The 65,359-nt window shown below is 49.4% G+C and overlaps 1 protein-coding gene and 1 long non-coding RNA gene across 2 annotated transcripts; both read right to left on the bottom strand.

The window, feature by feature from the left end:
• Nucleotides 1-5,547: 5,547 nt before the first annotated feature.
• On the bottom strand, nt 5,548-20,932 carry LOC119112110 (esterase E4). The gene is made up of 9 exons (XM_037236129.1): nt 20,703-20,932; nt 13,614-13,745; nt 12,405-12,561; nt 9,884-10,069; nt 8,396-8,589; nt 7,967-8,135; nt 7,515-7,693; nt 6,860-7,031; nt 5,548-6,518 (listed from the first exon to the last, which is right to left on the bottom strand). The coding sequence occupies exons 1-9, from the start codon at nt 20,898-20,900 to the stop codon at nt 6,175-6,177; spliced, it is 1,731 nt and encodes a 576-aa protein (XP_037092024.1). The 5' UTR covers nt 20,901-20,932; the 3' UTR covers nt 5,548-6,174.
• A 10,638-nt stretch (nt 20,933-31,570) lies between these two features.
• LOC119111043 (uncharacterized) lies at nt 31,571-40,501 on the bottom strand. Its single transcript, XR_005095577.1, has 2 exons — nt 40,340-40,501; nt 31,571-32,611 (listed from the first exon to the last, which is right to left on the bottom strand). It is a non-coding gene; the product is annotated as an uncharacterized LOC119111043 (long non-coding RNA).
• Between the last annotated feature and the right edge of the window lie 24,858 nt (nt 40,502-65,359).

Raw genomic sequence — 65,359 nt, 5'->3', positions numbered from 1 at the left:
TCAGTTGGTGTATAGAGAAACTCTGCCTTATCTTCAGGTCACGACCCTGCGGGCCGCGATTATTTATGCATCGCCATTCAGCCAGTCATTCGGGCCTGTATCCTACAACCGGGTCCTTGGTCGTCTCGGTTCCGTTGGGCGCCCAGACCCCTCTTTGGTTTCATCAAACTTCCCTTGGTCGGCTCGGCGCTCCTTTCGAAAACAGGGCCCTCTGATAGGCAATGTGGGAACCTCCCAGATAAAGTGGGCCTGACTAGTGTAAATCGCTGGCCCCGCCTTGTAGCTGATTGGGAAGTGGACCCGGACTCTTAGGTCAATATCGACAGGCAGCCGACTATTCGACGCTGGTAGCGCCTGACCGACAGATAGGCACATATTGACTGAGGGAGTCCGCGATCGGCGCAAAGGGGTCCTCTGACTGTCATTGGGGCCCGTGACCGTAGGCCAGGGCCCCTGAATATGACGCCGACCACCCTGTGCTGTTCGATCTTCATCGGGCCGATGATCGTCAGACTCGATGGGCCCTCCATGCTCTTCAGACCTCCTCGAATACCGCCTACCGCCCTCCGGCCGACTCGGGGCCCACACTGCGGGGCCCTGACAGATGCTGGGCCCCAACCAATGTAAATTGCTGGCTCCGGCTTTGTCTCTCCTTGCAAATAGGTCCTCAGGCCGGTGCCTGACCTACGTATAGGGCCTTGTCGACTCAGGGGCCCCCGATCAGCGCGCGTAGTCCTCTGGCTGGCATTGGAGTGTCCGGCCCCACGGGCCGGGGCCGCTGAGTGCGACCTTTGGGCAGCCTCTCGGGCCCTTCGGTCCCTCAAATCTGTTCCTTAATCGCAGGTCCCGAGGGACTTTCCGGGCCCCTCCGAACCTAAGGGGGGAGGAGGCGGTACGTGCCCCTTGTGCCCTCCTCTCCACTTGCCTGCGCTACTGGCCCGCTGTGCCTATGACATTGATGCAATAATGCACACTCGGCAGCACTGGTGATTGCACTGTTTCACACATGGGTTTCTTTGCCGTCAGATGACGGTGATGCATAAGCACAACTAGAGCTCATTTTGCAGTGCACTTCTGCTCAATGGTGCGAAGTTATGATGCCCAAGACAGAGTTTGATATCAAAATAGCACCCTGATCGTTGCATCTCCTTCACTGCGGTGATGAGCCTATCATGAAAACCTACCCGGAAGATAGACTTCTGATGCGCTGGCATGTTCCAAACAGCTAGTTATTACCTGGGTGTTTGATGGGTTTAACTTCATCCCGTTGTATGCGTTTTCTCCCATTTGTCTATGGCCTGAGGACCTTTGGCTGGACCAAGGCGGCTCAGCCAAGGACCTCGAGATGCCTCGAAAACTATATGCCTTTTACATTTTATAGAATTTATCAAGTCTACCAGCACAATTTTTTGTATTTTTAGTTTTATGGTTATGTTGTGTAATTAGCCAATCATTACAATGCTTTGTTTATGGCTGTTAGACCGCGTATACGAAACGGCCGGACAATGAGATTAATTTAGTACTGAGCTGCTTTTTCTCTTTGAATACATATATGGCACAACTGTGACTAAATAAGCCGACCGTAACCAAGTTCAAAGAAATCCAGGGTGTGGGAGCGCGGATGATTCACTCGACCGCAATTTTGAGCATCTGTAGCTTTAAGGGCTCCCTCGCAAAGTGTTCTTGTCTCTTAAGACCGAGTTTTGCAGGATTTTGGTGTAACTGTAGGCTGTATCTGGTACGTCCTCCGATACGTTTTGAAGATATTTTCCCGATGAATTGCGTATGGAGCGCGGTGTGAGAAAAGCTGGAATTTCCTTGTGTTAATGACACCATTGAACTTCGTGCGCTGGGCTATCAGCTGGAATAAATGGGTGCTTTTTTATTCCATGATGCTTTATTTCCAGTCTAGTTTACAGAAAGTCAGCTGCTGCTCAAATTCAAATGGTGATATGTAAGTGTTTCATATGCACAGTTGTGTAATCTGGCACCAGCATCCCAGATCATTCCAAAGGAGCAGCATGTCACCCACCCACTCAGCTATCATTGTGTACCAGAAAATCAAAAGATATGGCTCAGTTGGGAAGCAATCATAAACTTCCGGTCAAATTCAAGCAGACACAATCGTAAAGTTTCAGTTGAAGATTAGTTGAAGTCAGCAGTTTTGTTTTTTGTGTAAAATGGTTAATTTCCACACAGCTGGTGCCAGGCCAAACAGATACAGGTGCTGGATGGGCTGGGTTACCAGGTCATGCAGTTAAACAACTTCAGGCTGGGAGTATTGCATTACCTATGCACTATCTTTTTGTCACCTATTTCGAGAAGTTCTGTCAATACGTCTGTGAAACCGCTGCCATTGTGTAGTGCTTCATCGATGTCTTCCTTCTGACCTCGTATATGCACACTGCATTTTCATGTCAATTGTTCCAAATGCTTTCACAGATTTGAACATCCCTGCAAACCTCACCATGAGTAGTGTCACTGACCATTCCAAGGACATGAATCATGCAGATGCTGGAAATGGTGAAGGGATATCTACAGAGATACTCCAATCGACTATACTAGGTAACTGATGTACCATATATACCACTGTCTTTCAGTCCTCCACATGATGTTGATTTCCTAATATGATATGTATTATCTTTGTAATATCAATATAACTCTTGTTATTTAGATATTATGCTCTGATGGTTAATAATTCCTTTGAATCATGATAACCAGTTGATAATATTGGTTTTAACTTTTTTATTTATACTGTCTCTTTGTATTTTCAATTTAGTTCTTTTATTTAATCCTGTGCAGTGTGTTCCATCAATGTACTGGTGAAAGATATAATGGCACAAAAAGCAGTTAAGTTGGCAATAAAATGATAAGTGTGTTTTAAGGTTCACTTGTGTATCTGTCTGGAGGGAACGTACATCTCCCCTGCCCAGGAAATGAGGAAGCAAAATGTGAATTGTACCGTCTTTTGTGTATGCTAGTCCCTGTAGTCAATGGATCAGCTCATCACTGGCATCATGTGACTACTGACGGGTTTACTGGAAGTGAAGCTCACAGGGAGCCAAATATGTATGGAATCAATTTTTAGGCTTGCAGTGCAATACCATGGTCTGATGCCAGGTATTAAGAGCCAGTGTTAGCTTCAGGTGGGGGGGGGGGGGGGGGGGGGGGGGCAGGGGTGGATTGCTAGCTCAGCAATTGTTGGGAGCCCAATTACCTTGTTCTCTCCCTTCCCCCTCACATCATATTTTCACACCATTTTAGTATGTGTTGTTCCATGGTAGTGCAATGTGCCACATTTAACTTGGAATTGAAATATCTGTATAAATGGTGGTGTCATCAGTAAAATTGTACCATCATCTTGGTACCCATTTTCCTAACAATGTGATTGAAAAACACGGTGTGATGTGTTCACAGGCTATGCAAATGAACTGGGAGAGGCGTTCCGTGTCTGGGTCTTCGCCTTTCTGGGTGAAGGCATCATATGGCGTGGCCAGTGCTTATGTCGTGGGCAGACACATATGATAAAGGCGGCAAAGCTGCACAGGTATGCACTGTTAGAAACACGTTGTGTCATGGGTCGTATGTGTTGAGTGATGGGGTGATGTGTGACCATGTGTCATCCTTACTTGGTGCAGCACGTTGATGAACCCTCAGGTAATGTGCTGCATCCAGTGATACTAATACGTCGCATTGTAAATGTGTTTATTTCCTGGGTAACGCGTAGAAACTATCGTAGCGTTGGTTGTCGCTGGTTTGAAATAGGTTTAAATCATATTCTCCCTCATGCAATGTCGTCTACATGCTGTTTAAACTGTGTCCGCATAATGGATGTCACGCAACCAGCTTCCAAATTACATGCCTCGATGTGGCGGCATTGTGGCAAATATCCAAAAACAAATTGAAGTACCGAGATGACTTTCCAGACTTTCGGACAAAGATACTGGCAAATTTGACTCGTACGTTTCGTGTTCACATTCTGAGTTGGCGCTTCCCCGTGGACCCAAACTGATGTGCGCCCACGACATGCAGTGCGGTAACTATCGGTGCCGGTGCGGGCGTGCCGCTGTTGCAGCTGCCGCTGGGCGATGCTGAGCGTCGCACGCGCGTTGCTGCACGTGTCGGTGGACACGCTTGCTCTGGCAGGCGCTCGCCTCGGTCATCAATCCCGGGCTTCACCATTAACCGCGTGTTGCGCGGCCACGTACTGGACGCTGGGCCGCACGGCGCTGCCGATGGCCATGCGGAAGCGGCTGACGACCGCCGCCGGCCTCGCCGTTATCCCGTTCATCGTGAAGCCGATTGACACCTCGTCGACTTCGGCTTGGACAAGACGTTCCGCAAGCTGGCGCACATCTCAACCCGAGGAGAAGTCAGCACAAGGGACGCAGTCACGGACGACGTGGTGCGCTAGGCCCGCTAGGTTTGTCTCGTTGAAGTTGCTGTGATGAGTAGCGTAGTGGCCGGTTTTTGTCGCTGGCACGCCCCACGAGGAATGCGGGTAGCAGGTCACGGATCTTTTTACTCTAAAGCGTACGGGCATGACCGCGTTACGTACCGTGACACGTTGTTTACTGCGTTTGTGTCTGAACTTGTTATTTGGGCACCTTCAACGATGCTGCCGTTTTTTCCTGATTTTGACCGAGCTCATGGTTATCGATGGCACGTTTGATAATGCTTTAACGCAGAGTTCCTGAGCTTTTCAACCAATGCGGCGGGGGCGGCTTCACTGCTATAAGCATAGTGAACATCTTCCTGGAGTACGTTTTGCTCCCGTAGTCTTCCAGAATGCATTGTGGGATTGTTTCCTTTCGTCGTCTTAGCTTTTTTGAAAGCTTGAGTTCGTATACTGATTACTGGAACTTGCTGGGACTTGTTTGAATACGCTAGTCACTAGATCAAGATGGATCGCTGATAATTGTTTGTAGTTTTTGAAATAGAGCCTTTTTGCCTCTTCCGATTGTTTGCCAATTTCCGAAATATTTTATCACTCGTCTTGCGTTTTAATGCATGTTCCTGTCCCATTAGCAATGTGATTGAAGCAATGCGAATAGAAATGTGACGTGATAGACTCCAGTCCACATGTCTTCGTGTGGCTTTGGCTCATAACTGTGAATGCTGTTGTTACTGATTTTGAAAGCCGTGTTTTTGGCGGCGCGTACAAGATGAACAATATCTGTTAACATCGCGCCACGGCACAGCTGTTTACGGGATTGTTATTTCAATACATAATCCAATGATATGAAATTTGCAGTCGCTGTGTTTTTCCATTCACTTCATTGTTGCCGTGTTAGGTGTTTTGCGTTGTTTCGATGTTTTAGTATGTTAGCAATGCGAGGGCACTGAAGCTGTAGCGACCCGTCAATGGTCTTTGCAAGGCACAGCAAGATAAGCTTTTCACAAAACATCATCATCGTGGTCACAAGCCGTCAAACGTCACCCTCTAACACTTTGTGGTGGGTCCCATCATGAAGCTGACGAGTCCCGGCGTCCCTCAGTCAGTCGTTTCCAGCTGTCTTAAAAGAACAGGCTCAGACAGAAACACGATTGTGACGAACCATTTTTATTCATCCAGAGTAGGCACTTCTTAAAGAATGACGCACTTTGAACAAAAGTTATGGGGAGACACCAATCTCTGCCTAGCGAATAAAACTGCACGAAATGCTACGCAAAATATATAAAACCCATCCGTTAATTGATAACAACCCCCAAGAATCATCCATACAATATATCCATGAGACGGCATGCTACTTGAGCAGCAGAATGGCAGCGATCCCAACTGCATTTTGAAACGGTGCGCGGTACCATTCATGTAGCATTATGCACAAGATCAGCATAACGGATGAAGGCAAACAACGGCATATAATAGCAGCAGAGACGTACCAGAGTCGGCGTCTGCTCTTCGACACTTGCGTGCGGAAAACGTTCTTCCTACGAGGTAAAATGAGGTATGCCTAGTGCACTGAGCTGTGATGCAGACAGTCCCGTCACCACTACTGAGCATTCGGAGCTATAAGGTATGTACACACCTAAACAGGGGACTGAGGCCTTCTGCATGTGCCATTTCCCAACTGTTCAGCTCGCTCCGGCCTGTTTCGAGTCGTCCCGCCGCTCTGGTCCTCCGGGACCTGGCGCTCCCCTCCAAAGCCGTATCGCCGCCGGAACTGGCGCCGCCTAGAGCTCGTCGCGCGCCGCTCCGGTGGCACCCCCTTCCCGGACGCGGAGTGTGCGCGGCGCCCTCCAGCCTTCCTCCAGCTCCAGGCCGTGCCAGAACTGAACGCGCTCCTGGAAGGCGGCAGCGCCGACGGCTGGCGTCAGCGAGAGGCGCATGTGGTTTTGGCGGGCCTCGCTGTACGGCTCCCACTCTGGCAGATCCACCAGGTTGGTAGTCGGCCGGCCCGTCTTGGCGAAGTTGGCCCAGATGTTGGTCAGCGCTCGCGCAAACTTCTTGTCGGTGGGATCATCCGGGAACAGTTCGCCCGTGAACAGGAACCGGATATCGTCGAAGTGGCACGTGCCTGGAACCCAACGACCCGCCGGCTATTCGTATTACATTGGAACTACGAACAGTGTACTGGTGCAGGAACATTCCGTTGAAGCTGCTTGCATTGCGTGAAATTGCTACGCTTGTTCACAAGACAACCATGCCTCCCGTTAACCGATACTTACAATAACAATGGTACTTGCTTATCATGGTTTCAGTTGACTTGTGACGTAAGTTAAATTTTGTCATCTCGCTATGCTGAGACATCCGGGGACCACAGTTTGAGTTCAGTTACGTCATCTGACCTCTTCCGGCGCAAACATATGCGTACCATATGCGTAACAACCGAGCACATAGAATGTATGCAGCACGTACCCCAGGGAAAGTGCTGCAGCTCCTTGTTGCCAAAAGATCCGGCCAGCATGCCTGGAAACGCGATACTGGGCGCCTGTTCGATGACGTACTTGTAGACGGGCGCCAGGTTGGCCCGGGCGTGGGCCCGTACGGCTGCGTCCACGCCCGTCAGAAAGTATCGGTCACCCTCCACCTGGCGGCATCAGTGTATGCCAGTGGGGCGCCCAGCGACCGGAAAAGTATCCGAAAACAAAGTCCAGAACCTGTGTAATCAACGGCAAACATCAGAACGTTGTGCAGTTGGCATTTGACAACTGTTTTTGCCCTGCGGTCCTCCTTCATAGGTGTAACACGATGTCCTCCGAGGTGATGGAGCCCCGGAGTGATCTGGTGACATTAGGTCTCCGCCACTCGACGTGAGTGTCGCAAGGGGGACGCACGGGAAACGGTTCGATGCAGAGCCGTTCATCATCGGTGGCTGACTGCCGCGAGGGTCACGGCATTTGTACTTCCCACGCTTGAAGCGCTCGGTGTGACCAGTTGGACGTCGGATGTACCTCATCACTGCAGCGCTCCGTCAAGGCACCTGAAAGGCTAAAAGTAAGCGTTTTTTTGTGACATGTGTGATGCTCTTAATCTTCCCCGCAGACGTACTCGGCGCCTAACGACCGCTCACTTTGTTGAATTGATGCGCAGTGGTGAGGCCTGGCTCCTGATCGCCAAAGTAGAAGTTCTTGATTCGCCGGTAGATGTCGGCCGGATCCTTGGCTGTGTTCTGCATCCCCAGCCAGAGCGGCCCCATCTCATCAGGCTTGTTCCGCAGCTCTTCCAGCGCCGAGGCATTCAGGAGATGAACTGTGGGAAGTGGTCCCCGTAATTAGCTGTCCTCAGCGGAAGGGGCGCCCCCACACGCGCCGCCACTGCGAGCGCTTTAATAAACACCCAGCTGCGGCGCGGCCATTGCGTCCGCTTCGGACGTCTATTCCGGCTACCACCCGCCAGTCGCGGTAACGAGCGTCATCATTTCCGCGGGCGACGCCGCCGCGTCCGTGCCGGAAGATCGCCGCGACACAATCGTCTCCCCGTCACCCGCGGCTAGCGGCGCGGCCGTGTGCCGGCGGGACTCACAGTTGGCGAACGTGCCGCCCTCGTCGTGATTGACGCCGGCGATCCAGGGCACGGCGCTGAAGTCGGCGGCGTCGAGCAGCGTGCGCGGGTCGTCCGGCAGGAAGGCGCCCTCCACGCCCGGCTCGACGTTCGGCCGGAATGTGAACGTGGCCGGATAGATGGACCAGAGCTTTGGACACGACGCAGAGCGTCAGCCAGTGGGTTGTAGCCAGAAATACACCGCTGTGACATGGTGGGTACATGGACACTGGACGACGCCGCTTAAGTAGTTTAAGGCGCACGCCACCATGGGTAATGTATTTATAACGGAGGATGCATCCCATTTCACGGAATGGATAAATATGTGGGGCAAGGCACCGCCGAGTCACTGAGTGGTCTGCTCTCGTCGTCCCCCCCCCCCCTGCCCCTGCACGTGGCAGCCGTCGTCACCTTGAACGCCTTGTCACCCGACATGATGATCTCCTTGGCCGGGATGGCGCGCAGACAGTCGACCAGCTGGCGACTTGTGTCGGTAGGGCAGTCGAGCACCGCCGCCTGCCGCTCGGCCACGTGGCGCTGGTCCACCCCGTTCGCCCAGTACACCAGTGCCGTGGCCGACTGCGAGATGGCGCGGCCGAACAGGCCTGCCGGCACGTGTCGCGACCTGGCTCGGGTCACGGGCACGCGTCACGCGCGCCGACGAATCAAGGTCACGGTGGACACACACCACGAGCGGGTCCCTGTCGCGGCCAGTCATGTGAAAACAGCGGTCGGAAATGTATCACTGACTCTAAAGGGAGATGGTGGAAGCTAAGTGAACTTCAAGTGCCAAGTATGCTAGAGTGCTGAGTAAACTTTAAGTTAAGCTGGACTGCGAGCTGAGCGTCAGCGCTTCCAAATGGTATGAATAGGTGGGCCTTTGGCATGGGTGGAGTGTATTTGGTGGTAGGCGTGGTTGAAAGGTATTTTAGAAGTGTGCAGCAGTCAAAACAACGAAAAACGGACAGCGGCTTGTAGTTATGTCTTTTGTCCTGCAGCACCTCAGGAATTCAGACGCCTAACAGCTGTTTGATGAATAGGGAGCCAACTGCCGAACTTGCGGAATGCGTGGTAATGTATGCCAAGTTCCACTCCAGACCACACGGCGATCCTGTGTCAGCCTGGCAGCATTCCGCCTTTTCTGTTTACGAGGTCGAATTTCTCGCATTTGAACTGCGCTGACCAACAACGGACCTCGAGTCTTCAGCGCTCCCCTCCTGCTCCTTCCAGGTAAAAAATAGCCCACAGTTTTGAAAGACACCCCACGGACGCTTAGCGAGCTTCAGCAAACGCGTGAGAGGATAGACGCTATCGCAGTCCTCCATGCCAAGCGCTCTTCTGGCTCTTTGATCTTCCGACTGAACGACTTCGAGTTGGAGATAAAAGCGACCTCAGCACTTCTGATGACTCAGCTGGACACACCCGAGCGCAGCTTCTCAAAATAAAGTCGGGATTCATATCAAAAATGTTTGATCGGTGTGCATTGTGTAGTGCCATCACTATGCCGGCTTTTCGTCGGCATATGGTCGCCTGGTTTCATATTCCCTATCCAGCAACGCAGTAATAATGCTGACTGCAACGGCGCACCAGATTATAGCAATTCCTCAGCGACAAATCTCAGCGGAAATCAGATATGGCTTGATAAATCTTCATGATTTCAATTCCAAGTTATATCACGCGGAACGTGAACTGCCGATGTCGGGCTTCCTGTGCGGGTGTGTGGAGCGAGGCATGCCCCCTACATGCCAATAGATACGTAGAAGTGAGCGGATGCTAATAAGTTACAGACCGGATGCCCGCCACGGGCTGACAGCATGCTCAGTTATTACGCTGCGCCCCGGACAAGCGGTAATCAGCTGCCCCGCTGCGTGGGGTGTTCGGATCTCGGCCGGCACTGACCGCGGGAGAGCGGCGATATGATCTGGTAGTGGACGGAGGTACCGCCGGCACTCTCGCCGAAGATGGTGACGCGGCCGGGATCACCGCCGAACGCGGCGATGTTCTGCTGCACCCACAGCAGCGCCATGTTCTGGTCGTACAGGCCGTAGTTGCCCCAGGCCTCGTCGTCGTCGGTGCTGAGGAAGCCTACGGACACAAGAAGAGTGCGGTTTGCGGGCCGGGCCTGGGGGGGGGGGGGATGCTGCGTGTGAGGGTGGGCACACGCTTAGGCGGCCCGGTACTGCGGCGTGACGAAAGGGGGGTGCCGAACTCAGCCGCCCGAGAGGACGAGCTGAGAGAGAGAGTAGGGCATGAAGAGAGAGAGATATAGAGAGAGAGAGAGGTAGAGAGAGCTAGAGAGATAGAGATGAGAGGGAGAGAGATAGAAGAAGAGAGAAGAGAGTCGAAGAGAGAGAGGGAGAGAGAGAGAGAGAGAAGACTAACAGATAGGCCAGACGAATAGAGAGGCAGAGGAGAAGGAGAGAGAGAAGAGATCGAGCTCTCTCTCTCTATATCACTCTCTCTATTGCCGCACATTGGTTCAAAAGAATCAAACGTCAATTAAAGCCAAAATTCAAAGTATCCCCGCGGGCGATTTTTAATCAGTTCCACGCATTAGGACAGAAAGGCTATTTCTCGCATCACTGTTGTAATGCGATGATTGTCTACGTCGAGATTCCTTTCAGATGCAACAATATCAAGGCGAATAAAAAGGTAGTGCAAAAAGCCCCGAGATGCTGGCAAGGACTTCGAAGTATTTAATCTCTTTGTAATTGTCCTTGCTTCTAACATGTTGTCGGGAAAATGAATATTTAAGACTAGCATTGAAAGAAGCATGTTTGCCTAATTAATCCCCCGGTAGCTGAACATAAATTTTCAAGCACCAGCATCCTCTTTTAAACTTATTATACACCAATGAATGGAACCATGTTTTATCGACCTGATACATGACGATTACATGACACAAAGCCAGACGACAGAAGTCGAATGGCGAGAAGGTAAGCGGCAACAAGTTAACGGGATAAAAGTCGAATCCAGGATGTCAAAGCGGCAAAAGTGAAGAGGGTAGAAAGCCGAATTGTAAGAGGTCAAAATCAAAACAGTCAAATAAGAAATTGGGAATTCGAAAAGTGAAAAAGGATAAAAGTCAAATACAACCAATCAAATAAACAAAACCTTAAAAGAACTATAAGCCAAATCGATCGAAGCAGAACAGGGCGTTGACCAAAACACACTTGTCCCCTAGACAGATTTAAGTCGTGAAAAGCAATAGCACCTATTTTACATGCGTTTCGATTTGTGAAATGCTGCTCCACAGCCGGACTTTTGATAACTGTGGGTAAAAATGTATATTAAGTCAGTATACAGCTTAAATCGCAGAGCACAGTCATCAGTACACTACAGTACAGTACAGTACAGTACAGTCATCAGAACCAATGCTTGCTCTATAACGACCTTTAACCAGTGCCTCCTGGTATACTGAAGGTATATAAGGCAGCTCAGCAAAAGATCTCTAAACTCATAAATGATAGCTTCTCAGGAAAAACGGCTTATGTCAGTCTGGTAGCCTGATGTCGGTCTGACTGCCATTATTCTGGGACCAAGGCCTCAGTGTTCTCGTTTGAAGTATACATAGTGTGGTCATGCATTACAGACACAGTGGCCACAATTTGATGTGGTTATTGTGCCTAGGTGGGAAATTTCGGGAGTGGACAAAAACGGGTCCATCGGAATGCAGATCAAAATGATGTGTCACAGCTAACTGTCTTACCAAAGGTGGAATGATCACGAGATCCGGTGTAATATAGGACCACATCCCAATCCAGTAAAGGGATTCTTCGTTCTATCCAGTGCCTCCTGATCCCGAGCCAGGATCTTTGGGAACGGGTCACGCGAAAAAGAGGCGTCCTGACCTAGAAATAGAACCCCTCACCCCTAACACAAAACAAGGACTTTGGATTCAATCCAGGTAGGGCCTGAATAAAATATGAACGAGGATCCAAAGCATTGCCTGACTCATTCAGAAAAAGGCATTCCTGGTCCAGAAAAGAAAAGATGCATAGAAAATGCATATGCTCTTGATGCATAGAAAAGCCTTCAGAACCCGGTTGGGGATCTTCTAGCCTAGCCATAGGGCCTCCTCGATTTGAGTTTGATAGCAGATGCGATTACGAAACTTTTAGCCCAATTAAAAAGGGCCTCCTGAACTGGGGGACGGCAAATGCATAGCATTGCCTGCCCGCGGCCGCAGCAATATTGCATAGCATTGCCTGCCCGCGGCCGCAGCAATATCGCACAGTATTGCCTGCCCGCGGCCACAACAATGTTGAAATACACCTACAAACTTCGCTGTGATCTTAACATAAACGTTGACTGCTCGCACGACATTGAGAATGCGCACTTTTCTGGAGCTGATCGACCAATCCCACGCCAGCAACCCGCCACCCAGCCAGGAATGCAGCCAGCAAGCCGATATACGTACCAAGCGCCCCGAGCCGGTAGTTGAGCGTGACAAGAACGACGTTCTCGTCCATGAAGTAGCCGGGCCCGTACTGGTCAGGGTTGCCGGAGCCGAAGAGGAAGGCGCCGCCGTGGATCCACACCATGACGTCCAGCGGCCGCTCCGCCTCACTCGGGAGCTGCCGACCGAGCAGAGGTGTGGCAGGAAGGGGGGGGGGGGAGAGGACCCGGGCGCACGCCGAGAGCGCCGTTGTGGGCGGAACACTGCAGGGCGGCTCGTGAGGGGAGGCTCCGCAGAGCCGGGCAGGCTGCGCGAGCCCCGGCCCCCCTGGCCTCACACGCCCCATCTGTGCCGCAGGGTCCTTCCGTTCTCGTTCTATTCTCGGTTTCTCCGTCACCGAGGGCCGCATTTGTCTGAACATTTCAGGCGTTGGGAGCGGGTTCGCGTGCAGTGTGGGCGCTGAAGGGTCTGTTGCACACGCGAATCCGCTGAGGTCACGGCATGACCAGCACTTTCAAACCAGTTGCTGATGCCGTGGGCGCAGCTTGCACAAGCCGCTCCAATGGTCCATGACTGCATGGCCATCTTCCTCACCATTCGTCGCAGGTTAACGTTTCATCAGTGCCTTATTGTTAGGTGGTGGAATGCATTACCAGAGAGCGAAACATTATATATATATATATATATATATATATATATATATATATATATATATATATGTATAAACCGTATGCGACGTTGCGTGAAACAATCGCCCAACACCAAGCTACAGTTCGCAGGCTCTGGAGGCATTTAATTTGATAACCAAGGTCACTTATGGCTGCCAGCAATGGGATGGGCGTTTGAATAATTGAATAATAGCATCATCTTTCCCTGCCCTGCCGCTCCATGCGGCAACAGAGAGAAACGGCGCGACGGCTCTAACCGCGCACACGATGGAGAGCCAGCGGCGTAGCCAGGACTTTGCCTGGGAGAAGGCCAACTTGTGGCCCCTTTGGCCTAGGAAGACCCATGTCTTCCTATGGCGATGTAGGAACCTGTTAGGGGTTTTAAAGGGATCTTACTTTTGGATTCTCAAAACCATTTTAAACTCAGGATCTAATTTGATCTTTCCGGGGCTTCGTAATTCAAGCTCACCGGTATTACATTACATTAGTAACCCTGTTGAAAAATACACATATGCCGTGCTCTTGACGAGCGGCCGCCAGAAGAACGCCGGGAGGTGCGTACCTTAGGAGTGTAGACGTTGAGGAAGAGGCAGTCTTCGTCGCCCTGGTACTGGCCCAAGAAGAACTGGGGACACATGTTGCCGGGAGCCGTGGCGTCCCGGGTCCCCGTCCAGCCCTCGGCAGGAGCTGTGCGCTGGAAAACGCCGCGGAACAAGCGGAAGTGTGAGGGCGGGTAAAACAAATAGGCGGCGTCAGCAGACGGTCGCCACTTGTTTTTAATGGAGTGATAAAGACGGGGAGGCATGCAGAATTTCACGATGAGGTGAGGCACAGCTCAAAATCTTTTACTGAAAAAACATTTTAGCACGCGGTAGGTGTGCGAAATTTCGGGCATAGCGTATAACAACATAGCATGTTTCACAATATACTTATCTTAACGCGTGCACGTCTCTTTTTCATCGGCAGAAATTATTCCTACGCTTATGAATGCGTGTTAGTGTTTGATGGGGGATCATGTGCCGCAGTGTTTCTCCACCTGAATACGGCCCCGAAATGCAGAAATAATGGACGGTGATCACATATCTATATATCTCATACATGCATAATAGATGCGCCCGAAAACCCAAATCACTATCATGGATACAAAAATACACCATACTGTTCGGCAGGCTCGGTGCATTACTTTATATATTCTATGTAATAATAATATTCTTGGCTTGATCGGATGCATTCCTTCATGATGTAAGCGAACAATGGTAGTCAAATTTCTGGATTTCCGCCGTAAATACCCTGCAAGATTTAAAAACATGTACTTTAAATAATCCTCCACTTATTGTGTTGCTGCGAGATTCACGCCAACGCCCTTGTTGAAAAACAGGCCCAAACGGTAACTAAAGCTCGCTTCCCCTACACTTTTCTACGAACCGTTTCTCCACTTTCGCGTGACCGTGGGATAAAAAGGGATTAGGAGAGAGAACCACAAGATTGGAACCACCATGAGATTTTGCGTACGTCGAGCAATAACGTTTATACCTCCATCGTTATCATGGGGTGTTCCACCAGAGCTCACGCTGCCCCCTCCCCCCTCCCCCCCCCACTCCCCAATTAGCTGCCGTGCTTGCTGTCCAAGCCAATCAGTTCCGTGGCCAGTCCGCCTAGTCTCGGCCAGCCGGTCAATACACATCAGCAGGCGTCATCTGCATTAACAACGAGTCATTACCCGGCGGCAACTCATTCGCACTGCTGCGGCGGCCACATCGCGGCCACGCCGCGGCCGACTCGCAGCAGTTCGCGCGGTCGAAATCAATTCCGCGCACGAAAGCCGAGTGGCCGGGCGGGACGCGGCGGGACTCTGAGGAGCCAGCTGCGGCCAGGCTGCTGACTCGAGTCCAGCCGTCGCCAGTCGAGTCACGAGCGGTCGCTGGGCCGGACGCCACGGGACTTTGTCGAGTTTTATTGCTGTCGCGCCGCCATAATGTCCGTATCGGCCCACCGCCAGATAGCGCGGAAGGATGTCCCCAGGTATGTAACGGCGCGCGTGGCCGATAAATAGAGCTGCGAGCCCCTTTCACCGCTTAGGTCAAGCGGGGCGAGTAGGGCAGCCAACTTAATGAGATTCTGAAAAACGCACATCGTGCCACAGCTTCAATTTGAGATCGCGTCCCCCACGCAAAAAAGTAAAAACGTTAGAGCTCGTAAGTCCATCTTTCAAGATGCGTAGGAATCATTGCATAATGCGGCAGAAGTCTTCCATAACAAGACAAAAGGAATAAGCAGATAAGCATGTTTATTCAACATAGGTGCTTGCGTGCTGATTTACTAAATGATTGTGCCGAAAGCTTACGAATATATAAAATGAGCTGTTGCATTGCATACACAACGTGCATTTTCACTTTGTACGGACATGTTTGGCATGATTTGTGCGGTTTCTAGGCCGATCCATTATTGTGATTTGCTCAGAGACAGATATGCATACGTGTCAATGGATATGACAGAGGGCAACATTAGGCTGTGCAGTAACATGGGGAAAATGACGTGAAACTTAGAAAAATGGGCCGGTGATCGCTAATGCAACCCTTTCCCTCTCCACCGGGGTGTTCTGTAAGATGGTCGTTGCAAAAGCCTACAAAAGATTTGAAAGCTCCACCATTCCGGTCTGAAAAGCAGCCATACAATGATGAAAATGACGTTAATTGGAACCTAAGATCACCTTCAACAGTGTATACAGATCCAGTGTCATCGTGGCTGACGGCGAAACGTCTCGTAATTTAGAACTATGGCTCGGAACCGCCGCGAGTCAATAAAATGTAACAAATCACCTAAGGCCTGCACCTGTAATTGGCGACCGCTTTCCTAACTAAATCAGCGATGTGCAATTGTTCAATATTCTCCCCTAACGCCCAGCTCGGCCGAAGAGAAGAAACTTTAAAATCGCAGAGCAAGCAGAGGCTTTAAAGAGACCGATCAGCATTTTCCTTTCCGTTTTATCTCAAGCGATCTTCCGAAACTGCTTGGAGGTTGGGGCGTTAAGCCCGTTGCGTGGAAGTCCGGTGCCAAAGAATAACAATAATTTGGCCGGCTAATGCCGCCTGACACTGGGCAGGAAAAGAAATGAAAGGGAAAATAGATTCATATACTCATGGTTTTCACGTTACTCAGGCAGACATCAGTGCGCGCAATGAAGGGAAAGGACGGTCGATTCGTGTGCATCAGCGCAACGGATGATCCCTTGGACATGTATTTGAATTAAACGACGAGAAAGAGCTTCCGTGTGTAACCCAAATTCAACACACCATTGTTCACAAAGGCTTGTGATCATTTTTACCCTAGAGTTGCATTTCTATCAAAGCGTAGGAAGGGGAACTCAGCCAATAAGCGTGCTTTAAACGCGACCTTGTCTATGTCCGTCTGTCTTACAACGTCCTAATCTTAAAAAGGTTTGAATAACAAAAACGGGATTGTGCGCAGGGGATACTGATCTTGCGTAACCACGAGTTTTTGCTGGATGGTGCGGCTTGCCAAAATTCCCCGTTTATTAAAACCAGATAATCTTATACTGTGCATAAATTTCATGATGAGCGAGAGGAGACTAAGATGCGGGTCACCAAGAGGTTGTTTTGAGAAAAGGGTGCCACCACCCATTAACTCAAGGGTGGTGCAAGAATTTTTTCGTCTCTTTAGGGCTAGAAAATTTTTGTTAATAAATAGCTTTCCCAAATTTGAAGGTGTCTTCTGTTATTGCACGTCTGAAGAATGTCAGTGATGGCCGTCAGCTGTTTTCGTGTCAATATCCTGTCATGCTCGTGTCGCATAAGGTCCAGAGTTGCCCCGTCACGTAAGGGCGGGACAACTCTGTCGGGCGTCGTGAGAGTGTCGTTGTGGTCACACCAATGTAGTGTATGGAACGAAGTTCGCAGCCTTCGATATTGCATTTGAATTGACACACTACGTTGGTGCATTTTAGTTTGTCGGCTGGTCTGGACTGTTCCTCATAAGTAAGTGAGAGATGTTCAAATTGCAATCAATCCACAAATCCCATTTGTCGTGTTGCTGTAACTGTTAATGTGTCCGGAGGACATCCTCAAAGTTGCAAAAAATCTGCCCGTTTAATCTCTGAGCCGTACGAATTACTTTTTCATTCAAGAACATTATTTCAACATTCAAACATTCAAAAACATTATTTTTCCCACGGTCATTGTCGCGCGCTCGGTGCACGCCGTTTGACGTCACTTGCAGTGGCCAACGCCGTTCGGTTTTACGAAAATTACGGCCAAAGCCATCACTATCATTGCTCCCCGAGACAACAACCGTGTCATTGAGGCTTTATGACACACTCAGCTGCTTGGGTTACATGGCGCCTCTCAGCCTCTCACCCTGGCGGGAAGGGTGGGCATCGAACCCCGTCCCTGTGGTTTCCCAGACGCGCAGTTGTTAATGCAAGCACGTGAACCACCACAGTATTGGCACCCCGCACTCGGGCTGAAGCTTTTTGAAGGCATTTGTTTCATCTGTCGATTCTGCAAAATAATGAACGTTCTCAGGGAAGCATGTGATTGGGAAGCGGATCCTCAGCTGATTGGGAAGCGGATCCTCGGCTGATTGGGAAGCGGATCCTCAGCGGATTGGGAAGTGCGTCCCCAGGCCCGACGTGGAGCCGACTATGTGGTACAGTGGTACCTGACCGACACCTAGGCCCATATCGACTCGCGGGTCCCCGAATGGAGCAACGGGCCCTCTGGCTGTTATTGAGGGCCCGTCTTCACAGGTCTGAGCCCCTGAATAAGACTCTAACCTACCTTTTATGCCCTTAGACGCTCCCATCGGGCCCTTGATCGTCGGACCGGGTGGGCCCTCTAGGCTTTTTGGGCCTCAACAAACACTACCTCTGGCCGACTTGGAACTCCTTGACAACACATGGCCCCTGTTGGACGGTGTGGGGCCCCCACACAGGGGCCCCCACACACAAAAGGTAACAATGTAACTCGATGTTTTTTTTTTGTCGGCAACAAGGTGGATTTGTCCCTGCTTGGGAAATCAGCCCTTAGGCCCATGCTGCCACGGAGCCGACTATGCGTTACTGGTGGTGTCTGACCGAAATATACGCCCTTATCAACTCAGTAGGCCTCTGACCAGCGCGCAGGGCCCTCTGGCTGGCGTTGGAGTGACTGGTCCTACAGGCCAGGGCCCATAAATGAGGCTCCTGTCTGACTTTTCGGACCCTTAATCGTAGGTTCCGAGGGGCCCGTGCCCCCTGTACTCCCCCTGCCTGCGCTACTGCGCGTATGCATATGTGTGGTCCTGCGTTTTCCAGTATACATAACGCTGTTTCGTGAAAATGACGTTTGTATGGTTTCAAATACCAGCCACCCTGATGCCGTTGATGTTGCATTTTGTCTTTAAAAAATGCAGGGCGTAAAAGGGATCACATGATCAAAGGTAACAATGCAAATTAAGTGAACAAGTCAATTTAGGAAAGGTAAGTGGAGTAATGTCTAGTAGAGTAATACTTGTCATTTTCTTTCTTTCAAAGTCTTGGTTTATCATCTGTTATTTATATAATTTTGAGTGCCGCTTGAGAACCATTAGGATGTTGGTTTGGTCAACAAATGTGATATAGTTGACCAAGATCGCTGTGTGTTTTGGTCCTTCTGAGAGTCTGAAGTTTCTTTGCAATGAGCCAAAGTCCTAAGCCTTGAAGTAAACGGAATGTGGTAGCTCAAGCAAGAACTCTTGCCTTGGAAACAGGCATCAAGGCAATAAGTACTGATATATTTCTTAGCTTTTTCTTAGCGTTCAAAGAGTATGTTGAGATTATGTACAAGCATATGTGTCAGGAGTGACAAATAAGATTCGTCAGTGCTGGTCTTGAAAACTGAATTAGGACAGCAAACGGTCTTGTGGACTGGCTATAGTTTATAGCTGTGGGACTGAAATTATGGTAGATTCGAAATATTTACTAGGAATAAAGACAATGCTGCGCACCTGTGCGTGCAATTTTCACAAAAATTATCCTGCGGGCGGGATGGGTTTTAAAATTTTTATATATGGCGGGCATGGACTTTTTAAATTAACAAAGTTTCGGCACAAGTACTCATGCATATTTAGAAGTTATTTCTGGCTCAATCCGTGCGCTGTGCGCTGTAAAATTTGATGCATGCCCCCACTTGCTGTGGCGCAAAGATACGACATACAAATAAAAGCCATCAAAACAGGCAAAATATATTTTCATTGCTTCGGTGTACGTGGTATATGGCATGTGCAACCACACACGCGGCACCCCGTCCTTCTCCTTTCAATTATACGCCAAAAAAGGCCCCCTCACAATCGTGGCTCCGACCCGTGGTCATCGGGATAGGGTGGATCAAACGGTGGTTAGTCCGAACGGTTGCGCCATCGTGCAAAAATAACTGCCTAAAAACACACCTTGCAGCACGCGCTGCGTGCTGCCGTTGACCTCACGCCAACGAGACCTACCACTCGCTGTATTTCTTCATGATGGCATGTGAATAAATGTTAGGCTATTACGCTGTAGATGTTGTGTATTTTAAATCTGATTTATAACCAAAGGCATTATTATTTAAGTGCCTACCAAAGCACGTCATGAACAGTTCTGTTCAGGACAGTAATCTGTACTGTTAAAGGCCGCAGTCTGTACCACATGGGAAGCGCTGGTATCATCTTTAATTCAAAATTCAGTATTTGCTTAAAGATCCCAAGGAAGAGTACTTAAAATATGGCAACTAGTACACACATGCGGGCAAGCCGCACACCAGTCGAAAGTGACGGTTGCAAAGCTGGTGCACAGGCACGTGTTGAACTGCGAATCTGTGGCCAGGCAATATGGGGAGTAAGAGTTTGTTTCGCCTAGAACATCTGTTCTGCCTAATGTTAGTATGGTGTGGTACGGTATTATACCCTTGCATAGTGTGATCTAATCAAGGCCAAAAATAGGAGTTTAATTCAAAGACTCAGCTTTCTGTACGTCACTATCTAAATAGGTCATACTCGATGAGCCCGTATTCATATATGTTACAAGAAGTAGAGAGCTTACTGCTTCGCCACACAAATATGCGGGTGTATTGAGATTCCAGCATGTGCCTTATCAAATAAAATCGCAATGAAATAATATTTTGTGATCAATGCCACCACAGACATCCTATTTTTTCAACCACTCACCCTGACCTGTCTTCCTGCCTCTGGCTACATCACACGACATCATGCCTTGTGTTTATCGTGCAGGACATTCATTTCAATGAAAGCAAAAAAAAAAACACTTTAGGCTCTGTTACGCATTACAACGTATGAATGGTGCTGAGCTTCTAACAACTTGTCATATGTATTTAGCCTTGCTGTGTAATCTTTGTGCCATGAAATGCGATGTTTGGTTTGCTGACTTGACCATTTTGTTTAATTTTACCTCCAAATATGTATTTCTAGGACCGCAAATGCAATAATGTGGAAATTTTCCGTTCTGCAAAACACCAATGCCTCCTTCCTTGCCTGTTAGGCCCGAAACAAGCGCTGCGGACGTTGTACGCCAGCTTTTGCGAACATTCGGCCTCCAAAATGGCAGCTCCAGCGACGATTACAGATCATCATATGCAGAGATCTCAGACTGACCGGACATCACCCGGTCAGTGCTCGAGCTCACCTTGAAGCGTAGCTCGCCGACCGGTGGTAGGGCGTACGGGATTCCCTGGAATGAGTGGAAGGGCTGGCCGGCGGCGCTGCTGTCGATCCGGCCGACCAGCTTGCCCTGCGTGAGGCTGACCTCCGGTGCAGCGCCCCGCGCCGGCCCGGCGGCCAGCAGCAGCAGCAGCAGCAGCATCGGCGTCAGCTGGAGCTGCATGGCGTGGCTCCTTCCCGAGGTGCGCCGCGAGACTGGCGGCGGCGGCGGCGGCGCGACGGCTCGGTCCCCAGCCCTCCCTTCTGCCTGAGCAGGTGTCCAAGGTCGCCTCCGGGCCAGATGCGGGCACTTACATGTCACTGATGATGGGGGCCACAGCTGGCTGGGAGGGGCAGCATTCGCAGGAAATACCTTCTGCTGTCTGATTCATCCTCATTACGCAGGTGTGTGCATAGTTGGAGATGTTCTCGTCCAATTAACAGAGCCTCATGAATCTGCTTGATTATTCAGTATATGCAGTCCTCTTTATCAAGACCTTTAAACCGTGCTACCTGTGTAAAAAACAACATCCTGTTTTTCAGCTGGGTTCTTTAGAACGTCGTCGTTGAAACAGGTGTTCGGCTCGCTCGTAGATCGTGCGTGTCGTTCGAATGTCCTGAAATAAGTAACGCCCACCTCAACAGAGTGTCAGTTTTGGTCGGATGCTTTCTGTACAAAAATGGAGGTATCTGTGCTGAACAGATCAAAGTGGCTTCTTTCTTGCTCTAGAGGTTAATCAAAGTTGACCATATAACCGTCCACTTTTTTATTCTTCGCCAATAAGATGGTTTACCAACTTAACTTTCCAAGCTCAATAAACAACTTTCTTAAGCAATATTTTTTAACACCAACAAGATGTTCTACAAAGTCCATGACGAGCAGGCCGGATGCTCGACCAGCGTCATTGTCTAACATATATGGGAGCAAAAGCGAATGGGAGCTCAGACGTTTTTAGGAACTACGTAAGTATGCACAACCGATAACTTGATGCAGGCAAGGTTGGGTAAGCCCCAGCCTATTGCTTACTAAGGCTTACTAAGAAGAGGCACAGGGGAAACTGGCTGGTATATTTTGATCAGGGGCACTTGCAAATTCAACGTTCCTCCTCCTCTTTCATGCATGTGACCTGAGTGTTAAAGGCAGGTAATTCAATTCTCAGAAATTTCATAGCCGAGGTGATTTTATCAATGCTCACTATGCCACATCACAGGTATTAGGCAAACAATGTTGCGCATTTCATTACACCGCTATAATATTTGTCATACACATGCCCTCCGTAGGTTTAAAATTAAGACGCAACGAAAAATATACACTGCACTCAACTTAGCATTTGCGGGTTAATACCCGGTCGGCATGGTAAAATAGCGGGCTTTTGTGGGCTATATCCTTAACTGACCGGCGTAGGCTAGGCTGCGGACCGATGTTGCACATTTTGTAAAAAGTGGCGTCTCTAGTGGAAGCACAAGCTATGGCGACACCGGATCCAGCATTTCGCCAAGGTTAAGGTCATTTGAATTTACAACACCTTGTAACCCGGCAAAAATGCCAAGACAAAATAATTCCGCTGCATGCATTTCACTGTAGCGTTCATTCGCTTTGAGCGCGCTCAAGTTCTTAAAGATTTAGATGGTGGTGGATATTTATAATTTTTGTCAGGGGCCGTTGGTCACAGCTTAACCCTGGTACCGAAGGTGTAGAATCGTGCTCAGTTGAAAAGCTCCAATCCATTCCAACGTACAGCTTTTCCCCAACTTTACCAAATGTGTCCTCGACCTTTAGAATTTTTTAGCAATACGAGTAGCATCAAGCACACTAAAAGATGATGGTTTACATTTACCCAACTGGCCAAACAAGATGCTCAAAGTCAGGAAAAAACGGCATCTGGAGGTGCCATAAACTCAGCTCATTCATATCATCGTATTTACAAATCTGTCCAACAACTGGCTTTTTGCTTGATTCAGCCAAATTACAAAAGTACTATAAATGCAATATAAAAACATGACATCAACGCGACTACATTCGCAAGTTATCGAGCACCCAGTCGCTCACACAACTTCGTCAAAAGCGGCATCAATAGTCAAAATATAAGTCGTCAACACATGTTATACAACGGCAAGCAATACTTGCACAACGGGACTGTCGAAATCCTCTAGCCCGGTACGAAATTCATTGCGAGTGCGAGAGGGGATGAGGTCGGCAGCAGACAGCTACAGGAGGATGCTGCGCGATACGAAAATGCTCTGCGTGTCGCCGACAGTCGAAGAGCTGACATTTCAAGGGCGTCCGTCGCTGCCGCCCGGGTGGAACTCTGACATGCAGCGGTATGTGGTTTGGACAGAGCCCTGATGATCACCGGAGCACGCGAGTCACTAAGGGCCCTAGATACAGCGAGGCCGTCAGACGCTGATTAGCCTGGCTATTTGTGATCAGTCAACTGCCAACCGCATCAATGAAATCCGTTTCCTGTGCGCTGCTAATAAGTTCGCGTTGGCTGCTGTATGTTTCTTCGGTTTTCCGACTGGACAACATCACCAGATTATGGCATTTTTTTCAAGTTTTTCTCGTTTTTGCGCCGAACAGTAACGGTCAGCTTAGCTTAATGCTTTGTCTGCCAAAAATTCAGAGGTCGTTTCTTCCCCTCACCCACAGATATGACTCTAGGCCGGTTCGTGGAGGTAAAAACTCATTCAGCCGCCAGGCTCAACCAGAACGGCCATAAGTAAAACCGTGCGCTCACTGTCACGGCCAGTGATACGAAGAGGAAGGAACGCTGTCTGAACATAAAACGCGCGTGAGAGTTATTCCAACATTGGCCAGGCTCCTCAGCATCACACCATTGGCCGGAGGGGGGGGGCGCAGATTTGTCCCCTGGTTACCTCGAGAGTGACCAGGCCCAATTCAAAAACTCAAATTTGCAATCGAGAGCACCGCGCCGTGCAGTTTTAGACCACACAACAGCCTTAAGTTTAAGTGGCAATGTTACAGGTCAAGGTCAGATATCAAAATGCTACCTTGGAATATCTCACCGCCGCCATAACGGCTTCTATTTAGAAGCGTATGCCATGGTGTGAAATAATTGTGCCCTGGTGAAACATGCGAAATAGGAAGGCATCCAATGTTGCGCGCGCCGTACCAGGCCTAAAGCCAAGGTCACGTACCGTGCAAATGAGAGCTGAAACCCGGGTCAGCATGTTTATCTTGGTCTATTTATGTCCGTCATATTTGAGCTATCTAAATGCAAATTGGAAGAGCTTATCTGCAAGTATGGGTATCAGAAGCATGGGCAAGAGCTGTTACCCGGTCGTAAATCGTCAAGGTCAAGGTCAAATGGATGACCCCGCCGGAGAGTCGGAGAGCCGATGTTGGTTGGATCGATTTTCGCATTGTTTTCGACGGTCCACTCCTGCCGACAGCCCAACCTGAAACCCCTCAACCCCGCCGCCAGTCACGTGGTCGTCGGTATGTGTGTGAAAGTGATGAACGACTCCCGCCGTCCCGTCACCGCGCCGCCGCGACGGACCTGAGCGTCGCTGCCCGCCGCCGCCGGCCCGGACCCGCCTCGGCATGGGCAACGTGCGCTGTGATGCATTTCAAGACATAACCCAGTCATTGTTGCAGATCATCGCTGGGAAGTTGGTACAAACATGATTCATAGTCATAGGACATGACTGTGCCTGTTTGTTTTTTAAATTGTGTGTCAAAGGCTAAACGGCTTAAGACGAAAAACAACACAAAGACATGTGGGTGATAGATTGATTGCGTCTCATTTCCGGCTAACAGATATAAAAATGTGTTATTTCGTTCGGCTTTTCTAACACTTTGTCACTGGCCATGTGCTTTTCTAAAAAATCGGCAAACCTGACGTCACTCTGAAGTCCCTCACGCATGATCTGTTATGGTCCCGTAGTTGTTATTCTGGCACAAGACGTAGAACTCATTCATTAACAGCTATCAAAATTTTCGCGGCGATATCTCAAGGCGTTTCCTTAATTATCGCGAATATTGGACAGAGGGCAGGTTTGACCACCTTCGGTCAATGGCGGGTTATAGACAACACTGCATGAATAACGGAATTGCCTCTCACATGGCAACATCCATTTTTATCGTCTCGCTCGTTTTATTCCAAACAGGATATGTTTTTGGTCATATGGGTTCATGACTTCATGCGCCATTATGTGAATCGATGATCAGTAACCGAAGAAACTGATGTTCGTACAAAATGCTTTAAATGGGAGCATATTTCCTTTAAGTTAACCTCACTGACCTCTGCAGTGCAACGCTCCAAAAAACGTGGAATTGGTAATATTTTCCACGTTATTTGCTCCTGTACGTTTGCCGACTTTGGAAATGTTATTGATGATGAGTGATCGTAAAATGAAGAAGGTATTTGTATCTAGCAGTTATGATCTTTGGCCAGGAAAGGACAACATGTACGTTGCACTCGATCTCCCACGAGAACAGCCGTCATGCGGGCTGTCGCCGAAGTTTCTGCCCGACTCCGTCGAATGTTGCAAACAGCCATAGCTTTCAGTCATTTCCATTTGGCAATTAAACGTTTTGCTGACCATAAAACATCTTATCGGCTCTTGTTATAGCAGGCGTAAACAGCTCAACAAAATATCCCGGGGCCGTGATCAGCCCAGTTCCGATGCGCGTACCCGCATGGTGGCGGCCCTCCAGCGGGACCGCTGGCAGCGACCATGTCCCGCCCCGGGACGGCGCCAGCTGATTGTTAATGGTCCACGCCCCGGCGGAAACTCCTCGACGGCTGTTGGCACGCTGCGACCCCCCCCCCCCCCCCCCTCCCCCCCCGCGGCCGCCTATCAATCCGCCCGCCAGCCATCCGGGCTGGGATATCCCCCGGCGGCGGCTGGCTGTGCTCGGAGCCGGTCGTGTTCCAGAAGGCCAGGGCGAAAGCTTGCTATTTGGGCAGCCACATGGGGTCAGAATGGAATATGAGCGAAAAGTATGAGCGTGGTACGATGGGGTTCTTGTTGAATGATTAAGTCATTATTATTTTGTGATGGGATCTGGGCCTGTTCGTCGTGATGTACTAATAGTTATTCTATAAGACTATTATTACAAAAGACTAAATAAAAATGAAGATAAACTGCATGCATTTGGACACCCAACCGAGCTTACAGTGTTGGTTTAATCAAGCATTATTCAAATGTTGTTCAAACATCATTCGTTCTGAAGGCATCGGAAATTCTGACATCGGGCTATGAAAAACAATTGGATCTTTTATGAAAACAAAAGAAAGGATCCCTTCAAAAGCGTAGACCAGGCTGCCATAGCCATCACGTCGATCCAACCCATTCAGGATAATCTTGGCGACTGTGGCTGTTGACGTCATTTGGCCCCGTGGCAGAAACGGGTCTGACGCTGCAGCAGCGCCCCGCGGCAGAATCGAGCCTGACGCCACAGCAGCACTCCGCGGCAGAATCAGGCCTGACGCTGCAGCAGCGCTCCGCGGCAGAATCGGGCCTGACGCCACAGCAGCGCCCCGCGGCAGAATCGGGCCTGACGCTGCAGCAGCGCCTCGCGCCAGAATCGAGCCTGACGCCACAGCAGCGCCCCGCGGTAGAATCGGGCCTGACGCTGCAGCAGCGCTCCGCGGCAGAATCGGGCCTGACGCCACAGCAGCGCCCCGCGGCCGGCCGGTAGTAGTTTTTCTCGAGTGAGCGATGTCAGAACGACAGCCGGGAAAGGAGAGGGAGGGGGGGGGGGAGGCGATGTCATACTTGGCTGCGCTGAGATGCAGCTCAGCTCTGCTTGCGCCGGCCGTGGTTGGCACAGTGCTGTTGTTGCCATAGGAAAATTGATCGGGCTGATGATACTAAGTCTGCGAATTTGAGGGCGCAGTGCTCCTGCTGACTTGCTGAGTTCAGAATGGTGTCTCATCAGCGATAGGCGAATTATCGTGATACAAAAGATCAGAATAATGAGCCTTTAAGCTTTCCTCCCACGCCATTTCAAAAGATCTTGTTTCGTGTCTGCATATTGCACGAGCGCATGCCAGTTTATATGCATTGCGCAACACAAGTGAGCAGGTTGCACGTCTTCAATAGCTGTTTGCCTGCACAAGTGAATTGTTTGTTCTGTCATGGTTTGAAGGAAGCGTGCATGTCTTTACGCAATATCGGCCCATCTGCGTTTACTTTAATAGGTGATTTTGCGCGTGGGTGAAACGAGCTCAGCTAGACTGATGAGCTGAAGTATGGATGACGTCGTGTGTATAACACAGACTCGTAGCACTGCTCTGAAACAGCGAAATCTGTCTTACACAATGACTAGTTCTTGATTAAATGGCTCAGCAGGCGCCTATCCAATTTCAACAATTACGCCCGCTGGAGCAATCTGTTCTTCGGTGTGGAAAATGGTGTGGAAGATTACGCAATCGGTGCTCGATATGGATGGACAAGAGCATCTTTATTGGATCAGATGGCACAGCGTGGGACCGTAAAAATACCTCTTAACTTAAATACGCAAAGATTGCGTCATCGCCTGCATACGATTTGTTTTTCGCCCGTCTAAACTTAGCGTACTGCATTCTGTGAACAGGAACAGTTCGGTTCGGTCATAGCTAAGAAAATCACTTCGGATGAAGCGTAAAAACATCATGTGTATCGACGTCCTGTATATTGATGCTGCCTTTGCACGGTTCTTCATCTCTTATTTCACACGACAGACACGAAGATCGCAGCACTCTCAACTAACACGTACCTGTGCGGCGATGCTCGACCCGATTGGTTTTCTGGTGTGGCGCAAATGCAAGCCCTATTTGATTATCAGTATATTTAATGTACGACACATTTAAGTGGCTTTAGCGACCGAAATCAGTACAGCTTCTAGAGTGGCGGGAACATTGAAATTTTTAGATTGACTTTTGGATCCACAACCCTACCGAACGCTAACTTTATGTTTCTATATTTATTCTGTTCATTGTGCCGAGCGCTATGCTGAAAGTGCAGTGTTGGTACACTAAGCTAAATTACTGTTAAAATTTCGCGACATAAAAGGTCAACCGAAGGCAAATGCCTAAATAGGAGACCCGATGCCGCTTTTCATAAATGTACAAATCTTGCAACCTTGCACGTACGCACGCGTCCACACATGCACATCTGTCCGAATTTTGAAATCATTTTCAGAAAACCGCCGCTCGGTTCACACACAGGTTATCCTTGGTAAAAGGGACCTTAAAAACTCGACAGTTTTTAGTGCCTGTTCGGGGTTGAATAATGCGAAGCGATGTCTTCCTCTTCTGTCCTTGCCTTTGTGTCTTGTCTTTCTTTGTCTTTGCCCTTCTTCCTCACCTTTTCCAGTCGTGCAAAAACCTATTTTAACGCATGTCTTGTGGCCTGCATAAGGTCCGTTACTTTGCCGGCATCAACAATGGCAATTTCACACCTTGAAACTGGAATAGTTACGTATGTCACGCGCACGACATAGGCAAGCAAAATGTTAAGTCCAACACGTGTTTTCTTTTTCCTTTCAGAACGTTCCAGTGTCATGACAGGGCCATTGCTGGTCACAGTACATCACTACGATGCAAAGCATGTCATGCACCAAATATTTGCCTTCGTCATCTCCGAAGAAAGAGTTGTGGAGTAGGGTCTGGTCTGGTTGATGCTGATCTGGTCTGGCGATCTGGCGATTTGGTCATGCCGACTCAAAATGAACATAACCAGACCAATAGATGGTACCCCACGCTATCTTAACTTACCTTACATGTATTCCGAGTACCACTTGGTCCGTAAGAACCGGTCGTATCGAGCTTCCCTCATGCCATTCGCACTATCTCAGTTTTGGATTCGGAGGTCGTAGTGTAGAAATGCCCAATATGAATCAACTCTAGCATCGAGATGGTCCCGCCACCCAAAACAGAACAGCTTTCTAGTTGCTGAAGACCCGTACGCGGAAAGTATTTTTTCTGATCCGTATAAGAGTTATGTATTTCCTTCGACGTGCTATCCACGTTACTTCTCCCATTCAAAAACAATACGGCATATGGTGATTTGGGGCATCCGCATTAAGCATCGGGTATTTCGTCATTCTGGTCCAACGTGCAACTGGAGGTGATCGGTAAATCAAAGTAAATGTGCGGATGGCTGGGTTTAGATGAATGGAACGTTTTGCTCTCGGGCAAAAGTAAAAAAGCGTCCACTCGCCCACGAGCGTTAAGACTCATATAAATGCCTGCCCTTCATGAAAGGAGACTGAAACGCTGTGATTGTTCAAAGTATCTTTTTAATATATTCTTTGACGAAATGCAGATTGCGATGAAACCGCGCGCATTACAACACTGAAACGGGAAAATATGTTTTAGAAAAGTCCTTTTCGTTCCGTTTTCAGTACGCTACGCATCGTTTCTGCGCTGTCTCCTCAGCGTAAAAAATTGGCCGCTCACAGAAGACGTTAGCTCATGAGATCAACCCTACATGACGTCCTGTAACCGTCAATCTGAGCTTGTGCATCAGCTTTGTTTATTAAAGGAGGTAAATAAGTAATTCAGCCCATAAATATCACGTAACAGATATTTTTTATTGATAGCAGAAAAATATATTTCAAGTAAAAGTAGAGGAAATTGAATATATCATTCGGTGGGTGAATGGTGTGAGTTGTGAGTAGAAGCTAGCTACATGCATACCTTGGTCGAGGCATATAACTCCAGCATGGCCAATTTTGCGCATGTGGCTGTCCAGCAAGATGTGTAGTGTGCACAGCTGTGAAATGTGGCATTGGGTTGAGTATCTAAAATCTATTTTTTACATCTCGTTATGTGAAAATGTTCAGTTTACTGTAAATCACACCTACCAGTAGAATTTCTACAGCAAGCCTTAGTATGGGAACCGCATCATTGTGAAATTCACTTATTTTATGTTTGTGAAAGACACTGGAAGTTGATTAGATTTGGCAAGATTTTATTGGAAGAACACCTGTGCAAAACTCCATTGTAGGATTGGCTTATGTAACTTTTTGGGATAAGCTCAGCATATGAAGGCAAGTATCTGAATTCCAGTGAGATTTGCAGCTTTATAGCGTACTTACCAGGCAGATAGTGCCCCAAATGAAGCAAGAGAGTGCGGCTTTTGGGACAAGATTGCGGGCTGCATACTTCGGCAATTATAAAGAGTAGTTATTAATAAGGGACCAATTATTAAACCTAGAGCTGTTTTCAAATCACAGTGCCTGGCAAGATATGCCAGCATATATTCAAGTCTGCGTATTTGAAAATACCATTCAAGAATGTCCTGGAAAGTGACCTAAGGATGCTAGTTTTAGGAGCATTTTTGTTCAAGCTTTAGGAAGTTTTGTAAATGTGTTCCAAGTGATGTAAATTTTGTGATCTATCATATGTTGAAGTGTGTTAGGTGACGCAGAACTCTAAATTGGGGATAGGACCTACCTATTTTGTGCAAGATTCAGGATGTATTCAGGCTTAACATCTTGCTGACATTTTTGCCACAGCTTGTAGGACGGTTGATTGCTTGAAAGCAATTTGCACAAGGTAGATTGAATAAAAAAGCAAACCATATGATGTATGGTTACGTGGTGTCTTGATGCTTGTAAGTAAAACATTTTTGGTGAGATTTTTGTACCATTTGGATACCTAGAGCACCTAGTATCAACACACTATGAGAGCATTGTGTATATGAAACAAGAGAGTCTACCACGCTCAAGTTTTTCAAGTTTTCGGTGGCATAAATAGCAGGACATCCTTCAAAATATTCCTCCTTTTCGTATAAACATAGGATAATTGGCTAACAGGAAGGAAATACAGCTTACCTACCCAAAAAGGCTGTAGTACGCAGAATGTACTTGAAGCTAAAAACCAACACGCCGCACATTTTAGATGTGGATTTCTTTTTGTGGCTGCAAATCATGCTAATCCTCGCCTTGATAGGAGCGACGATCCAACCCCCCCCCCCCCCTAGGTGTTTTTGATACCTTGCTGGTACATTTTGCAATCACGCCCAAATTTTCAGTAGCCTATGGGTTATTCACTATGCGTGTTTGGACACGTAAAACGTGCGCCTAGCTTTTCTGGTTGCTGAGCAGTGGCGGTTTTTAGGAGCACTGCACGGCGATCTACGGCCGGCGCGGGCGGCGGACGGCAATCGGCGGTGCTACGGACCGCGCGCGGCAGGCTGTATCCCATTAATGCATTACATTAATGCACGGTTACATTAACGGAACCTATATCAGAAATATATCCTCAAAGCATACTGAAACGTGCACCATTGTACTAAGAATTAAACAAGGAGCACGCTTGTTTGGGTTGTATGCCCCGCAAGACATGGTCTCGTGGATATGATGTAAAGCTGAAAAGTGTGATTTTAAAGGAAATTCGACTGATGATATGCCATAATGGGGTCGGTTATTGATATAGCAACATGTAAGCTAGCACCAATCGCGAGATACCAGTGAAACCAGTCCAATGACTTTTTTGTTTGCTAATCTCTTTCTCTATTGGCTTGTAAACGCCAGGGGGTGCGGGTCGGATTCCCCCCCCCCCCCCCTCCTATAAGTCCGCGTTATAGAAACGGCGAAACAGGCAAGATTTAAGGAGACGGATCAGGTCATTTGTATTTTGTGGGAGACAGGCGTAAGTTTTTTGGAGTCTGCTCTAAAAAAATATTACATCAAACCAGAAAGACAATGGAGTGAGTGTTGCTCTTGCACGTTCTTTGCAGACCAGTCCAGGATTTTAACTTAGCAATCAAGTTTCACCACTGTGGTTTACCGTGATATCGAACACCGTTTCTTAGATTCTGGACATAACCACATCATTCTATGACATAGCTCTCAATACCGAAAACTCGAAGCCGTTTGGCAGAGAAACCAACCTCACTTCTTTTGTGTGTACTGAACAAGCATGATAACTGTTTTGCCATTGCTAGCACAGATAGTACGGGACAGCGCTGGCCCTATTTCTGCTTTGCGAAATTTACCCCAGAAAAACGAATAGTATAAGTTCTCGGCGGGTTTTCGGTGATCTGCTGTTGGGTACAGACATGACAGAGCTCATCAACAGACACGACAGAACACATGAACGGCGCTTGCCCTCGCATAGCGTTCGCAATACTCAACACACGCGGCCACCATTCCGCCCGCATATGCGCAAACAAAACAATATAGACGGAGCATGAGTGACATTCACGCCGCAGCTTCATGAGCTTGACAGGGAACCCGACATCCAACTCACGCCACTGTCGCAAACAAACACCAGCCCATCAGAGCAAGACGGGCCCCAGGGCACACTGTCATCCCACTACCGAGGGCGTTAGCGGAACCCCGCCGCAGGGTTCGAGTTGACATTTTCACAGGTCGCAAATGACGGGACCGAGCGGTCCGATGTCACGGGGTGCACAAGTCCACTGGAAACACGCCTGCGCGGCTCATGTCCGTTCGATGCCAGGACCACCGCCGACGCCAGGGGTCTGACACCGACGGTTCTGTAACTCCTCTGGGGTAGTGCTGTCCGCTGGGTCCCGTACCATTGCTTTCAGGCTGCCCGGGAGTATCGTACCCCTTTACTGAGGGTGCTGCTCGACGGGGCTATACCCTCGTTGGGGGTGTTTTGCGACGGGGCTGTACCCTCGCTAGGGTGCAGCCGCGCCCTCTGGTGCCGCACTCCTGCCGGGGTGCTGCCATCTGAACAGTACCCTCGCCAGGGGGCGCTGCCTGAGGATGTCATGCCCTCCGTGGGGCACTGCCCAATCAGCGCCGGGGTACTGCCCACTCAGCGCCGTACAGTCGCCGGCGCCGACACCGCCGCTGCCGTCGGACAGCTCACAGCTATCCTTCGCCGTCGATGGTGCTGGCGGCGGTAGACGACACGTTGTAGCCGGTCTTCAGACCCCGGTAGATCTCCTCGTTTTCTTTTCGGACTGGAACGAACGGAAGACGCCCATTAGCCGGACACGACTGGCAGACAGGCACGCCAATCTCAGCGTTTTTTTTGTTTGCCGCATCTGCCTAGGGTCATATAACTGGGACATGGGAACTACCGCCGAGCGATTTGTTACCGCAAGGAGCACGCCAACCGACCAACAATGTTCCAATGTTCCGCGCAAACGCAAAGAGCTTCGGGGGGCCACAAAACGACAGCATTGGCGACAGAGACACATGTCGTATTGTGAGTAGGCATGGCAAGACACGGCGACAAAAAGAAACAAATAGAACAGCGTGTGCAAAAAGTTTGGCGGTTCGGATTCTAGTTCGAGGGGCAGAAGCGCAATACACCCGCTCAGATTAGACCGTACTCTTTGTGTATGGTCGGCGCTGTACCATGGAGGCTATGGCGAGGGACAGAAGCCCGTCAGGCTTAGCAAACCTAATTAGCCTTGTTCGAGATGTGGGCGCGTGCGTGCGTGCGTGGAATCGGGGCGGTATCATAACAGCTATGGAGAAGATAAAGCGTATCCCGCTTCATTGGGTTTCACGTAACCTCACAGCGCGTGATTCCTTGGATGCAGAGATGATTAAAAACACATCATTGTCTAAGCGTTGGGAAAAACGAGACTCTTCATAAATTTCCTTAGGAAACCCCATGCTGAGTACACTCATCTCACTGGGTATTGTGCATACAAAAATGCGAGGAAGGTCAGGAACAGCCGGGTATGTATACCCAACAGTGTACGGCGATCAAATTGAAGGTTGCGAGTGTTAGACTGGAACAATCCACGGACGATTGCGTCAAGTAGTGCTGAAGCTTCGGCACAGGTCGTGGAAGTCATTGAAATTGGAATAGACGCGTGCATACCGTACAGCGCACCACACACCATTGGTGTTCCATGGTGTTTAGTGTTTGGTTCGGTGTGTGGCGCATCCTCCCAGTTTAAAGGGCACTGACGGATCACAGAAATATACGGATTACCTCAGCGGGGCTCGCTTGAACACTTCTAGCCTGGATGCGCCTGGCTGGTGTTTAGCGAGAGCGGAGCGTTGCTGATGCTCCATGCTGACCGTTCGAGCAGGCGTGAGATATGCCGATTGTTCAATCACAAGCACATGGGTGTCTCATTATAGCCGAAAATAGCAGTCGTGTGGATGAATGTGCCAAAAAGGTTTTAAGAACGGGATTTTTAAAGATGATTTAGTATATCTTTCACATACTGACAAGGAAGTTATTGTTGTCATACAATGTCATTGGTATTTCATAGCTGACCCACGGTAATGGATCTCCGAAAAAGGTTATCATACGAAACTAGAATCTTGACAGACATGTGATTCTCCAGTCCATGCCTTCATTCAGTTCACCCAAATTCTAGCATAGGTCTGACAGGTCGGACAACGGTGTGGATCGGTCGAGGACGTTGGATGCTGACCGTGCCGTTATTGTTTACATCGGTGTTGTGTTGAGCAAGGCCAGCTGTGAAGATGATCTAATTCCAGAATCATTCGCCTTGGATTATAATCAGGCAATGTTTGGACTATGTTACGTTTGAAATGCTATGGACTGCTTCGTGTCATTACTAAATAATTGCTGAAAACTTTCCAAAAAGATTTGAAAGGTTTCACACCGTTATCCCTCGTAAAAATGACGAAAGCGCAAACTACGAACGGCAGCAGACATCAAATGCAAATATATACCTTATTACTAGTTACATGCACGCCGCTAGCTAAAACATGATTGGGCTTTCCAGCAAGCTTCAGTTTTTTATTTCGAAAGAAAACTATATGTTGCAAAACGTTTTTTAATCTGCCAAATACTGAGGAACGGAAAAAGGTGGTTTTTGCATTTTGGCCTTCGGCTAATCGTGCCGCAGAACCCCATGCAATATTGCGTGGCAGTAACGGCGCGCGGTGGTGGTGGCAACCTTCCACAGGGCTCGGGTCGAAGTCAAGGCTCTGCAGAAGTGTTGCGGCATAAAGGGAGAGGCCGGCGTAAAGAACGATGGCAAGCTGATACCAGATATCGCACCTTTTTACACATGTAAAAATAATCTTCTAAACCAACCTAATAATGTTCTAATCATGTAAACCGTAAGGATAGCAAACATTGTTCTATCATGACGACCGCAATAATTTACAGCATACTCAGCACCGAGAGAATCACCGATAGGAATGTGTGTTATCTATCACTTTCACTAATGCCATTCAGAAAAAGCCTTCCGATACAGCGCCACCAGCTCCAAGGCTGCCCGCTCCCCGAACGAAGAGCATCACTGTATACACTGCCCGTAGTGGCGCTCAGCCGCGACGCAGCATCCCGCCAGGACGTCGGCCTCCGAAGGCTAACAAAGCGCGTCCAGTCCTGAGCCCGCCCCACCCCGCGGTGAATCGTCTCAGTAACACGCCTCCCCCAGCCTGTCACTGCGGGCGTGACAGGCGAGGGGCCGGACGGGACCGCTGACGGCGGCGCGCGATGCCGACGGAACGCCGCATGGCACGGCGCCAATGGTGCGTGACGACGGCCCCCCGCCACGCGCTCACAACTCCCTGCAGCGACGCGGTTTACGGCTAAAAGGAAGACGTAAAACGCGATGAAAGGCGGCCGATGGGTGTTTCGCCATTCAGTGCCGGCATTGCGGGACGGCAGGCTCCGCAGGCCAGGCTCTGCCGTGGATTCATCAGGCACCGGAACATTTGACCTCCACGAACTGTCCATGCCGCAGTCATGACGCGACTGTCAATCGGAGTAAGGGCACTTTGGTTTTCCAGTCGACTTCACAGCCGTAGTAATTGAGCAGTTGCGGTTCCGGTGTGTCCCTGCAAGCGGTAATGCTGCAGGGTTGCGCATCATCACGTCGTCCTAGTCTGCTTTGTGCTCGTCAGTTGTTACCGGGTGAGTTGAGGGTGAGCTGGAACGCCATGGGTATTGGCGGAACCGTACACAAGAAGATGCGCCCCTGTGTTTAATCGATGTATGTGTTAGGCGGCCGTACCGGTCCAACACAGCTTTGGAAGCTATCCGCGAACGGAAACAAGTCGTGAGGCGACGGGCTGGGAAGCCCAAACAATAAGAGAGAATTGATAAATATTTGGTGTAGAACGGTACATTACTTTGAAACGGAAACAAACCGAACGAAGAAAATGTTTCGGTGTTGAGTTATCGCGCAACGCCGATGAGAGGTTGTTTCACAAAGCTGTCGTCATTTAAAATAACGTGCCGTTGAAGCCAGTTACTGTGTACACGACGATAAATATGTGTACTTCATACACGAAGCATCACTTTTTGTGTCTGAAGTCGCCACTGGAAAACCTGAATATTGATGAAAAGTGCTCGATGTGAATTAGCTCCTTCGAACACGGTGAAACAGGACTGTCATTTCATTGATTAAACAGTAGTTCTTGGCCTTCTACTCAGAATCTTAGCAGAATTTCATTAAGCGCGCTACGGCCGCAATGGCAAATCACAATGTCATCTAGCCTATACACTTATTGTGTACACGGTTAAGTGGATTTACTACCCGGCGCATAAAGAATGACGTTCAATTCCAATGTGTTCACATGGACGCTGCCCCTTGACCACGTCTAACATGCTTGGAAACGATGGTATGCGCACCATGACCATGACCATGAATGATATCCACCACGTTTTTGTACCATCCATGCGCATTAAACCCACTGCATAGAACGCTTATTTGGTCAATGAGTGCGAGACGTTCCGTGACAGAATAATTTGCAAACCTCATCAGTTGGAAAACCACTTGAGAGGAAACAGACCATGCTACAAATTACCATTGAAATTAACCGGAAGTATCAGTGACGACAAGAACCGTCAGTATGATTCTTCAGCAGTCTGTGCGAGGACAGGCTTGAAAATGGCATTTCTCTCCTGCTCAATGGTTTCGTTGACCCCCCGCCCCCTTCCACTGGATGTGAACGCTCCTAACTTTCACCAGCTGATGGGACCAACATGTTCCACGATGCTTGTTACAAACGACAGCTTAACCCAAGAAGGACTGAGAAACGGTATGGTGCTCGTCGTGCTAGTCGAGCATGCCGGGATGCATGCTCGACTAGAAATAAATACTATTTGGTGCTGCTACAAAACCACAGACGCCATTACCCCGACTAAGTGATTATCGGTAATGCACTAGGACATGTGAAAATGTGCATACCTTTTATTAGCATTGCCTGAACTGTAAAATGTGCAGCTTCTTCAAAATTGCCACAGTGGTCAAAACTCCTTGCAATGTATTAGGAAACCCCCATGGCTCTTCGAAAGGCGACATCATTCGTCGGTTCCAATTTTGCACCGCTGGAAGCCGGCTTGCTAGCATCAGGAAGTCAAGAGGCAAACGTAAGTTAAGAAGATAACGGTTGACGACGTTGGACTTTGCCGGCGGAAATGGTTCATGCACCCAATCTAGTTTGTTTGCTTTTAATTAGTGTCTCCACGACCGCTTGTGCAAAATAATGGAATATATGCTAGCCTAGTTTCAAACCTTTTTACACGTGCCCCACGATTGATCTTGTCTAGTTGCTCTGAGCGTGTGGAATACGTTCACGTCACTAATGTCCTTAATCTTTGAGTAGGCCAGTCGGGGGAAAGCTTACATCACATCTGAAGAAAGAGCCAAATCAGCCCTCAAATCACCATACCATTTACTGAAGTAACTGTGATGAGTGAAACAGGCCATAGTGGCCGGTAGAACAGGTGAACACAAGTTACAAGACAGTTTCAATCATAAATTTCGGCGTGGCTATTTCTCTGTGGCATCACCAAAATGCCTAGACCTAAATTAGCGTATGACGAGCAGTTTGTGAGGCAAGTATCTCACCACCAACGTGTGCGTACGTGGCGACAAGACAACAAGACAGTCCGCCAGCCTATTTCTACCACTTGGTAACGGCCAGTTCCAGAACTAAGACCAAGTGTCCCTCCGGCGAAAGCGTACATTTTATCGACCGGCTGATGAGCAAGGCCTTCCCAACCTGGAAGAACGATACCAAGATCCAACTAGGCTCAGAAGGCAGGCCATTCTGCCACAGAAAAACTTCGCTCCTGATGGCAAAAACTGTAAGTTTCTGGAGAAACAGCGCAGAAGACCAGGACCTGTCAGCCGGTGGTCAGTCCCAGAGGAGGATGGCAACTACCCAGTGGAGCTTCTGGACAGCCCCTAGACAACGTAAATACCATCAGACAACTTAGTCCTCAAGCAAGGTGCGCGCACATCCCCAACATTGTAAGACGACAAGCTTAACCAACTCTCACGACGCAGTGTGTCTTCTGTTGACTAGCTCCCTAAAATTCAAGTGGCATAGATACCTACATATCGTGCAGGTATTTTTCGAACGAGGTATAGACCACCTAAGGAATCCATTCAGCTGTATGACGCTGAAAAATGTTCCATTGTGATTAACAGCACCACTATGACCCATTCGAAAAACACACAGCTAGGTTCTGACCATCAAAATGACTGGAAAAACACTTGTTTTTTTTAGAAGCACCTTCTTAACAAAATCTGAGAACAGACGCGTTAATCCTCCAGTTTCCTTGTTCATATGTGGTGGAACACTTCCCAAACTGTAAAAACACCAATTGCAATCAAATGGTAAGAGTGAGCAAGGCTTTTTTGGACAGACAAGAAAATACAAATGAACTTGAGCGCCCAGTTATAGTCAGACTTAGCGGTCATACTTTCTAAAAGTCGAACGTTCTCAAAGACCGCAGAGTTCACAGTCATTCATATCTTAGTAATGGCAAGCGTAACTTGTACTAAACTAACAAACTTGTAACCTGTACCTTGTGCATAAGTTGTGCCGCAAACATTCCACTGTCTTTGCATGAATTTAAGTTGTTTGATCGGACAATATTTCCTCCAACGTTGTAGCATGCACAACGCGCAGCTTCCCCAAGTACGAGCCAATGAATACTCGGCTGATGTTACATTACGGGGAATACTGCACATAATTGTTTAGCATTTTAACTAGGCCTGCACAAGCCTTCCCGGCTTCTCTTCGCCCGGTCCTTGAGCCTCGTTTCAGCTCAACCGCACGAGACACGAGACATCTGGTCGTCTTCCTGTCAGATAAGCAAGGAATCGTTTCCTTCCCAGTCATCAACAACTGACAAAGAAAATAACCAAGAACATAACATTGGAGCATCTGCTACCGCATGCAATGCCTCTTGACTCGGGCGCCTGTTTTGTTCCGTCGCTGTTACGCCTGACAAAGCGGTGGATGGACGGCGACAGTTGTCAGTGACGACCTCACCCATCCCCAACGAGGGGCGGGTACGGTGAAGCGCCACCAGATTTATGAGGCCCGTTTGGAGTTCGACATATCGGTGAGGAGAACGACTGATTACGGCCCGATGGAGAGACATCTAGCTTCCTTAATACCCACCTTAGAGTCATTCATTCATTAGAGTCATTTATTTGCAGTCAGACGTGACTCCTCACGACGCAAAGGTCGTGAAGAGCCCGCAGGGAAAAACATGAGAAACGTAAAATTTGTTAGCTGCGCAGGAGCCGCACAACACAGGTCAAAACCCGGGGAAGATCTCGACGTAGCGACGCCGAAGTGATCACCAACCAGCGTTGTCATTTGACAGAGGTAAGGTCGGGCACTCGTTTTGCTGAGGGTATGGCTAGGTGTCTGTCAAGCGCTCGTCACATCCGCTCGAGCACAATGAGTGAAACGGCGAGAAAAACTATGAACCCCCCAGTTTTTGTAGCGTTTTTATTGGCTGGCACGATGTCGCGGCTGATTGGTATCAGATCCTTTATCAGATCACGTCCGAACTAAGGCCCTGAGTTATCAGAACAGATCAAAATGTGAAGTCAGCTGTGCAGTGCAGGTGAACCGGCGCAGTCAGTGAATGACCTGGCCACTTTCCGACACGTAGACACACTAACAGTCCGTCCGCCCACAGGCAGTCAATGGCACCTCCTCGACGCCGGACCAGGGAGCAGCACGCTGTGGCCTAAACAGAGCGACCGGGCTTTGGTTTGGACCCGGTTCCGAGGGACTGGGCTTTGTATGGATCCGGTCCCGAAGGACTGGGCTTTGGCATGGACCCGTCCCGAGGGACTCGGTGCCTTTCGCCCAGTACATGAGCATTGAAATTATTCGTCCTCTTTGATGAAACTCAGGGCCCCAATCAAGGTACCAAGCGATTTTTCAACAAGAGAATCCGTAAGCAACGGGCCGAGTGCACAACGTGGTTGATATCACAATGCAAATTTCGCTAGATGCTAAAATTCGTTTTATCCCTTATTTCTGCACAGCGATCAATGTAACGCCGCAGATAAGCGGCGGGGCCGGTGAGACTATGACTGCACCAACTTTCACGACAATATTCATGTTTTTTCCTTTTCATTTATATGTGCCCGTTATGGGTGCTATGCAAGCCAATTTTCGAGCACATAGCACCTTGGAAGGCCACTTACCACCCATGTCTCTGCAGTGTACTGCATTTTTCGGAATCCAAAGCATACCACGAGAAAAAATTCCCTTCCACACATTCCCTCCATTGGAAACAATGTACCATCGCTTTGGCTGCTTTCCCAACAAGACCTTTATCATTTACCCAACAATATCTATGTTCCATCATCTCTCTTCATCTGTAAATCTGCACAGCAGTCCAGCCACGCGCATGGTCCGTAAATCCCCACCCCTCCTCCCTTCGACACCCGTGACCACTCAGGCACCGCCTGCCTTACCGTCCGCTCCGTCCGTAACATCCTCCGAGGAGGTGAGGTACAGCATGACGAAGATGAGGCCGACCGACATGGAGACGATAATAAAGGCACCGGCCATGACGGCCAGCACCACCTGGCGGCGGCGGCGCTCCTTCGGCTCGAGGTCGGCCGACGGCAGCAGGCCGGCCGCGGCGCCCGGCGTCAGGCTGGTCACGCTGTGCAGCCGGCGCACGCTGCCGGCGCGCGAGTCGCCCGCCCGCGACGAAGGCCGCCGCGATGGCCGGCGCGAGTAGCGCCGGCCCGAGGCGGCGTCCGGCGTCAACTCGGAGTGGCGCCGGCACAACGCGGCCGCCGACGCCGGCCGGCTGAGCAGCTCGCTGCTGCGCCGCGAGAGGCGGCGCCGCGGCCGGCTCGAGCGCAGCGAGGCGCGCCGCCGCGCCGGCTCCGGGTCGTTCAGGTACAGGTTGAGCCGGTAGTGAAGCGCGTCCAGGTGCAGCGCGTCCGGGTCGCTGTGGCTGCGCGCGGCCGGCGCCAGCGCCGTCGCGTCCTCCTCGATCACGTCCAGCCCGGCGTCCGGCTCACCACGTGAGAGCGCGTCCGAGGACGGCGGCTCCTCGGGCACCGAGTGGACTTCGCCAGCCGTGGCGCCCGGCTCCAACTCCTCGAGCCGACCGCCGGTGTCGGCCGACCACTCGCTCTCCAGGTGGTACGTGGAGCGCGGCCGAGCACGGCGGCCCGCCGCCGGCGAGCGGCCGCCGTGGGCCGCGTCGCACATGATTGACGCGGTTCCGAAGCTCTTCGGCGGCGGCGAGCGGGCTACAGTCACGTCCGAACGTGCCTCGTTAGCGCCGTTCGCCCAGGAACAGCCCACGATAGACCCGGTCACCGGCGAGGGCGGGCAATGGCCGCGCTAACCTTCCAGCTTGGAGCGGCTTCGATCTGGTCCCGTCGGCCCACTCCGAACGAGGACGCTGGCGTTGAGCAGTTTCAGTGACGCGCAGACGCTCTTCCAGCCGGACGTATTAGGAATACCTCCCCCACTTCTGTTTCCCGCTCCGGACATCAGCTAATCACATCAGCTTCGACAACAAGCACTGCACGGCTGACGTGCGGCTTCTTCACCGCCGGTCCGAGCTGAAGCGGCCGCAGCCGGCTGTTGCCTGTCCCGCGGCAGTCCCCGACGGACTGTGCGGCCGGCTGGCGGCAGATCCCGCCACTGGTCTGCCAGCTGCTAGTCGCCCGGCCGGTCTGCCACCGCTATTTCCGAACCGCCGCCGTTCGCCGCGTGTTTATACCGCGCCCGGCGGACACAGAGCGGCCTTCTTCCCAGCCCTGGGGAGAGCCCGTGCGTAACCGCGCTCAGTCCTCAGCGAGGGCATCGCCGGCAGGGACGCGAGAGCCCAGCAGACCTGGGGCGACAACAAACCACCGCTCCGTAAACGGCGCGCCCCCTGCGGCGGTCGCTGCTCTCGGCAGCTCTTGTTCCGGGGATACAAACACCCTGTCGCCTGGCGCAGCGGGCGTCGGCCGTCAGTCTGCTGCGGGGCGCCGACGATACGTCCGCTGTCCAACTGGCGCTGAGCTGAGGCCATGTGGGCGGCGACCCGCCAGCCTAAACGGACGCGACGGGCTGACTACTCTTTCCACTTCCAGACGCCACACTTTGCTGACAAGGCCGCTAGGGCGCTCACAGCCTTACATTCAGGTACGCTATCTGCCCGAAGCGATCCACCGAGACGTGGTGGCCAGCCACGGCCTCCGATCGCCGGGCAGCGACTAACCCCCGCTGGCGGCTAGATGTTCACCCGCACGCCGCCGACAAACGTCTCCAGGTCGAGGCCGGCCAGCGGCGCACTAAGGTCGGCCGGCAGCTCGGGCAGCAGCGGCGCTGCTTGGCGGAAGACGCAGACGGAGGTGACGACGGCCATCACCATCAGACGGCCGAGAGAGTGCAGTCGAGACGGGTAGCCGAGGACGCGAGGCGCTACGGCGCTCTGCTCCACACCCAGCGGCCGCTGATATGCCAGCCGGCGCCCGCCGTAGTCGGTGAGCGCAACCTCGACCGCCGCCACCGCTGCCGCCGGCGGTGGCGCCTCCGGCTCGGACGGCACCGGCGAGCCGGCCGGCGTCAGCTGACTGCGCCTCGGCGCGCCGCGGCTGTACTGCGCCGCGACCGCCGCCGTCCAGTCGCTGCGCTGCTTGAGGGTCGCCGGCGGCCCGCTGCTCACGATGTCCGCCTCCATCGGGGCGCAGCGGTGTTTACAGGGGCCGTCTGCGTATGACGACGACGTCAACGGCAAGACGTATCCCAGCGTCCGACTCCGGCGCACACCGCACGTCACACCGTCCTGTCCCAGCGTTCGACTCCGGCGCACACCGCACGTCACACCGTCCTGTCCGTCTCCTGATCGCACCGCCGCAAACTTTCACCGCTCGCCGAGCCACACCGCACCAACGCTCTCACCGGCCGTCCGGTGCGCGCCGGGCATGCGCTCGCTCTGACGGAGAGATAGGAGCGCCGCGGTGCCAGCTGGTGAGAGCGGCACGCCCGGCGTGGCTGTCAGGTCAGGTGGGCGACGCTGCGCCACCTGGAGCCCGGCCAGAACCGGTCACTGAGCGGGTTCGCCGCCCACTCTCCTCTGCGGCCGCCTCAAGGGCATGCGCTGCACCGCACTGCACTGCACGCTTGGGCGTAAATACGCGTCAGCGCCGGCCAGGGGCGGCAGTGACGTCATGCGCTGCCGGCCGCGGGGCGGGGGGGGGGGACGGGGTGACGTCACGGGCTGGCGGCGAGCGCGCGGCTTAGCGGCCCGGCTGGTCGGCCGGCGTCTATCGCTGACGCGCGCTCGGATTTGGGGCGCTGGCAGTTTTTATCTAATTGAGCACTGCTGTAGATATATCATGTCGATAGAAGGATAAGATATGCTTCACGGCCGGTGGGTGCAATTGGAGTAAACCTTGCTCAGGGGACGGGACCTGCAAGGGCTTGGACGATGTGCACCCTCAGTTGGTCCTAAGGAGCATCCCATTTTTTGTACTTACCTCTCAAAGTTGGATCGGACCGGTCTTATTTGATCAGTAATGCCAGTTTTCTCAGAATCCTTCTGAATAGCTAAGAATTTATATTTTACGCGGCCGTTCCCCCGAAAGCGTTCTCACCGGACTTTCTCCGCATCACTAAGAAAGCAATAAGCTTCATCGGTTTGACTTTTCCCAACGCGTGTATCGTGTAATGTCCTCAGCACACTAATTGGTCAAATGCTTGTTCAATAATAAAACGAGAGCTTGAAACCCTTTATTGGGGGAAAAAGATATACAAAGGTGAGGTAATTCGCACGTCAATTTCGCGAAGCGTCGCACTGCGGGCTTGCTTTCCTACACTGTTTAGCACAGTGACTGATTGAAGATTACTTAAGCTGCGGGAAGCGTTGTTTACTTGAAGGCGCATTTGATTGCAAGGTTGCGTTTATCAAGAAGGTTTGTGCCAGTGACATGGCATGTGGTTAGGTGACACACGTGTCATCAATGTACTCCTCGCGAAATGCTTACGCGACGCCCGTCGTGTCAAATTGATATTTCTTGATATTTCCTTGATATTTGCCTTGATATTTCTACTCGCGTCATTCATACCCAACCAATACGCAAGCGTAACGTATACCGACCTCTGCAATAATGAGGGTTGGAAGTGCCATGTAATGTTAATGAACATGAGTGGCTCCACTTTCCCAGCAAATATTTCCATCCTGAGCAGACAAGCTTTACCTCACATTGGATGATAACAACTATCTTGACATGTGCCTAAGAACGGAGAGCCGCAGCAGAATTGGGATTGAGATCAAATCAAGGTTAAGAAAAAATGGGGCCCGAAACTAGTAATTTGTTATTACCAGTCGCATGGGAAGCAAAGAAATATGAAAAACGTGCATCCCGCGTGATATGAGGAGAGGAGAGGCAAGTGCACCAGATAAATTGGGTGAATGTTTTACCTGCCTCTTCTATCTCACTAGTGGTTACATCCTCGGCAGTTATGGAAAATAAATGGAGTATGAGGAGCTGGACAAGTGCAGTATGAGTAAATGCTCTGGATAAGTTAAAAATGAGTTAATAAGTGAAAATGCTGGAAAATTCCAGAAACAAAAATGTTAGTTTGCAATGTTTTAAATATATGCAGAATGTCAAGCAATTGAAAACAAAGACAGAATGTTTTGAAGAAAATAGTTTGAAACGCATGACAAACAAATGCTAGAGTTATTCACTGTGCCTTTGTCAACTTGACATCGTGCACACATTGTTACATCCATGGGGACTACAAAAAAGTCAAACACTGTTGATATGGCATTGCGGCTTTACGACGCACTCAGCCGCTGAGGCTATATGACGTCGCCTGCCTCTCACCCTGGCAGGAAGGGCAGGCACCGCGGGGAATCGAACCCCGTACCTCTAGTTTCCCAGACGTGCAGTGGTTTATGGCTAACGTAGACGCGTTAACCACTACGCTACCGGCACCCCAAAGACTGTCGATATACAGCAGCCGATGAACACGGCTGAACTCTCACCCCACGTTGAAACAGATGGTCAACGACAGCAATCGAGGATTGTTATTAGACATCAATATCAACTATTTACGGCATCCAAGCAGTAAAAGCATACCTAAAGCAGTAAAAAGCATATAAAAAGCAGTTAAAGTACACTGGTTTTGTGTTGTATGGCTTATGTCCGATTACTACTATTAAAAAATTCAGCACTTACTTCTACCCTGCGTTTTTTGTGAAAACTGGAGATGTTCACCTGAAATAGTGGAGAATAGAAAACATTCTACAACATGAGTGTATGAATTTAATGCATTGCTATTCTGGGCTCTTGCCATCATGGCAAATTTAAAGCTGGCTTGCTATATTGGACAAATGTACTTACTTTGCTATCCTTAATTTCCCGGATAGTATTTTTGAACCCCAATTTCCATCTCCAGGAGTCCCTCTGTCCATACAGGAACCCGTTCTATTTGCATTATCCATGTCCAGTTTGTTTTGCCGGCACATTCGTGAGTATGGCTCATTGTGCCAAAATAATGCTGGGTGATTATCAATACACTTGAGCTACAGGTGTGGAGACTGAAAATTGCGTTGGACGTTTAACATATGTTAAGATTGTTCCGTGCGCGATGCGTGTGATGACTGTTTTTTCCCAAAATATGCACAATAACTACAGAACATCCGCGCCCGACGGTGAAACAGGTGGTCAAAGATAGGAATCGCATGTTGCCACTCGACGTCAATATCAAATATCGACGGCATCTAATTAGTAAAACAATTCGGCAAATCAGTTTTAGGTTTGGCATGCTGACAACAGTGCAGCATAACGATGTTTCGAGTTCCCACAATGTCGCAGAATGCTTGCTGGTCTTTATTTCAGCTGAAACTCGCCGGTTCTTCACTCGTAGAGTTGAACAAAAACACAGGGTAGAAATAGGTACTGAATATTTTATTGGTGCCAATCAGACATGAGGCATACAAAACAGAACCTTATACCCCGCTACTGCTTGGATTATGTGAATGGACACGATGTGTATAGACGACACGGCCCGCTGTTTTCAAGTGGTGCGCGTCTGAGCTTCCGCTTGAGTCGATCGCAGCGTGATGTTGTCACCCGGCCGTTTGGGTGAAGCATTGGCTATCGTGCGGCCATTAGCGGAAGTTATGGAATTGCCGACGGGTGCATGGCCCAGCAACGACCTTTCAAGCTTCGCTGCAACTTCCACCGTCCAATCCCGACAGCGCTGCAGATTGTGGAGCAACACCCCAGCCCCCAGCGGGCGGCGGCACGGCGCGGCTGAGCCCGATACTGAGCCAATCAAAACGGACCTCAAGTTGAGCTCTGACCCCCATCCAGCATCACCACGGAAGTGGGGAACATCACGTGTGATGATGGACGCCCACGTTCACAGGGGATGCCTTCTCTCATGCACCTGGTGTTCGGAGGACGGCGGTGCAGCAGGCCGATCTGGCCGTAACGCGGCCCCAATTATCAGTCAGTGCGCCGGGTTCGCCTCTCACCAGTTGCACCAGGTCGCGGGCGGATCTGTAGCGATCCGTAATGCTGAGAGCAACTGTGGCTACATTCGTCGAGATGCACGGCGTGCAATGCCGTCACCATCCGCCGTAAAACTGCGTCCGCAAAGCAGAAAGGCCGCGACAAATTACTTCATGCAGACGTGCTTCGCTAAGTGCCTCCAAATTCTATCTTCGTTGTGAGCAAACAACATACTGCATTGTCGGCTATTACTTAATTTTTAAAATCATCCAAGAATCTGAGTGTGCTGCCAGACACAGCAAAATTATGCAAAAGTAATATTTTGATTTCAATAGCAAGAGCCCCGGTGACTGAAACCCACGGCAGACAAGACACATCAGCAAACTAAATTGCACAGATTTAAGAACTTGAAGTAAGCATCTAACTTCAATAAATCCAGCAAAACAAACACAATTTTCAAAGGTGGTTCTGATTTCCTTGACCTGTAGTAACGTGGTTGACGTTATAAACACAGCTGCCTACTGCGCTTGGTTGCCATTGTGGACGCGAAATGCACTTCATCTTTCTTCTTTCATAGACAGCCCACACCTTATCGATATCAGTCATTAGTAAAATAAAATGGAAGCTACGTATTTCATTGACCTAGGGTGCATTCGCAGACACCCAGACGACAAAAAATATATGCCGTCGACGTCATTCACGACGTCATATCCCATCAATTCTGTGTTTTTTGGTGTTCAAAGCAACCCGGGTGAAAAGGATTCTAGGTGACGTCAAATAGAATACTTACCAGACGCGTGTAACTTTGTTTTGGTTACTTACCAAAGTGAGACAGAAATGGCGCAACAGACGCATTTATAAACAAATCAATTTGCGCAACCATGACCGACTATGCGCGAAAAATGTGTGTTATACGTTACAAAGAGCATAATTTGCAGGTTTCACAATCCGTAATATGTTAAAAGTACGCGTAACATGTGCAGCCCGGAGTTACTGGTACATCAGATGTGCAGCACTTGTAACCAAAATTTGCCTTCGTAGCAAAGCAGAGACTGCTATTTATGCGTGAAGGACCTATCATTCACGACCGTGATAACGGTACTCTTGCGTATGATGCGTTTCCCCATTCATACAAATGTCACTAGTTTTCAACGTGTTTGTGTCATTGAGGCCTATATTCTGTTTGCTTTTCCTTCTCTTCGCTTTCAATATCTGGATTTGTATGAAGATTGGTGTCAACAATTTCAGTTTACCACACTGAGGCGCGATACCACACACCCATGCCATACATATGGCGTGACGTTCAATAAATCATTATGTATAGATCGACATTTGTGGCCAGCACGCTAAGTGAAATGTGGACGGATGCTCTAGGCAAGATTTGGAAGCTTTTTGTTACTTTCGTAAAAAGTTTGCTTCCTTCTTTACAACGTCTGACGGTTCTTGTGGCGGTGAAAACGGGAATAATGTCACTTGGTTGACAAAGATTCTTAGAAATAAACATGATTTGTGGTCTCCTGAGACGAAGCATAAGGGTTACATTTCTGAAACATTTTGGTGAAATGCTATTGTAAATCCCACCATCCTTTTTCTTGGACCTTAATGTAGCTTAATTTAACTTAACATTCTAAACCTTAACCTAGAGCTTTTTTTTGTTAGAATTTGCCTATGTTTGGGTCGTTGACTCCACCACGGCCAAGGAAGCTCTACGCATTGCCTGCCCCAGAACGCAGGCCAGCCAAATCTACAGGAAACTGATCTATCTCGTGCTCCAAAAATCGTGCCGGCAGCTGGGCACATCTCAGCATAAACTGAGTCTCATCAAGCAAGGAAATTGGATGCTCTGTTCGCAGAACCACCAAGCGAAACAAACCACGGAAATCGTTTGAAGCCAATATTTCCTTCACACAGCCAGAACTGTCCAGCAGTTGCCGGCACTGCCAGACCAAGCGCACGGTGCTGCTGTGTTCAGCGGATGGTGCCAAGGTAGTGAGAGCTTTGACTTGCAGCCACAATAATCTATATGGGGTCCAGGTCAACTTGACGATGCAGGCATACATATGGTGCTTGTTGGGATGCTTTCGCGGCGAATTGTACGCCTAGGTGTTGTGGCCGCTCCGCTTGTTAGTAGCGCAATTGCCCCTCGTGTTTACGTGACCCTGCAGTGTGGTACCGTTCAAATGCCGTTTGGAGGCACCAGGCATGCGCCTGCCCGCCCTCGCCCTTCATCTTCGCCATTATGTCAGCTCCGCTCTGCTCTGCTTTAACCTCACTCTGAAAAGAGGAGGCGTCGATGCGACCTCCCCTTTAAGGTTTTTCGAGGACACTTCTCCAGTGTGTTGTGCAGTCGCATCAAAATGTGCAGCAGCCTGAGGGTGCTCATTGCGCCTTTATTGACATCAAAAACGTGTTACTAACTCTTCTGATTTCGGAGCATTGGAGGATTTTGAGGAGCGCTGCACGGCGATCTATGCCTTGCTGCGGCTGGCGGGAGGCAACCGACCATGACACGGGACGCGCGCGGAGGGCCGACATTGTCGCAATAACGAACTCATATATCATAAACATATGCTCAAAACCTATACAAGTGCACACCAGTGTACTCCAGATTGAATGAGGAGCACGCCTTTTAGGTTGTGTCGCCAAAAGACACGGTTTCGTATGTGTGATGTACAGCTGAATAGTGCGATTTCCTGGAAAATTTGGCCTAGCATAATGAGATCAATTATTGATGTAACAACAAAAAATTAGCACCAATCGCGAGATCTCGTTGAGAGTAATCAACTGATGTTTTTTGCTGAGATTTACCTTCATTAATTTGGAAACGTTCGGGAGGCGCATCGTCCCCCTCCCATCAGCCCGAATTATGAATAACGGCGAATTAGGATTTCGTATGAATGGCTTTGGATAGCAAGCATTTGCAAAGCATGACTCGTTCTGTGTGTGTTTGAATCCGCCACCCAAGACAAGCCGATCTCGTATATCGGATAGCATTACCCTCAACGCTTTTGCCGTACAGGATAAAGGAGGGTTTCACGTGCTGCATAGTGCTCAGACACGGCCTTTCTAGGCCAGGTCGGCCATGCTTGTTCAGTTTTCAGCTGGATTTTCCATCTAAGTTGGACCACAAGATGAGACTGCTCCGGTGCTGGTGTCACTGGAACACGAGCCCAACACCTCTCCCTGATTCACGGAGCATCGCCCGCACCAAAAGTATCGCGTGATGGATCACAATCTGTCATGAAGGTGAAAAGGTATGGTAATTACGGTGTGATGTTCGAGAGACATTGCCTACCAACTTATTTCTCTGAAACTTATATTCCAGCGGGGAAGTCAAGCGATAAACACTCCAGATGAAGACAGCAGCTGCCCGTTGGAGCAGGTGTTGGGAGTAAAAGGAACAGATCTCAGTTCTTACCTTGCTGAAACAATGTTGCTTGCGTACATATCTACAGTGGCTTAGAAGTCGGTTGGGCAGGGCCTCTACCTACGCCAAACACTGCCACTTTGAGGCTGCCTGTTTCAGTGATGAATTGCAGAGGATAGTGCCGATAGCGCCGATTCGATTCGTGCTCAAGTGTGTGCCGGTGGTGGGTATCCGTCAATTGTCATCTTTAAACCGGACGAATGATCCACTAACATTACAACATTCATTTGTAAGACGTGTGAACGATCTCATCACACATTACACTGCACACGAAGTGATGTGACGCGTAAGTGTTAAGGTCTGCCAGCATGGGTCGCCAAAAAAACTGACGGGCATGCGTGGGAGGTGAAGAAGTAAGGTTATTTTTGGCCGTGTAGCCCGTAAATATGGCACGGGTAGGCATCGAACAGTGCACAATGAACTTGTTTGTATATTGGTGGCATGTGTTTTATGGCACGTACAACCGTTTCTCAGTTAGCTTTTATACACCGGCTCCACGTAATTATTTTCGTGGTGCCATTCTTTTGTCACAGTGCGTAGGAGCCCTAAGGAAGGACGAAGTGACCTCAATCATCCCGCCAGGGACAGCTGGGATCCGTGACCGCTACACTAGCGACACCTAGTAAGCATCAGTATATGTGGGGACATCTGGCGGGCGGCGTACAAGCTGTTGACGCTCGCTTCAATCGCGAAGAACCCGCAGGTCAAAACGAAGATCATCTCTTCCACAAGTTCGAAGTTGAGCTGATTAATCGGCGACGCTCAGGTTCAACGGCTTTTGAACACTGGCTCTACCGTGGCTCACGAAAATAAATGACATAAAACAACACTCGCCCCCTCTTCTAAATTTTCGAATATATTTCACCCAGCTGGGCTGATTTGTTCCTTAATCTCTGAAGTTAATCGTTTCAGCTTTGTTTTGCATGGTTCTTGCAGTTCCTTCTATAAGACAAAATAAATGAATGCAACCGTAAGCCCAGTATTTCATGAATTCGCTGTTGTTGTGATCGAGGGATCGCAACCACAGCCAATCACGGCCATTATCACGCGCTCGGGTGGGGTCAATTTGCCCGTCTCCTCCCCCCCCCCCCCCGCCGGGTTTTCCGGACTGGTTTCCGAGCAGCGTGGCGTAGCCGCACCAAATTTTGCATAGCTGTAGACAACTGACCAGCGGATCGTTTGGTCTCAACAATTTAGTTGTACCTTGTAGGGTCGCTGACCTACAACAGGTCAGTCAGCGCATGCAATCGTTGAAGTTAATTTCTAGGTAATCGTTCAATCTGATGCAACAACGGAGTGTTAAACAAAGCCATACATCTCTGAGATACTTTCTTAGGCAACACAACAATGAATGAACAAATTCCAACAACCTAGGGTCAGGTATGAAGGTCAGAACAAGGTCAAACCCAACCTGTTTTATTATCCTAGGACGTACTGAATAGGGGTGGTTTCTAGTGCTCTTTTTGAATTCACTGATAAAAGTTAACAATTTTTTCATCTCTCACCAACTTCTTAAAGGTCAGAATGGGTCATTGACCTAACACAACCTTGGTGAGCATTTTGTGTTTAGGAACATACTACCCAGCGTAATATTTGTCGCTTACTCAAAAGCAAAACTCAAAGCAGTCTCGTATGATTTGGTCACCATGACCTCCTAAAGGTCAAATAAGGTCACGGATCTAAAAACAGCGGGTGACCTTTTGCTTAGAACAGGTATCTAGGTTCCGGGGGCACTCTGGAAACCAAACTGGAGTTTGACCTTATTTTACCCCAAGGTCACGGCCAAGGAACCTCAAACTGATCTAAGTGAGTTCACCTACAGCCCAATACACCCTGTGAATTTGGTGTCTCTAGCCTTCCTAGTTCCTGAGATCTCAGAGGGGTCACATTGAGCCCCGAGCGAAGTGTATCTAACCGGTCACCCGGGCGCGTGTCAACATTGTTTACCATGGCTCTCGTAAAAAGTGTTATTAGCTCCATCATCCAATTGTGTTGGCAAAACACCCATCACTCTCGTAAGTATTCATGCAACAAGATCATGTTTCAGTCAGGCAGTGGCAGACCCTCTGCCTCCAGAGAGGCGGGTTCTGAGCCCGACATAGAAAATGTAAAGGTCTGCATGTCACACGGCGAGATGACAGATGCGACATCGCTGAAGTGGGAAACTACGGCATCGGGAAAACTGTAACCAAATTTCCCAGGAGACCACACGCCCAGTCACAATTCAACACAGCACAGTTATGAATGATCTCTGCCGTCGCCCAACAGCCCACACATAATTCGTTCTCCCCACATATTCATGCGAAATATTTGTCAGTGGCGTACCCGAGGGAGGGCACTTGGATCACGCCCCCCCCCCCCCCCCTCCCCTCCCATCACTGAAGTCCACACGGACTCGTCTGGCGGCCGAACGTGCGGCCCCAGTGGGTCCCCAAACCAAAGAGGCCGAAGGCCCTACTGTTTTGTATAATGTAAGGCAGCCACATGGCGCCGAATATTTGCACTGACGTCAAGCTTTATTTCAAGCAAACTAAAAGTTTTTTCGAAGCATTAAATCACGGCCAGAACCTAAAAAAGGTAGCCCGAATATGCTAGAAAGCTCCATGCGTGCTATGAAGACGGGCCATCCAGCGGTTTGAATGAACATTCAGATCCCTGCTAGCTTGTAGAGGGGTTCTCCTTCGCCCCCGCCGGCCGAGAAAGGACCTTGTTGGCGTTCGGAGGGGTCTCCAGTTGGCTTGTAAGAATGACCGCTCCTAGAGAGGCTCCCCAGCGGCTTCTAGAGAGTCTCCGCTGCTGAAGAGTAAACGGCCCCTGTTTCCCAAACAAGACGCTTCTGCCTGCTTGAAAAGGGCAAACATAATTTCGACAGGAGCACTATTACGGGCAAGCAGCGACCGTTTAAGACCCCCGTTGACCAAAAGGAACTCTCTGTCGACTGGTGAAGGGGTTCCACTGAGGTGTGACAGATCTGCAAACAAAAAGCATGGACGTCTTTACAATCCGATGTGAGAAAAATACTTTTCCAGAGAACCATAGAATCTGCCGCGGGTCGTTTCGGCCTAGGTCCTCAGAGCCCACTCAGGACTGAGACCGCCATGAGTCTGTCACTCTCCAGGTCAGTTCATGAGACGTACCCGATAAGCTGAGTAACAAAGAAAAAACACGAGCAAAACTGACTTTGTAAGAAACCCAGCTGTCGCTGGACAAGAGCCGATCGTGGTTCATTAGTTCCATGGGCAATATTGGCCCCCGGAAAATGGGGTCTCCGAAAATAGTCCTGATGGGCGCCTCGTTACCGGGCTGCACAGGGAGGTGGCGTATGAGTCCCGCCCACATCAACCGCTATTTTGCCCTGGCCCCGGGCCTCTGATTAACCATGTCTCCCCCGTAAGAAGTCCTGGCTACGCCACTGGCATTCACACTTTTCGCGGCAAGGTGGAGGATCGGAGGAAACCCTCTCAAACCAAGTGCATGGTCAGCCTGTGGTCGATACTGACCGAACTGCCAGAATTCAGCATGTGATAATTCCAATCTATATCAAATGTTTGATTGAACGTCACGCCATATGTATGGTACGTATTAAATGCGCAACTCTTCCCCAAAATATCAGCCCGCAGCCCAGCCCGCCCCGCCTAGCTAATGATCCAGCCCGCAAAAGCACGCCATGTTACAATGCTGGTCCGCCATTAACCCGCAAGTACTGGTTTCTTGCAATGCGCATTATATCATTTCATATTAACTTTAGACCAGTGCAACAAAATGTGCATAGAACAGCATGTTTAACTCATCTAATACATATTCATTGTTACATTATTTCACTAACACCAGTCACACATAACACATTATGTGGTGTTATATATTTTCATCGGTTTTTATGTTATTTTAATTATCGTTTATATTCATTTCAACAGCATTTTTAATGCATTATGATGCGTACATAGTAAACATTATTTTCACTATTACATTTTTATGTTTTATTATTATTCATAATACATCACTTGACCAACACCAGTAATGTTACTCAGAGAACGGTCACCAAATTATCTGCACAGTGGAGTTTGTAATGCAACAAAGTAGGGTTTAAACACTGCGATAGCGGTGTTCACCTACAAATAGGAATGATGAGGGTGGAAATTAAATTTGTCTTTCACCAAAATGTTCCATAAATTCCACCGTTGCACTATAATTTTGAGTAGATCACAGGCCATTCCTTTAAAATTGCATGCTTCGACTGATTACTCTGTACTAACAGGGTAACACGTACTAGATGTTTCAAGGCATCGGAAGTGTAAGTTTATTACACCACACACAAGTTCAATCATTATTCCACTGTGTCACAATGTGTCATCTTTCTTATTGAACAACCGCAGCGGCCTCCTATATGGTGCTTGTTATCCCTTAGTCGATACGTCATGTGACCGCAGCATATAAAAGCCACAAGGTGGCTTTCAACTTATCCACATCTCTCTCAAGCCACTATCCATGTTCCATGCTCCACTAACTATGCATCCGTGTTCCAGCCCACAACAAGCGCAGCACCGTTTCTGTGGTACGGCCTTCAAAGCAAGGAAGGTAATCATATTTTGTCCACGAATAGTTGCCCTCCAGTGACATCACCGACGCTTAGCAAAGACGTCAAAAACTATGAAATATTGTGGCATCTGGAAAAAAAAATCTGCGAAAGAACCGCAAACTTATAAAATAAGCTCCCGGAACTCTGTCTACAGTGCACAAAGCCTGCACAGTGCATCAGGCGATAACACGCGCCCGGGTGGCCGGCTAGATACTCTTCGCTCGGGTGGGGGGGGGGGGGGGGGTCAACTAACTAAGAGAGCTAGAGACGCCAAATTTACAGGGTGCACTGACCTGTACGTGAACTTACTTAGACCAAGGTTCCTAGGTCATGATCTTCGGGTCAAATAAGGGCAAACAACGTCAAATTTCAGGTTGGTCTCCAAAGTGCCCCGATAACCTAGATAACTGTTTCTTAGCCACACACCACACGCTCAGTGGCCACACGCTCAGTTAAGGTCAGTGACCTTTTTTGACCTTTTGAAGGTCATGGTTACCAAAATCATACAGGACTGCTGTGGGTTTTGCATATGAATAAGCGACAAGGATAACGCCAGGCAGTATGTTCCTAAAAAGAAAGATGCTGACCTGTGTCATTTCAGGTCAACGGTCTATCCTGATCTCTAAGAAGTCCATGAAAGATGTGTAATGATGTGTAATGTCCACTCCTGCTATCAATAAATTCGAAATGAGCACCAGAAACTATCTCATACAGCAAGCCCTATAGTAATAAAGCAGGTTGGTTTTGACCCTGGTCTGACCTTTATACCTGACCTTAGGTCAATTCAATTTGCTCATTCAATATTTGTGTTGCCTTGCAAAGCATCTCAGAGGTGTATGGCTTCGTCTAACGCTCCGTTGTTACATCAGATTGAACAATTCCCTTGAAATTGACTTCGCTGAAACCATGGCCTGACTTTGACCAGCCATAGGTCAGTGACCTTACAAGGTAAATCTAAATTTGTTATGACAAACGATACGCTATTCAATTGTCTATAGCTATACAAAATTTGGCGCGGCTGCACCGCGTAATTCGGAAACTATTCTGGAAAAAATTGGGGGTCAAATGGACCGCCCACCCGAGCGCGTGTTAACGAATGCCTCATTGATGTCTTATGTTCAGATGTTTCTCACAGAGCTGCTGCATATGCAACTGTTGAAAAACGAATGAATCATACAGAAATAAATAATACAGCAGAATCAGTCATACAGAACAGGTCAGTCACACATTGTGCAACCTGGCTTTCTGGTGTGTCATGTCTGCTACGGGTTTTTTGTGACTGTTGCTTTGGCTCTAAAAAATAAAAGCATGTTTGTTTCATGATTGTTTCGTGCTTGGCAGCCCACTCGAGTTTTGGGATGACTTTGAAATGCTATGAAAAGGGAAAAGTACATTATTTTGGGTGCTAACATTTCTGAACCGCAGAAGCCCACAACTCTACCCCATAAACGGGCATTTGACCGGGCCCGCAGTTTTTTGCGAATCAGAAATTGGCACGATGGTGGGCTGAAAAGTTGCGCCTCTAGTATGTATTTAAGGCATCGCGCCGCCTTGCGGTAAACTGCAATTGCTGACACAGACCTATATACAGATGCAGATGTTGGACGAGAAGAGAAAAGATGGAAACACAAACAGAGCATGGGTCTCAATAAGACGACAATGAAAACTAGTGACAATTATATGAATAGTGCAACGCACCATACGCAAGAGCCACCGTTATCACGGCCGTGAATGATATGTCTTTCACGCATAACTAAGCAATCTTTGCGTTACTACCAAGGCCTATTTTGATTACAACTGCTGCACATTTGATACACCAGCAACTGCGGGCTGTTTTGACAAGTGAGTGAGGCCAGGGGTGTATTCGCAGCGCACCAAAATGTATATTCCAAGATATGTGGCCTAGAATGTTTGCTGGATCTATTCGCAGTGCAATAAGTTTTCTGCTTACATCTTCGCATTTTCGTGACAATGCGCATGTGGCAGACTAGCATTTGCGTTGGCACATACTACGCGTATTTTTAGCATATTATGGATTATGGAAGCTGCAAATAATACCCTTTGTAAAGCATAACACACATGTTTCGCCCGTCGTCGTTCCTGGGCGCGCAAATTGGCTTCTTTACAAATGTGTCGGTTACGCCATTTCTGTTTCACTTCGACAAGTAACCAAAACAAAATTACACGCGTCTGGCAGATTCTGCATGACCTCACCTAGAACCATTCTCGCCGAGTCGTTTTGAACTCAAAAGACACATAATCTATGGGGTATGACGTCATGAATGACGTCGACGGCATCTTTTCGTTGTCGTCTGGGTGTCTGCGCATTCACCCTAGGTCAATGAAAGGCACAGCTTCCCTTCTATTTCTTTAATGACTAATATCGATTATGACGTCTGGGTTGTGTATAAAAGAAGAAGGGTGCACCTCACATCCCAACGGCAGTCAAGCACGGTGTGTAGCTGTGTTTATAACGATCAACCACATCACTGCAGCCCAATGAAACCAGGCCAAGCTTTGAAAATTTGGGTTGTTGTGCTGGATATTTTCTAAGTGAGATGCTTGCTTCAAGTTGCTAAATTTGTGCAACTTAGTTTGCTGATGTGTCTTGTCCGCCATGGGTCTCAGCCACCGGCGCCCTTGCTATTTAAATCCAAACATTACTTTTTCATAGCTGTACTGTGTCTGGCAGCACACTCAGATTTTTGGACGATCATAAAAATCAAGTAGCAGCTAACGATGCATTATGTTTCTTCTTAAGCAGTTTTTGCCCGCAAAACCCTGCCAAGCCGGGCCCATATCCCGGCTAAAAGCCTGCAAGCACTTGCAAAGCAGATAAGGCGGGATGGAGGGTTAAAAAGCGGCATCTCCACGCCCTAGATGTAATTTGCAGGCAATTAGCAAAGCACATCTGCGTGAGGTAATCCGATGCGGCATTTCTCCTTCGCGGACACAGTTTTATGGCGGACGTTGGCGGCATTGCACGCCGCGTATCCCGACGAATATAGCCACAGTTGCGCTCAGTATTGCGGATCGCTACAGATACATGGATACATCGCTACAGATACATCGCTACATACATACCGCACCAGTACGCCCGCGTGCTGGTGCGGTGTGCATGTATACACGTATACATATATGCATACATGTATGCATACATGTATGTTTGAATATCCGCACGTATATTCGTACGTAAACATGCGTTCAGGTAGCTTTCTACGGCAGGGTTAATTCTAGCTAGACAACTAGGAAGGTGGACCAGCCAGCACCACAATATTCAGGAGCATGAGGTTAAGCTGCTCCCGGAATTATGCCGCCAAATTTAGTAGACCTGGAGTATTCCACCGCCCCAGAGCATACTAAACGCGCCGAGCAATTTCGTCCGATGGCCATATAACGTGCGCTCGCGGCCCGCCGCGGTGGACCCAATCCATATTACTGAGATTGAAACCAGACTCGGTCACGCACGCCACGTGCGGGCTGTTAAGCTCAGCACTTCATAAAATGATGATCAGAGGTCGGCTGTTCGGAAGCTGTTAGTGGCCGACTATAGCACGCATTGTGCAGTAGGTTCATGCACGTGACGTCATTATCTCAGAAAGTCATTCAAGTCCACGTGTATGGATATGTCCACGTGTGCGGAATTATGCGATCTTTGCGGCTCCAAGTGCACCGTTTCTACAAGATATGGTAAAGGGTTGTGCTCATTACGACCGGCAACCCATGCCACAACTACCATTGCCTGCAAGCCTTAAACATGGCCTCGGGTTCGCTGTACTAAAGGACGACCTCTCACGCTGCACAAAATCGCGGAATGCTGTGTTGTTTAAATGAGTATCGTTCTTTTCGCACACAATTTTCTATTAGCGCTAGGCATTCTATAGATTTTGGCCTTTTCATGGGCCTTGTGGGAGATAAAAACGCTGCAAGCTCATACTTTCACCACAACAGCATGGCGAGATGGAGATGGAGATGGAGAGTCCACAGCGTTATGGCCAAAGACCAAGTGCAAACGCTTCTTGATGGCTGTTGGCATGTATGTCGCATAGAGTGGTAGACAGCTTTTACAAGAGTATCAGACAACAGGCATTCCAGACATATGCCTACTTTAATGCCTGAAAGCCCCGATAAGTGTTGTGTGGCCGAAACGCCTCCACTGCTTTTATAAGAACTGTCTCCTGCTTTAAGGCACGCGGGTAAACAGCCATCAGGAAGGCTTTCAAGCATGCGTACGCCATCATCCAGTGCGCTCTACCAGAATTCAACAAAGTGTAAAGGCGACGGGAGGTCGGTCTGTCTTATCACCTCAGTTTTCAAAACAGAACCAGAGCGTCGCACTCTTACGTGCCGAGCTCTTGAGCATCCCTGGACCGGCGATATTTCCTCGCGGCACGCAGCTCCGACCACCCCCGCGGCACGGCGCGTCGGTCACTCCACGCTGTGCTACGACGCTGCGTGCCGCCGCCCGCGCTGATGGACGCAGGAGAGCTCGCAGCACTTCGGGAATGCGTCTCACTCAGGGACACGATCACACCGTGGAGGGGGTGGCAGGGGGGACGGCGTGCGTCGATGGCCTACGCGACGGCGTCTCTGCGACGGTCGGGTGCTGTGCCGGGCATGTCCCGGAGGGTCGGACAATGGAAGGCACGCCCGCCAGCCGGCGGGAATCGATGCTGGTCCGGGCGGGTCGCCGGTGGCGCCCTGTGACGACAGACGCACGTCTTGCGTGGACATGACGCTGCATGCCGAGAGATTGTGGCGGGGTCGGAAAGCAAGCGACTGTCGAGAGAAGCGCCGCGTAGTGCGAAATGTTTCGAACAGCAACAAAACTAACGGCATCCTAATGATAAGAAAAGAAATGATAAAGACACAGCTACCCAATAGTTCCTTCAGAGTAGTGATTCATTCGGTAGTCATTATACCAGTTTAAACACAAATGTGGAGTCCATTTTTCTCTCACTTTCGGGAGAAGTGAAAAAATGTTATACGAACCCTGAGACGTTCGTTGCACAATAGATCGACGGATAGCATCGAAAACGGACAATGTCTCACGAGTGGTGTCGAAATGTGTTTTATGCGTGTTGTGATGTTCGGAGTCTTAATGTGTGCGATTATAGGCCTGATAAGAGCAACAGGGTCGAGCCAAAGGGGCTCAGAAACTTTAGTTGCATAGCTTTTAGGTCATTCATAGTGACTGTGAGGGAAATGTATCCCCAGCGCACACTCGCACACACACACACACACACGCACATGCATACGCACACGCACACGCACACGCACACGCACACGCACACGCACACACGCACGCACGCACGCAATATATATATATATATATATATATATATATATATATATATATATATATACATATATATATATATATATATATATATACATATTCCTAAAATTTAGCAGAACTTAGCAAATATTTTCTCTCTGCAATAATATACAAATATTGTGTTTCGTTCGGGCATCATGCGTGGGTTCAACCCTTCGGAGCTTGCACTGGAGGGTACAGCAACATTTCAGAAGGTCCGAGGGTCCAGGTAATATTGTTTCTAACCCAGACCGTTCGCCCATCCGAGACCATTCATTTCTGTGTGACATTCAATTTAGCATTGGAAACTTTTCCGTATTAGGGCGTTGCCGCAATTCTCTCGAGCTACGGATCTCGGGATCACTCCATATTCGCCACAAGGGGGTGCCATCGAATATCATGAGGTCTACAAATATGTTCTACATGATAACGGTTTCAAGGGGTTTGCACGCAAAAAACGTCGTTTACGAAATTAACTGTAAGCCGTTTGAGAAGCATGGGAGGGACGCTGTCTATGTCGGGAGTTCATGCGCCCCTTTTGTTTGAGACATGAACACCTGCGGGACGCTAAAAACAAAACTGGGAATACTCCTTTCGGTGACCATTCTTCAATAAAACACGCTCAGGCTGAAGTCAGGGAGGTATGGACCCTATGCCCCTTGTAGAAATCAATGTCATCTACAGACCACAGGATCACCCAGACAGAAAAATAAGTAAATATTTTCTTATAAAAAGTCGCCGACCGATCCTTAACATACAGGGCTCATCATGGCCCACTATGCGAACGTGCTATGTGCCTGGATGTGTGATGTATGCTAGCTTAAATTCGTTCACATGCTTAAGTGATGCCTGACTTGTAATGCGCCATGCCTGTTTAATTGAAATCGCTTGCATATCTAATTGATGCGTAATGTGTGACGCCTGTTTACTTCAACTCGCTTTCACGCTTGGATGAAGTGTGGTACGTGATGCCTGTTGACTTGACTTCGTTTGCATGTGCACGTATTTTCGCGTATTGTTATTCTTAGTCAAATATACACTGTATCGTAGTAGTGGCTTGGCGTTGCCCGTTGTTTAATCCTTTGAATGTTGGTAACCTGTAAAAACTGTTGCTCGCTGTTAAAAAAGAACCTGAAGACCGACTAGGACCATCGACAGACAATTTTGAATTCACTTCTGCTATTGTTTCGATAAAGTCATGCTGCCGAAATATCAACGCATCTATATCTTCATTCTGTCGATTTTTATCCGAACAATGATGCTTTTACGATTGTATTTTCTATGTGAATAATGTTCCTTGACAATTTACTTATCTTGCATTGCAACTTTGTGTCATCGTACTCTTTTACTGATGATGATACGCAGTGTTCAAACGTGACGAATTACATACATGACAGCGTCTGCTGAACTTGCCACAAAGTTTTTGCTTCTTATATATATATATATATATATATATATATAAAGATATATATGTGGCATATCATTCTTGCACAGGTTTGCTGGAAATTAACAGAACATTGAGGTGTGCAGTTATATACACAGGTATCATATTTTGCACGGTATTGCGGGCATTGCCGTTCAAATGTCTGCAGTGCTGAGGCCATTTTTCGATGCTAGTCCACTTGCATGAAATAGAATTTCTGGTCGCATAAATTCCTTACCCATACGCTACTATGATACGTTTAACTATTTAATGACCAAATAGCAAACATATGGCCTAATGTCTCAGGTAAAATCAATAAAAACGCACGATTCGCCCGCCCATAATCAGTCTTACAACCACAGCTTCTGTCATGCTCAACATAGTTGTTTGTTTGCACAATTTGCACACGACACAGCAGGCAAACCTATCCTATACCTATCCTATTCCTCCCATACGCATCCTTTACCTATACCTCCTATACCCGACTTCTGAGACGCGATGGGACTGGCGCCCGGGCGGAATCGCTCCGATGGGACTGGCGCCTGGACGGAATCGATCTAGCGGAGTTACTTGGCGCTCCACGGCTCGCGCTCTCCTCTAAGTGGCTGCTGAGTGTCCTGCCGCCCGGGCCGCCGGTTACAGCCTCCGAGCTCTGAGAACGCGTCTGAGAGAAGTGGCGGCGCCGACAGGCCCGCGCCCGCCCCAAAGTGCATCTCCGTGTATATTAGGATAGTTGACAGGTGAAGCAGCTTGCTTGCATCGTGTCAAAGGACTGGCGTCGGTGGCGCGCAGGGGCTCGTGGCAAGCACCGACGCTTCTCGCTGGCGGAGCGATGGTAAAGCTCCAACGCCACTTGGCTTGCAAAGTGAATGTAGTGCTGTAGCATGGCTGACACATATGGAGATTTAATGATGCCGTAGGAGCTATAAGCAGCTCGCCAAGACAGCTGCTATCCCAAAGATCATTCATTATCATTCAGAGTGGTCTCCCCATCAGAGAAACACTAAAAAGAATGATCACGTTAACGACGGAGCACTTAATAGTTGCTTCCAGGCACTCACCTCAATGTTTTGCCATATCTCAAAGGCTCCACGTTCTCCACCCATGCTCTGTTTAAGCTCGAAGCCACAACGCTGCACAGGTTGTGGTTTCGATAACAGACCTGTTTTCCTCATGCCCGTCACGGCATCGGGGGCGGGGGGGGGGGGAGGAGGGGGGCGGGAGGTCAGTCCTGCCACTGCGCCATGGCTGCGCTGTAGCGCCCCGACCAGCGACACCCCACCCCAGGCGCCGGGCGCCACGCTCATCACCAGCAGCGGTCAATCTAACGGCCTGCCCAAACGGCACGATAGTCACTCGGGCCTGCCCACACGCCGCACGGCCTCCGGTGAGTGGTGACCACCCATCCGCGGGCGCAGGGTGCGGGCGGTGCGCGGCCGCCGCCCGCCCCGCCCCGCCCCGGCGCGGCGCGCTGCCGCCCCATCCGTTTCGGTCGCGGCGCGCGGCCGGCCGGCGCTAAGTAGATGCCGCCGCTATGCAGGCAAAAGAAGCTATTGCGCCGGCCTGGTCGCGGGCAGCGGCCAGCGCGGCGATCGATGCCGAGCCACTGGATTCTCGGCGCTGACACGCCCCCGCGAGAGGTGCGAAGTGCAGTAACGTCGTTGCGGCTGCGGGTGGAACGACCGTTCCGCGCCGTTCCCAGTCGTTCTGATCGTCGGCGGCCGTTGGCCGGACTGTAAGTGCGCCAATACCCGCACTCATCGTCTAGAGCATGGATAATGTGAAACCCGTCGAATGATGGTGAAGACCTTTTTCAGCGGCACTTCTGAGTGCGAGTGATGTGAATTGGTGTATGTAACAATGGGTTTATTCCTTGCATGCAGGGATGCATATGCATGCAAATGTCGGGGCCATTGTCAGCTGAAACAATACTTTTAGTCAATTCTGCATCAAATTCCGCGGGTCTCAATACTGGGTGCAGTGGATCGATCAACGCATTTTAATATTAATTGTACAATTACAGAGTCCTGCACAATCAACACCCTCGCGACTTTCATTAATAGTGTCAAGAAACACCTTCAGCATCGTCAGGCGTCTTAAGTTTGCAGATCTGACCCGTCAGACTACTGTTTATAAACAAGATCGGTAAATAGCAACGTAGCCCCGCGCGTGCTGCTCGGGCTGCGTTGATTGCCAGGTCCATAAGCACAACGCACGTAATGTCCACAATGTCTCTTGGGAACATTGGTCTTTATTTACCGAAGGCGCATGAATACGTCCAGGCTAGCATGAGCCTTGCGCTCATGTGTGGCGGGGTAAGATACACGGTCACGATATATATATATATATATATATATATATATATATATATATATATATATTATACCCGGAGGTTCTGGTTCTGGAGGAGAGCCGTTTCACAGGCATTTAATCCCGTCTTATGGGAAGACGCCTGTTAAAAGTTGGCGATTTACGGTCTGTGGCAAATAAACTTGTTGCCAAGATTGCATCCATCGAAGGAGACGACACAGCTGTGATGACGCTTACAGCGGAGGCGTTTGAACGCAATTTAAAGCTGAAGATCTGCCAGGAACACACGCTGCCGAACCATGTAACTGGTAAGTAAGCCAGCTTCATTCTAATGAGCCTTACTTGGACGGCGCGGCGAAAGGACCAATATCGTTCAGTGTAGCTTCGTATGTAGTTCGAAAAAGGGCCGAAACAGACTCGAAACCGTTTTATTCTCACCAGCGAAAGGTGAAGATGTCGAGCTGAAAGAAAAACGTGCGAGACGATCTTGGACTTAACAGTCATAACATATGCCCGGAGACACGACAATACGGCGCTCCGAAGCCCGTGACGGTGGATCTTCCGAGGCGAAGGACAGGGCGTGTCTTCGTCGCCATTCATTTGCACGCAACCCGCGATGTGAAACGTTACTTTCCAGAGACGAAGCCGTCGACCCCTCTGTCCCCACCACCCATCGACTCCGGTCGAAGGCAGCAGATCGGTCAGTGTTGCGGTATCGGAAGCCGACAACTTCGTTCATAGCGTCGAGTTCTCCGAATCACTCCATTGGTCCTAGAAGGCATCGACGAGCCGCCTGCCCGCCGTCGGACTGCATTGATGAGCCGCCTGCCGCCGTCAGACTGCATCGATGAGCCGCCTGCCGCCGTCAGACTGCATCGATGAGCCGCCTGCCGCCGTCAGACTGCATCGATGAGCCGCCTGCCGCCGTCAGACTGCATCGATGAGCCGCCTGCCGCCGTCAGACTGCATCGATAAGCTGCCTGCCGCCGTCAGACTGCATCGATGAGCCGCCTGCCGCCGTCAGACTGCATCGATGAGCCGCCTGCCGCCGTCAGACTGCATCGATGAGCCGCCTGCCGGCCGTCAGACTGCATCGATAAGCTGCCTGCCGCCGTCAGACTGCATCGATAAGCTGCCTGCCGCCGTCAGTCCTGGTCAGTCGGAAATTATAGGTTTCCGACAAACGATACTTTCGTGTCGCTCTAGTCCCTGAGACAAACGCGCTGTTGAACGCGCTTTTTCATCTACTATATAGGCTAAACCATTACCCACGTTGAGTATGAGCATATGCTCAACCATTATTTACTATTTATATGTGGGCCAGCACCCTTTGGTGTGGCGAAGGCCGGTTATCTTAAGCATAAACACTAAAAAGCCCTATGCCTGGTTATCGTAAGTTATGAACATTTTCGTAAATATTACTTTTTGTTGAGGCAACAATAATATGCGAAGAAGTCTCTCAGCTCTTCCTATTCCCTCCTGTTTCAGTTAATTACCACGCATTAAGAAAAAAATATGTTCGGTTTTTATCTTGATCGGACCTTCATACATAAACTAAATTCTCCTTTTAATAAGTTAACTGCCCACAAAAACAACTGAAACCACTTCAAACCTGTATGACTTTATTCATTACTCCGTTGTTACATTAGCTTGAACGATACCCTTTGAATTGCCTTCGCTGATAAGCATGGCTTGACATTGACCTGATAAGTCAACTAATTTAGGAAACATATCTGATCTCTACACACAAAAATGGGCGATTCCATTTTATACAGCTAGTCAGCGTCTGGTGCCGTCACGCCGCACCGTCCAGAAGTTATTCTGGAAAACCCCAGGTGTGGAGATTAGATTGGCACCCACCCGACCGCGTCTTTATAGTTTGTGGCTTCGTCTGCGTCGTTCAGCTGATGCACGTCCCTACCTGCTCTTGTGCCGAGATCTTTCGTAAATGCAGAAAA

Source organism: Pollicipes pollicipes, unplaced genomic scaffold (assembly GCF_011947565.3).
Source record: "Pollicipes pollicipes isolate AB1234 unplaced genomic scaffold, Ppol_2.1 Scaffold_7261;HRSCAF=8764_pilon_pilon_pilon, whole genome shotgun sequence".
Taxonomy (NCBI): Eukaryota; Metazoa; Arthropoda; class Thecostraca; order Pollicipedomorpha; family Pollicipedidae; genus Pollicipes; species Pollicipes pollicipes.
Note: the sequence above shows the minus strand (reverse complement) of the source record. Positions and strands in the feature narration are given on the sequence as shown.

What these genes read in the sequence shown, in the direction of transcription:
- LOC119112110 (XM_037236129.1), bottom strand. Translation starts at nt 20,900, where the DNA reads ATGCAGCTCCAGCTGACGCCGATGCTGCTGCTGCTGCTGCTGCTGGCC. An exon ending in TCGGCGAGCTACGCTTCAAG is followed by an intron (nt 13,746 to 20,702) that starts GTGAGCTCGAGC and finishes GGCGTTTTCCAG; the next exon opens with CGCACAGCTCCTGCCGAGGG. An exon ending in CGGGTGACAAGGCGTTCAAG is followed by an intron (nt 8,136 to 8,395) that starts GTGACGACGGCT and finishes TCGTGTCCAAAG; the next exon opens with CTCTGGTCCATCTATCCGGC.